Source organism: Taudactylus pleione, unplaced genomic scaffold, assembly GCF_031769625.1.
Source record: "Taudactylus pleione unplaced genomic scaffold, aTauple2 ptg000007l, whole genome shotgun sequence".
In the NCBI taxonomy this organism is placed as follows: Eukaryota; Metazoa; Chordata; class Amphibia; order Anura; family Myobatrachidae; genus Taudactylus; species Taudactylus pleione.
In genome coordinates this window covers 16,677,127-16,749,215 of record NW_028284410.1, presented here as the reverse complement: position 1 = coordinate 16,749,215, position 72,089 = coordinate 16,677,127, and the positions used below count along the sequence as shown (strand labels likewise).

At 41.4% G+C, this 72,089-nt stretch overlaps 2 protein-coding genes across 2 annotated transcripts; both read left to right on the top strand.

The window, feature by feature from the left end:
- Positions 1-29,715: 29,715 nt before the first annotated feature.
- On the top strand, positions 29,716-30,747 carry LOC148542928 (protein ZBED8L-like). Its single transcript, XM_088460600.1, has one exon. It carries the CDS (start codon positions 29,716-29,718, stop codon positions 30,745-30,747), a length of 1,032 nt encoding a protein of 343 aa, XP_088316726.1.
- A 13,792-nt stretch (positions 30,748-44,539) lies between these two features.
- LOC148542927 (general transcription factor II-I repeat domain-containing protein 2-like) lies at positions 44,540-45,718 on the top strand. The gene has a single exon (XM_088460599.1). It carries the CDS (start codon positions 44,540-44,542, stop codon positions 45,716-45,718), a length of 1,179 nt encoding a protein of 392 aa, XP_088316725.1.
- The last annotated feature ends 26,371 nt before the right edge of the window (positions 45,719-72,089 follow it).

The window sequence follows — 72,089 nt, the reverse complement described above, 5'->3', positions numbered from 1 at the left end:
GAAAGCTCATAGATGTGTTCAACCAAACTCAGCAATTCAAACTTGGGACTCCCTGACTGCAAGCTGCTCCAACCACTTTTTCACTAACTTGTTAACCCAATCCCAGGTTCAAATGGGTCTGAGTGAAGCTCAAGCCGCAACATATATTAATAAATGAAGATCTCAAAATTTTCACTCTGTGTCATCCTTAAATGCTGCAGCATTCAGTCTTTAAATACTGTAGTGGTAGTCTTGAGCACCACCAAGATGTGATGGATTCCCATTTTGCTGCATCCTCACTAGGGAGAGGATAAAGATCTGAAATCTATGTGAGTCCTTGAAACTTTCATTTAGGTTATGTATTAAATGCATTTGCATACATAAGTCTTCCATCTAAGGGGGAAGAAGGAAAATAATATAAATGTTTTTTTTTTCTGGCTTCAAACAGATTATTTACAGGCACTTTATTTCCTCATTCTCCTATATGTTTTTGGAGCTTGCCTCACAGCATGCATCATAAATCATCTACAGCTTGCCACCTGATGGAATGCTAATCAAGGCAATCCTCAGTCACCATCTCATCATCCTAAAGGAGCACTGATCCTTGTGAGGACTAAACCACAGCAGAACTCTGACATTTCCAAGGCCTAGCTGAAGAGTTGGACTCTAAAATCCTCTTCAGAGCACAGGAAACCTTAACAAGTCTGATGTCAGGAGGTTTGGTGCCCAATCCAGGAAATCTGGTGGCATAAATATAGAGCCAAGTGCCCTCAGGGGAAAAGAGTCATTCCATAAGGCTTTAACAGAGGAAACATTATCCTTGCTCACCCCTCAGGATGTGTCATGAGATGTTTAAGCTCAGCAATAGACTGAGCTAAAGAATTAGTCCAGGCTGGTTCTGCCAGATTAGTGGTACCACCTGCAAGTGTGTGCAGCAGTCAACCATGAAGCTCAAGTAGATATGCCCAGCTATATCCTTGCCGCTAGTGCAGCAAATCACACCACGCATAGCGCAAGACATGTGCCTGTGAGCGGATATGCGCAGTGCATTCGCGCCTGCGCCTCCAGAGGACTGCATGGTGCGATCGCAGTGCATGCCATAGCATACCGTAGCATAGACAGGCGTGGGGAGTCCCATGGCATGATGCATGCGCACGTTTGTGGGGTGATCAGCCACAATGTAACTGGGCGCATCTGAATAAAAAACTTAACTGATGCCACCCCTCCAGAGTTAGCTCTGGAACTACTCCCTTTATCAGTCATGACAGATAAGGTGAGGCAGAATGGCAACTGCAGTACAAAATTAGAACAGAAGAAAGTGAACCTATAATGATAAAACACCTTAATCGGGAAGTGTGAATAAAATATTATTATATTGTATATAGTCTGTCTGACACATATTAAGGTGTTTCCTCTCACTCTTTATATGGAATGCATGTCTCATATTTCTTCTCTCTGCAGTCACCTTAGAAGTCATTACCGCAGCTGGCGTTAGATGATCTTCTGTCAACTGCAACATTAGCCTGTGACCCATCAATAAGTTCTTTCCACCAGAAGCTTTTCTGGGGATTTTCCTTTGAGACCATCATATAGCTTCCCTGCTGCTAAATACAGCTGGCACCTCTTCAGAAGAAAGTGAACCTACAATGATACACAATTGGCCCTAGCAGAATCTGAAGATACTGTACTCATGGGCCTATGGGCTGTGCCAATTCACAAATATGCACTCAACTAGAAACCTGGATTTGACCTTCCAGTTGCATATTTAATGAAAAAAGAATGGAAGATGAAAATAGAAAAAAAAATAAGGAAACAATGCCTTATTTGTATTATAAAAATTGTTTTCCTTTCCTGGTTCTCAGCTTTTGCTATTATGAGATAGTGTAACTTATCAGAGAACACTTGTACTAGCAATATCTTAAATAAATGGACTTGCCTATGCATTGCATTAGGAAGCCATCACTAGAGAAACACAGTGATAGTTACCACTATTGGTACTGGACAATAGCCACTGCTAACGGTAACCTTTAATAAATAGAAGCATACCTTATCTAAGGTGAAGAAAGTCCTTTCACTGGCAACAGGGCTTAGAAAGCTTTGATAATTAGATCCTTAGCTCACTTCGATAAAGCACTCTAGTACTTCCCTGCAGGAGAGATGCAGAAAAGATGCACCTGGATCTGCATGTTTGAGGGTCTGTGTATTATAGCAAGCTTTCCTCAGTGAAAAGATGCCCCCAAGAAGCAGGTACCAAACTGTTCAGGGTTAAGCACCTCCCCAAGGGCCCAGGACATATGTAGTTACAGCCGAGGATATAAGCCTCCTGGAGGATGGCCTCATAATAGCCAGACTGTGCTTAGTTTGTAGCTGCTTTAGCCGACAGCTTCAACCATACCTACCTCCCAAATACTTTTTGTATTATGGTCCCCAGAGAGTGAAACTGCAGACTCCCCACTCCAAGTTGAGAGGGAAGTCACTCTCCTGAATCTGGGCCTCAGGTGCATGGTCCAGTTCTGTGGCCCAGTGGCAGGTTAGTAGCATAGGGTCTGTTACTGCCTGCAGAGGCAATGACCACATGCACCTTTGACACAGTCCTATGTATGGAGCGAAGAGCACTAGTATGATGCCCTGGGATTACACTTCTTAGCGTTTCATATGATACTAGTGCTACAGCCAATCAGCTCCTAACTGTCATCTTTTGACAGTTGGGAGCTGATTGGCTTGAGCACAAATTATCATACGAAACGAGTTTTAAAACACGTTGCGTATGATGAAATTTGTTGATAACTGAGGCCCTAAGTAATTAAAGTACTTTTTATCACTGCTGGTTTTAAACTGGTAAACTTCCAGAACTTCTCTGCGTGTTTATTCTCCCTGTTCTTCCACTCCTGGAACATGATTGCTTGGCAGTGTGCATCAAGGGCTCCCATGTCATTTATTAACATTTTCAGCTTAGTTGTGCTTGTGACAAGATAACTGAAGTACTGAATGCTGACATAGATTTCCAAAGGTGATTATTGGCTGATAGTCTTGTCTGCACCTAATTTGCAGCTTCCAGTAGAAAATCAGATTTATTTCAACAGCATTATCAAGCTGTGCATCTCTTACATCAATTGTGGAATGGGCCCCAAATTTCACAGCACACAGTGGCTGAATGTGTCTCTTTTAGGTATTTATAGAAGCTTTCAGTCATTCCTAGGGATTCTTTCAGGAAAATAGACCCATGACAGAGGTCTCCGGTAGAAGGAGTGAAAGCAGTCAAGCATCTTGAAAGCATTGCCAGAGTCCAACTGGAACAACTTGAATGTACAATGAAATCCCTGCTGGTAGCAGAAGCAGAGTGACCGGTGGCGGGATGCACTAATAATTGTACTTTATTAAACATCATTACCGCTCGCTATCGCATTTTTTAAAAATCGACATTCAAATTATATTCGCTGGTATGCTCTATCCTTGTGGCGTTTATTTCCTCATTGCTTTAATAGTGTCTCTATGTGAACTGTTGCCGGGTCATGGATTTTAATTAATGCGCACGTGCCGGCATCTCACGCACTGCATATCCCCGGATGTTTGCTACTGGCGCCATTGCTTCCCGGACGGCTGTGAACGGAGGTCTTTCACTTGAGGTAAAATAAAAGACATATCCTCATTCATGGTGACCTCTCTCCTTTTTTTTAATTCTAATAATTTTAATGATACCAGGAAACCCCCAGCACATTCACCGTGCTGCAGCCACATTACGTTTGAGAGAGGTTGGCCTGTGGTATAGAGCAGCCCCTGCCTAATTGACTGTAGCCATTTTGTATTAGCCTTCATTATAGAGGACCTTGGCGGTCGATTCGACCTTGGTTGTTGGAACGAATTTATTGCCATTTTGAACTTTTGCTTGAGATGCTATTAATGCCCCCCACTTGATGCAGGGGCCCCAGCCTCCTGCCTAATTACACAGTTGGCTGGGTTCAGTATGTTTCACATGGCTGACAGAGCCATGTGTGTCTGTCTCATGTTAATAAGGTTTCAACAATGTCCTTGTTTCAATATTGATTTATACCCCTTTTCTACCTAAATTCTGGGTCTGACCCGGAGTTGGAACAAAGGGCCTGATTCAGACCCACTCGCGAGCGGCTGTACGCTCGCAAGTGGGTCGATGGTCTGCACTGAGCATGCGCACGACGGAGGGAGCTCCGTCGTGCGCATGCGCCAGACACGACGAGCGAAGGACTTTCCTTCGCTCGTTGTGTCCGATCAAAGGGGGCGTGCTGTCAATGTTGATTGACAGCACGCCCCCTTTGGTGGGCGTGCCTCCCTGACGGGGGCGTTCCCACGGGAACGCCTCCCGTCAGAAGCCGGCCCACTGACATCACTAGTGATGTCAGTGGGAGTGATTTTGGCTCTGATAGAGCCAAAATCACTCCGGAGCTTGCGGTTGAAAACCTCAACCGCAGGCTCCGGCTCGCAATTTCGATGGTCGCGATGGTCACGACCATCGCGGCCATCAAAATGCACGCTCGTATAGCCTGTGGGTGGTGACCCACAGCTATACGAGCGTCCAGGAGGACGCTCCATGAAAAAGGAGCCCGGCCCTCATGCAGAGCGTGCGCTCTGCTCAGAGCGTACGGCTCTGAATGAGGGCCAAAGTTCCTATCCGGATAAGACCCGGAATTTTGCCGGCGCCGACTCGGGATATTCCCGAGTCAGTGCCGCTCAAACTGCAGTCGGGTCTGCATAGACCCGGCTTTTGCGGAGTGAAAGTGGTCGCTTGGAGATGACGTCATCTCCAAGCGCTACTGAAGCCTGACCAATCGGCCGGCTAGCAGCGCACTCCAGGTCATCGTGACCCGGAGTGCGCTGTTCTCACAGCAGGGTTTCACGGGCTACGCCCGTGTTAAACCCTGCTAGTTACCTGGGTTGGATTGCCGGGTCACTCGACCCGGCGATCCAACTCTCTCCCCTTTTACACCAGGGAGCTGCCCGGGTTAACCCTTCAAAAACCCGGGTTTTAGCTCCGGTGTAAAAGGGGTATTATTGTCCTATTTACATTAAAATCTGTAAATGGTTATTAAATTGGCCTGTTTTTTCTTTTTAATGACCTATGTTTACTTGAATGATTTGTTTTCGATTTTTTCCCTTATACGTTTATTATATAATACTTTTCAAATCTTATGGTGCATGTTTTTTTTAATCTGTTAATTTAGATGGGGAACCTTGAATATAACATCTCTTTTTATGATTTTGTTATTAAATTTTGTAATATGGTGGCATATTTTTTAAAGTTTCATCTGTCTATAAAATTGTGGAAATATTTTTTTTACTAAACAAGCAGCACCAAAACTATTATCTTATTAAACACAATCATGATAAATTATAATTTAGAAGCTGAATGTTGATATATATCTCACCACTTAATGTTGCATCGTGCCTTGATACCTATGCCCCTTTATCTGTATATATACATATATATATATATATATATATATATATACACTGTATATAAATAGAGTTGGTGTAATTTTTTTTTTTTACTACAGAGCTTGCCGAAATTTGTCTATAATTTAGCTAGTAACCTTTTAGGGGGTGATTTAATTCTCGGCTGGAGCCGTTCCATTTGTCTGCGCCAATCTCCAGCTCTAAAATTAGCTGAGGGCTGTATAGGCACGAAGCATATAAGTGTCCTATTTTTTGTAATTGGTTATAAAGGTTGGGAACCTGTTGCTAGGTAGATTAGTTGGTTTGTTTGATAGTGACGGACATAGGATTTAGCCTATGAATGGTTTTTAGGGCCTATACCTTTAAGTAACTATTTAAGGAAGGATTTGAATAGGGTCCAGCCTCTTTGCAGTTTGGAAGTCAGGCTGAGTACCATATGTGTCAGATATATGTTACCTCAGGAATTTCCACTGTATAAAATAAACTTCTTGTCTTTCTTAAAATCCATCTTTACTTCATAAAATCCCCACTCTCTCTATCGTAATCATCTTTCATTTCTTTAATTGTTTCATTTCATTCCTCCCCCCCCCTGCATACCCCTTTTCACTAATTCTTCATTTTTAATTTATTATCTTTTAACTGTTTTCTAGCTCATCTATTGTTATTGTTCCCCCCCTCGTTTTTCCCCGCTGCTTACTCTGCTGCATCGCCCACCCCCTGTTTTATCCCCGCCACTTGCTCTGCTCAGGGTCGTCGCTCCCCCCTCGTTTTGCCAACCGCCACTTACTTTGCTCAGTGTCCCTTCCCGCACACAGCCAGCCATGCCCCGTCCTAAAAGGTCTACTCCCCCACCGCCTTGCAGACGCGGCCCGCCCTCTGGCATCTGCCGGCTTCTGCACACCCACTGTGAGCGGGGGCTTACAGCCGGCGGCGCCATCCCATCACCCTGACGGTGCGGCCAGCTCGCCAGCGTCCTCCGCCTCCCGTCCCCCCAGCACGGGGGAAAGTTCCCCCGGCTCTGGGGAACCAAGCAGCGGTGCCACCTTGCAGCGCACGGCTTCTCTTCCCACGCCTACCGCTTCCCCCTCTCAGCAGCCTCCGCCTGACCTCCCCGCATGAGTGATGAATGCGGTGTAGGCGGTTCTTGCAGACGCGAACGCCGGGGACTGGGCATCCCCAGCCGCATCCTTTTACATCCCCAGGGGATTATCAACTTTGGAGCCGGCAGGCCTCCGTGCGGAGGTCGCATTAACCCCCCACAGTAGGGCTTATATGGCAACCCCTGGTGCAAGTGCTGCAGGGGTTAATACAGCTGCTGACATTTTAGGAATGAGCCTAGGGTCTCAAGCTGCAGGCTTTAGATGGAGCAGCAGCGCCACCTACTGGCCAAACAGGATTTATGCAGGTTGTTAGTTCGCATAGCTCACTTGCGACAGTTAATTTGCAAGCCCAGCCTTTAGCGTTAGGGATGCATAGGTCCTTGGCTGCTAGCACATTCCCTGCAGGTTTTCCTGGTTTCCAGGTTTGTCCAGCAAACGTCCCACACCAGCAATATTTTCACTTGACAGCATCCCCGCATGTCACCTCATACCTACCTGCAGTAGTATCCTCCCCTGCTGCTGTGCAGTCCACTTAGTTGTCTGGCTCCCAGCTGAATTTTATGCCCAGCCCCAATTTCATACCATTTTCTGCGCCATTACAAGTAAACCCCCCACCAGCATCAATGTTTGGACAAACACCATATTGGCAGCAAGCTTTTTCATCCGTATAACAACCCCCAGGCCATTTCACGTACCCCTGGCAAGCAGGCCACGTGCCGCCGGGTCAGTGGTTTTCTGGTTACACACCGGCTAATAGCACACCTGTTGCTACCCTTTCACCCGCCGCCCCCCCACATCATGCTACCTCTACTAGCAGTGCGCCCCTTTTACCTCCAGCCCCCCCAGTCCCTGCTGGCACAGAACCCCCCTCTTCCCCCGACTCCTGCTGCAGAATTGGCAATTTCTGACATGTTAACGAACACTGTTTCCGATCTGAGGTAGCTATCAATTCAGGTACGGAGGTAGCACCAGTGGAAGTTGTACGGAGGAAGAGACAAGCAACAAGCGAACAAAGGGTCTTAACCGGGGTGTCATCCAGTTCGGTGACAGCAGCCAACGCGGACGCGGTGGAGATTCCTGGACCATCTGGATCTGGTGAGCATGCGGTTTCTCATATGTCCTCTGTTAGTTCTTCATCTGCATCTGCAACCAGTAGCGAATCCTCGGGTTCGCCCCAAGCGCCCGTGGAAGTTAGCAAAGTTAATTGCGCATCGCTTAGCTAAAAAAGCGGCAAAACAGAAAGATAAGGCGGTAGCGGTACCTTCTTCTGAGCCCGTGAATTTTTCAGAGATGGTGCATTGCACAAATACAGCTCTATCTAGGGGTTTACGAAAAAGAATGAAGCAGAAGATTAAAAAGGGGAAGTAGGTAGACGTGTTTACGCTTATGGACAAGATGAAGAGGGATTTTGAAAAGGCTAGAAAAGTTGGAGGCATAGGTGAAAACGCTTTTCGGAGTTTTCATCACTGGTTAAAGGGTTTTTTAGTTTTTTCTGTATCTTATCTTCAAACAAGGCCCAACGAGCATCCCAACATTTTGAAATATCTATTTTTGGTCCACGAAATGTTCATAAAGTCGAGGGGTTATGTTTGGAGGGAATACGACGAAAAATTTTCGTAAAAAACAGGATGGAAACACGACCATACCTTTAGGATTTAAAGATGTAGAGGTTTGGTTAGAAGTTACACAGCAAAAATAAGTTTGAGGGCCAAGATAAAAAACACACACACGCGACTAAGGCAGGTCCTGGGTACGTAGCTAGGGGGAAATGTTTTGCATACAATGACTCTAAATGTCACAGGGGCGCGAGTTGTCATTTTCGACACTCATGTAGAATTTGTGGAGCAGGTCACTCAGCAAGAGAGTGTAAGTCGTCAGCAAGGGAAGGTCAATCCGAGCGCGTTACAGGCAGTGGAGGTAGTAAGTAAGGCGCCATCGCCAGTGGTTCTTTCGGAACTAAACAAATGGTTGGCAAAATACCCCAAGTACGAAGATGCTAAATTTTTGCGAGCAGGTTTTAGTTCAGGTTTCAGTTTGCCCATTGTTGACTCGGTATACGTGGTAGCACGCAGGAATTTAAGGTCGGCAAGGGAGTTACCTCGTGTGGTGAGGCAGAAGGTGGAAGCGGAAATCAAGTTGGGCCGGATGTGTGGCCCTTTCTTAGCTGAACCGTTACCCGGTTTGTGCATTTCCCCTTTGGGGGTGGTGCCCAAGAAAGTTCCGGGAAAATTCTGCTTAATCCAGCATTTGTCTCACCCCCGCAATTCCTTAGGAGTATTGTAGGGTTCGCTGCCAGTTATTTGAAGAGGCGCTTGATTTGATTAGGTTTTTTTGGCCCTGGGGCATTGATGGCGAAATTGGACACTGAGTCCGCTTTTCGCCTTCTTCCGCTTCACCCCAATTCCTTGCGGTTCATGGGGTTTAAATTGGACGGCCTTTTTTACTTAGATAAGTGTTTACCCATGGGTTGTTCTGTCTCTTGTGCATATTTTGAGAAATTCAGCACGTTTTTGCATTGGTGCATCCAACCGGGCACTGGTCATAACGGCATAGCACACTACTTGGACGATTTTCTTTTTATAGGCCCAAGAGACAGTAACGTTTGTCAGGATCTTTTGTTTTCGGCTTGCGCATTGTTCAAGGTCATGGGGGTTCCAATCGCGCATAAAAAGACGGAGGGACCTACTTGTTGCCTTTCGTATCTGGGTATAGAAGTAGACACAGAAGAAGGTTGTTGTCGCATTCCGGCAGACAAGGTTCGGAAGCTGTTGGCCCACATAGAAGAATGCTTGAGCAGGGAGAGGGTGGGACTGCGTCAGGTTCAGTCCCTCCTCGGCTCTTTCAATTTTGCCTGTAGAGTCATTCCGATGGGAAAAGTTTTTTGTAGGAAGTTGGAGAGGGCAACTGCGGGAGTTGTCAAGCCGCATCATACCTTAAGATTGTCTAAAGAGACGAAGGATGACTTGCGGGTGTGGTCATTGTTTTTGAATGATTTCAATTTGGAACTGATCTGGACTTCCGGGCCGGTCTCAAATTCGGTCATTCAGTTGTTCACTGATGCGGTTGGTTCTTCAGGTTTCTGAGCTTTTTTCCAAGGGGAATGGTGTGCTGCCCCTTGGCCTCCATCTTGGTTTGCACGCGGTTTCACGGCCAACTTGCTTTTGTTGGAATTGTTTCCGATAATTGTGGCTGTGGAACTGTGGGCGAAAAGATTGTCGAATCAGAGTATTGTCTTTCGGTGCGACAATTTAGGAGTGGTTCATGCGCTTAATAACCAGCGTGCTTCGTCACCACAGGCACTGCAGCTTTTACGCCACCTTGTTTTGAAGTGTCTACAGTTTAATATTAATTTTATGGCCAAGCATGTCCCTGGGGTTGACAATGGGATAGCGGATCCTTTATCCCGTTTCAACTTCGATAAGTTTAGAAACTTGGTGCCAAGAGCTGAACCCTGTGGATTAACGTGTCCTACTTATGTCTGGCAGATTATCGATCAGGCACAGCGGAATTGGCACGGAAATCCTTGGCGCCATCTACACTGAACTTATTCGTCTGCTTGGCACGAATGGGAGGCTTTTTGCGGTAGTCGCCAGCGGGAGGGTAAGTCGGTGGAGGATTGTTTGATGGAGTTTGTTTGGGGACACTATAGTCAAGGGAGGTCAAAATCTTCCATGGCTTCAGCTTTGGCAGGAATTTCCTTTTTTGCTAAGCTTAACCAGGTTCCAGATCCCACTAAATCATTTGTTTTGTCAAGGGCCCTTAAGGGGTGGGCTAAATAGAGGCCATCGCCGGCAGACTTGCGTAGGCCCATTGATTTGGGTTTGTTAACAGATTTGTTACAAATCCTTGGGTCGGTAGCGGATTCAAGTTTTGAGACAGCTGTTTCAAGTGGCTTTTTCTTTTGCTTTCTTCGGGGCCTTTAGAATTAGTGAGCTAGTGGCATCAAGTAAGCGTTCCAGGGATACTGATTTATTATTTAAAAATATTGTAGTAAAGGATGAGGCGGTTCTATGTAAGATCCCTCACTCCAAGACGGATCAAATGGGAAAGGGCCGTTGGTTGTCTATTAAAAGTAATGTAGTAGCTGATATTTGCCCATTGAGATTAGCTAAGAATTACTTGCAGCAGCGGCCAGCAGTAAAGGGACAGATTTTATTACATGCAGACTCTCTGCAATTTACTAAATTTCAATTTGCATCAGTTTTTAAGCGTTGCTTGGTTAGATTGGGATTGAAAAGTGAGGACTACAGCACCCACTCATTTCGCATTGGAGCGGCTACTTGCGCAGCGGCCAGCGGTTTGCCAGCATCGGCCATCCAAGAGATAGGCCGATGGAAGTCTTCAGCTTTTAAGTCCTATGTTCGTTTTGATAAGGTTTGATGTTGCGCCGGTTGCGCTAACCCAAAAACGTTGCTTACCCATCAGTTTTTGAATGGCTAGCATTCAAAAAGTGGGGGTGTGAAGGGATTTTTATTTTCCTCCGAGGGGACCTAATTACAATTGGCTGAACTTCAAGGTCCACGGGAGGTTTTTATTTTTCTCCTTCACTTGGGTTTTTATCATTTCGTACTAACTCAGTTTTTGTATTAATCGTTTCAGTTACTTGGTTTTCTGGGCATGGATACTGACGTTTAGGGATTTTTTTTTACAGCGTCCCATAGGTCAACGGAGCAAGTGTGGATTGTAGGTCACTCCTACATATTTTGGGCCGAAAGGCATCTATTTGCTAGGAAGGCTTCATTGATGTTGGAAGGGCGTAGGGTTAGATTGTTAGGGGTGCGTGGTTTAAGGTGGGCAGCGTTTTTGGATTTAATCTTCAAGAAAGAGACACCAGGATGGTTAGTAGTGCACCTTGGAGGCAATGACGTTGGGCAGGTGAAAGGTATTGATTTGATTTTGAAAGTTAAGGCAGACTTGGCAGAAGTGGTTTCACGCTGGCCAGATGCTCACATGGTATGGTCAGAAATGATACCTAGATTTGTTTGGAGAGGTTCCAGGGATCTGGTGGCCATAGACAAATGTCAGGCACGATCAGCTGCCAGCACTCCATTTGAGCTCGCAGCCCCAGTGGTGGTGCGAGCTGAAATGTGCGAAAAGTGACCAGTTTGGGCACCCAAATATCACCTTTTCCGTTCGCGCCCAGCACTTTGGTCGAGGGTAGCTGCTTTACGCGGCTAAACCCGACCACTTTGGGTGCGATCAGTGCAAAAAACGGATACCAAAAACAATCCCTTCTGTTTCTTCCCCGCACAAGCTTAGACACGTGCTCGGGAACAGTCTCTGTCTTGGCTTCCAAGGTGACTGCTGGGGGGGTAAGTACAGCTCAAGCCTCCCCAAACCGATAGATATGTGTATACCGGTTTTTATACTAGCCTGTATAATTTTTTATTTTTGTGCTTTTATATATAAAGTTTTTATTTAAATTCTACATTTAATAGCAAATATATATACATGTATACAGGCTAGTATAAATACTGCATACACATATCAATCAGTATCTGGGGTTTTAAAAGTCTCTGAATTGACTTACATGCTGCAGATCATCCACAAACCAGGATGGAGACTTGGCGGAATTATAAAATGTAGTAGGGACTTATGGGAAAAATGCACTCTTCCCTGCATTTTTTTGAAAATGTAAAAATTATCTCTTTGTAACATCATTCTGTAATGGCGTTATTTCATGGATTTTTTTATTTTTATAACACTCTTTGGTTGCATGAATAGGTAAAATTGTTAAAGCACGTGTAGAGATCAATTTGCTTATGCCTCTAATGCAAAACTCTGCGAGATTGGAAGTAATGGAGAAGAAATAAGCGTTATCTTCTCCATTATCCCTTTGTTGAGTAGTGGATAAAAAAAAAATGTAAAATATAGTATTTATATTTATTAGGAAAAAATTTCAATTCTGAATTGACCTCTAAAAGTGTGCACCCGCTTGGTGACCATGGTAAACTTGTATTTATTTGCTTGTGAAAATAAAGTTTGAGATCCAGTTCACATGTTCAAAAACATTAATCCTCATGTGCATTATACATAAAACAAATAATTATTATTTTTTTTTTAATTCTTAAGACTTAATTACACATACATTCAGGCTAGTCAAGCCTGTGTAAAGATGACAATCATTTTCCAGTGGTTTAATTGTTTATAAATCTACCTATTTTTATTGACTTTCAATGGGCAATTTGGTAAATTATCAATGGGCAGTGAAAATCTTTGATGTATTTTATTTTTTAATAAAAGTATCCTTATGCTTCACAATTATTTGGCATATACAGTATTAGTATATTTAAATTTTTATACTTCAAGCTTCCTTAGGGTCCACAGGGCCTTTACCTTGTGTGTATAGTTTGGCTGGGCCACCATTCCGAGCACCACAAAGTTAAATTCCTTGGACTTCCAGGATGCAGCAGGCTCCCTTCCTATACCCCGCTCCTGGCCTAGGGCACATTCAGTTTCTTTGGTGCTCGGCCGGAGTCGGGTGGTCCAAAGGGGGGCTGTTCTCAGCCCCTGAAGATTCTAAGAGTGGTAATGTGGACAGTCCATTTGACGTCCGCATTACTGCTCCTCCACCCCGAGACCCTAGTACTGATCAGCAGATCTCAGCGGGCCATCCAAGGATTGTTTCTTCTGACAGGAACCCTGGAGGATCCCTGATTGTGGCTGGGTCTATGGGGGACGGGTAAGTAGCGGTGGATGTCTGTGGTGGGTGTCCACCCTCACAGTCATTATCACCCAGGGCTGGAGGCTCCCGGGGTGTGGGTCAGCAGGTGGAGTCCTGCGCTCCACCTAGCCTCCAGGGACTGTGGACCAGAACGGCAGCAGTATCGCTCTGGCGTCCCTGGAGTTAATTGCTGGCCGGGGAAGGATGCCTTCCCTGTTTTTCAGCCATATCCTCCCCCGCTGCTGAGCGCCGGAAGCGCGCTCTTTGCTGGGCTCCTTCCTGAGCTCCGGCGTCAATTTTTGACAGGAGTTACAGACAGTGCTGGAGCCAGGTCCCCTTCCTGCATGCATCTCCATCTAGACTGAGAGGTGCATGGTAACAGCGCGGTCCTACCATTTCCAGTGCCTGCACAGTTGACTGGAAGCGCTGATAGACACTATATTTTTAGGAGTGCTGCTGCCTGTGTCTGTCCTTTCTATTACTGTCAGCCATTTTAGCTATCCATTTTTTTCTTTCTCAGAAATTTGACCTTTTTAGTACAGCTAGGGGTGTGATATATTGTGCACAGACAAAGCCTGTGTTTTTAAGTGTCACATACATTGTGTCTATTTACCGTTTATCATGTTAAGGGACGACGAACCTGTGTTTTTTGCTGCACCTGCCCTATATCCCTGTATTATATTGCTTAGGCAGTTATTGGTGAGGAAAAAGCAGAGAGAGGGGGCCTATGTACTATGTGTATGCTACCTAGCCCTTCTCATGCCACCTGCTTGCCGCAAAAGCCTCCTTGGGCGAAACGCATGGCTCAGGCTATGTCCATCCTGGCAGGACGGCTATCGGCTTCGCTAGTATACCCTTCTATGGGGATCACACATTAGCCGATGATACCGGGACCTTCTCAAGAGGGTCCTGGTCAGATGGTAGTGACACAATGTCAGTCCTTACCTGTGCCTCAGGTGGGTGGACAATTTTCCTAAGGATGTTAATTTCCTTAGGGATCCTCTGGAATCCCCGCTCAGGCCCGCGAATAGGCCATAATTGTGATCGCAGCCTCAGTATGACGAGGATGATTTTACCTTAGATGATCTATTTATTTTTTCGACATGCAGCATGTTGAATGATAAATTTCATCTTGAATAAACATGCCAAAAAAAATTTCAAAAATGTTTAATTATGTTGTCACCAGTATTACAAATTAATTTATTTATAATATAATAAATAATAATAATTTCAAATATAATTTATTTATAATTATATATATATATATATTTTAAATCCTATACAGAATATAGATGTGGATGATAGTTCAATAGAGGATGAAGAATATCTTCCATTAAATGAGACTTCCGAAGATAGAGGAAAAAAACAGCCCTTAGATTCACTGAAATGGAAAATGAAGTTTTAGTTGATGGTATCTTTAAAAACTACAAAGTATTATTTGGTAAAAATTGTGGACTACATTTTAGTTTGGCCAAAAGGGCACAGGTTTGGCATAAAATCTCTAATGAAGTATAAGCAGTTGGACAAGTTCCCAGGATCAAATGTTTGCAAAAATATACTTTCTGACTGTAAAATATCTGTAAAAAAAAATAACACAGCAAAAAAATAATCTGAACACAAACAGGAGGAGGACCACCACTAAAAATCAAATTAAGAGACTGGGAAATTTTTTTTAAAAACATCTATCACCGACCTCTATAGTTGGAATAGCAGGTGCAATAGATACTGAGATTTTTCCTAAAGTCACCTATTTAACTGTCATAATAAATTTATTTTAAACATTTTATTTAATAATTAATGGTTAGATATTAAATATTTTTTTTGTTGTTTTTGTATTAGAAATAAAAAATGAGTGTACTGTACGAGCTACATTTTTGAATATTAATGTGGTTTCCAAACCATTACGATTTTTTTTTTTAATATGAATAATTTAGCAAAATTAGAGAGAGAAAAATACTGGTCTAATAAATTTGAGATAATAAGTATATTAAAATAAATGCAACCATATATGTAATCATTTTTAATTAATTACTTATAGAAATATATTAAAATCATTATTATACATTAATAATGATATTTCTTTTTCTTTCATAAAAGATGACCTGAAGAAAAAAAAATACAAGCAAAGTTCAAGACATACCAACAAAGCAAGAGACAATAGTGTGTGGAAAGTAGATGCACCAAAAAAACAAAGGATGATTTAACTTAATAATCAAAAATTACCTAAACAAAGATTTGGTAATTTGTTTTTAATTTAAAAAATTTAATTCTGACTAAATTTGTCTTTTTAACATAATTTTATAATTTGTCTTTATTTCACATCTTAGATGTCTAAATCTGGTTTTCACTTGTTTCTATTTCCATTTATTGCAAACTCTCTCTTTTGCTATCGTTTGTATTCGCTCCCTCTTGCACAAGCTTTCACTAGCTATCTATCTCCACCTGTATTTCTCTTATCTCTCTCTTTTGCTATAACTCTTGTGTGTTTTCTAGTGCTATAAATTCTTCTCTATCTCTTGTTTTCAAATACACTCCATACTTTTCTTTGGCACTTTCTCTCTAAAATTAAATTACATTTTTCAATTTATACTAATTTTTACTTTTAAAATTGTATTTACTATCCATCAATTTGTAACATTCTCATATATTATTTTTGTATTTGTGTCTCTCGCACTCTTTTTTTTTTTGTTCTAGTACTATCACACTTGTTTTTTCTATATTTTTGAACTAGCTCTAACAGATTTGTGCTTTTTGTCTTTCAGTTTTTATTGTTTGATAAACAGATCTGTTTTTAGATTTTCATTCATACTCTCTTTCTTTATATATGGTATATTTTTATATTGTATTCTGTAAAAAAAAATTCTCTTTTGTGTTGTGATCTGTGTCGTGTTCTATCGTGCTTGCTTTCTCCATGTAGCTCTTTCATAAATCCTTCTTTTATAGTCTCTCTTTTCCTGTTTTTTTTTTTTCCAAGTTTCTCCCTCCTTATGTCTCTTTCCTAAGGCAGGATGCAGTATTACTTACCAGGGTACATTGAATTTGAACTGTTCACATATGCATTAAGAGTATGCGATCAGTACTGTAAGGGACAGCTCTTCTGATAAATGTTTTTGCGATCTCTCCCACACAGTGAACTTTAGGGTTTATGACCCTGGAGGCCATTTGCACATACGCTGAGTCACCCAGCGGGCATGGGGCTTGATGGGAGGGATCCAATTGGATGCTTCATAGCTGAGTAAGGTGTTAGAACCCCATAGCCATCTTTAATTTATAGCTAGCAATACATGCCATAACTTTTTCGCATCGCCGCCTATCGAACAAGATTGTTGATGCATACATTAAAAAAATTTTAATTTATAATTGCATTTTTTTGATTTTTGTATTCCACCCATAATCACTCTCCTAGTTTCTTTCTCCATTTAATTACTTATGAATAATTGGTTTATTTCTCCTGGTCTTTGTCCAATGTCTCCCTAAACTTGCCTCTCTAAACTTGACACTCTAAATATGGTGTAAATTTGGGTCTTTAAACTTGGCTGTCTAAAGTTTTCTCTCTAAAGTTTCCTCTTTAAGCTTGCCTCTCTAAACTCATCTTTCTAACCCCGCCTCTAGAAACTCGCATCTATAAACTCGGCTCTCTAAACTTGCCTCTCTAAACTCGCCTCTATAAACTCTGCGTAATTCTGGAAAGAATTTGGAGCAAAAAAATTTGAGGATCAACAAAAGTTCAAATTCTGATGTTGCTTTAGTTGATGTCTACCAGCCAATAAATCCATCTCTAGAGGTCAAAATAAAAAAAAAAGAAACCTTCCATTTCTGATATAAACCATTTTCAAAGTCTCCCTTGATTCAAGGAATGGGTTTATGCATCAAGAATTTACAAAAATGCAAAATGGTTTTGATAGATTGCATCGTATTTTTGAAAAATTTACCCTCAAGCATTTAGATGCTTTGCAGCAAATTACAAAGAAAATTGAAATATTAACCGCTCACCTCTTCAAAAATCTAAATTCTAAAAATGAGCAGGCAGTAACTGAGAAGGAAGATCTGAATCCAACATCTCCAATTATACAAGATCAAAATCTTGAGGGCTTTGTTGAATTTAGTGCAGAGGAAACCGTGAGAACACCTAGTGTGCCAAATAAATCAGTTAATGAGAATAAAGGCAAACTTAGCATTAAAAGGCCGCCCAGACAATTTAAAAAACCTTACAAATTGTCAGGTTAGTAATTTTTTTTTTTTATTTATTAAAAAAAAAAACATTTTGATATATTGTGATAGAAGCACTGGTAAAGTGGTCAATGACAGGTACATTAGTCCTAGGTTTTTGGCCTATGTGTTCTAAAAAACCCCAGGAGAAGTCTGTTTTGTAAGCAGATCAGAGTATCGGCTTTTGGAAAAGCCGATTTGGGTCCTGGGGGTGTGGATGTGAGGGGAGGGAGGGCTCCATCCACAGGCCACTCCAGGTTTTGGGCCTTTCAGCCTGGTAGCAGGCTCATTAGGGCTTACAGCTGGAACTGGCTGATATAAGCTGTGTTCAGTTGTAGCTGAGTGTCTAACACCTGGGGAAGTAGGCATGCAGGCTAGCATGTCCAGAGACACTGTTATGACAACCCTGTAAGTACTGTGCACGTGCTGTTGTTAACGGTGTGGGCAGCAGGCCCTACCGTCCTGGTAGTGAGGGTAAACACTGTTTAGTTATTGCCCAGACGGGCTAGGATTTTGGTTTATGATTTGTTAAATTCATTTGGCACAATGAAGACTGGCGCCGACCAGTTTGTATGAGAACCCCAGACTTGTGTCCTGTTTCTACGGCTGCCGTGTATGTAAAGCGGGAGTCCATCTACGAGAGGGACTCCTATCCCGACTGTTTCACAAGTGGTGGAGAATGCAGGCAATCACACACTGATATTGCAGCAAGGAAAAATTTTTGTTTAAAATTTAAAGAGACAGACACCAATTCGTCAGTGTGGATATTAAGTTGTGTCCTTTGAAGTCCATGGAGGTGGCATACGTAGATGCTTAGGGAAACCAGATTCTGCTTCCACCCTACACCCCAGGACAAAATAGAGGACATTGTTAAAGCCTTGCTCCAAGCTATGGCAGCTCAGCAGGAAACAAACAAACTGCAGCAGGAAGCTACCAGAGCTCAGCAGGAATCTACCAATGTGCAACTGTTGGCCTTGGAGACAGCCCAGAGGCAACAACAAGTCACCATCGAGAAAACCCGCCAGGCCTTAAAAGAGGTAGTACAACACTTGGTAGCCCAGACTGTAGATGCTTCCACTGACCCTCCAACCCACACTCGCTCTATACAAGCCAGTCACTTTTTGCAGATGACCCAGAGTGATGATGTGGAGGCCTTTGAGAGAACCGCTGAAAGGGAGAGTTGGCCCAAGGAACAGTGGGCAAGTCTTGTGGCACCCTTCCTGTCTGGAGAACCACAAAAGGCCTACTATGATTTATGCCTGGATGATGCCAAGGACTATGTAAAGTTACAACGGGAGATCCTAACCCACTTGGGAGTCACCTCATTTGTTCGGGCCCAACGAGTCCACCGCTGGGAGTTCCAAATGGAAAAACCTCCACGCTCACAGATGCATGACCTCGTCCATGTAACCACAAAATGGCTGCAGCCCGAGATGCTGACAGGACCACAGATGGTGGAAAGAGTTGTGATGGACCGGTATCTACGATCACTACCTGCATCTCTGCGCAAGTAGGTGAGCCATGCAGACCCTATGTCCGCAGACCAGCTGGTCGAACTGGTGGAGAGGTACGTGGCGGCTGAGGAACTGTTGAGTCTGCCCCACCAAGCCCTGATGGCGCAACGGCAAACTCCCATCGGCACTGGTAAGACTGTTCCAGGGGAGAAGGGTGCTGGGCGATGGAATGTACCTAAGACTGAGGAACCTGGAGACAGGCCAGCCAGGTCAGGAAGGTTCCTTCCCCGTAAAAGACTAGATTAAAATGTGATTTAGTGTTTCCGATGTGGTGGCTTCGGCCATATATCAGCTAATTGTCCACTTACCTCTGAACCTATGCAATGTGATACTGCTCGTGTATACCGCAGGGGGTCTTTCTTTGCATAGCCAGCCTGTACTGCCGACCGGCAGGCTGAGACTGATAAGCACATGTGTTGTGTACTTACTGTAGAAGGCAACCATGTAGAGGCTCTGTTAGATTCTGGTAGCCTGGTGACACTTGTGAAAGCATAGCTGGTGAACCCCTTGAAGCGTAAGGGGAAAACTGTTGGTGTGACCTGCATACATGGGGAGACTCGCTATTATATTACTGCAGAAGTGAACATCAAGTCATCATGTGGTTCCGCGATAGTCTCTGTGGGTTTGGTACATGGCTTAATGTATGATGCAATATTGGGGAGAGACTTTGCTCACTTCTGGAAGTTGTGGGAAAGCCGATTTTGCACAGAGCTAAATCACCCTGACTCGTTTGAGAGAGTTACTGACGTAGTAGCAGAGATGTTCCTTTTTTCTAGTATGATTGGCGAACTAGAGAATGCAGAGCGTGATGGTGGCTCACCAAGTGATGTGCCTCCCACTGAGGTTGGTAGTGTTGTTGAGCCAGTTAATCATCTGCCTTATTTAGAGGTCAGAAGAGAGGTCTTTGCCGTGGAGCAGTTAAATGACCCTACTCTGGTAAAAGCAGGGAGAATGTCAAGGTTATCAATGGTAAACCCATAGACCCCGATAGTACTTTGTCATATCCTCACATGGCTGTATGTCAGGATTTGTTGTATCAGGTGAATAAGAAGGGGGAAGATATTGTGGAACAATTAATAGTTCCCAAAGCATACAGAAGAACAGTGTTAGATATGGCCCATGGTCATATAAAAGCAGGCCACCTAGGGGTAGAGAAAACTACTGAGCGAATTGTGCAGACGTTTTTTTGGCCCGGGGTCCATAAAGAGGTATCTGACTATTGTGCCTCCTGCCCTGAATGTCAGTATCATGCTCCAAGGCCACATTTCAAAAGTCCCCTGATTCCGTTACCCATTATTGAGGTTCCATTTGAAAGGATAGCTATGGATTTGGTTGGGCCATTAATGAAATCTGCCCGGGGCCATCAATATATTCTGGTGATAATGGATTACGCTACCAGGTACCCGGAAGCGATACAATTACGCAATACGTCAACTAAGACCATTGCTAGAGAATTAGTCCATGTCTTTAGCAGGTTGGGAATACCTAAGGAGATCCTGACTGACCAAGGTACCCCATTTATGCAAAAATCATGAAGGAGTTATGCCGCCTGTTTAAAATTGACCAATTAAGAACCTCTGTGTACCATCCCCAGACCGATGGGTTAGTGGAGAGGTTTATTAAAACTTTGAAACACATGCTAAGGAAAGTAGTGGACAAAGATGGTAGAGATTGGGATTACTTGTTACCTTATTTGCTGTTGGCCATAAGAGAGGTTCCCCAATCCTCCACAGGGTTTTCCCCTTTTGATTTATTGTGCGGGAGACATCCAAGGGGGTTACTTGACATTGCCAAAGAGACATGGGAGGGGCAGTCCAGTCCGTATAAAACAGTTATTGAGCATGTTTCTCAAATGCAAGAAAGAATTGCTGCTGTGGTACCGATAGTAAGAGAGCACTTGGAACAGGCACAGCAGAGGGTATACAACCGCAATGCTCGCTTACGCAACTTTGCTCCTGGAAACAGAGTGTTGGTTCTCACAGTAGAAAGTAAACTTTTGGCTAAATGGCAAGGACCCTTTGAAATCTTAAAAAAAAGTGGGGCAGGTCAATTATGAAGTTTACCAGCCGGGGAAAAGATAGCCAGAACAGATATACCATGTGAATCTTATAAAACCTTGGAAGGATAGAGCAGCACTGTCAGCCGTCCGAGCCCTTCCAGTAAACCCAGGGCCCATGGTACCTGAAGTGACAGTGGCAAAAACCCTGTCAGCCAGTCAACAGCAGGTAGTTAAGGAATTTCTGATCAGAAATAGGGTGCAGTTTTCTGACCTACCAGGGAAAGCCACGGTCATCAAACATGACATAATCACTGACCCAGGGGTTAAGGTTAACCTAAAGCTCTATAGGTTACCAGAAGCCCAAAGTGAATCAGTGTCGAAAGAAATTAAAAAAATGTTAGAGCAGCTAGTAGGGGGCGTGGCCTAGCTGCTAATGGAGGTGGACGCACGCAGCCAGAGCTCCCAGAGAATTGTCTTGCATCCAGCTATCCCGACAACCCGTCCAACTCCCGTTACCTCCTAGCAGCGGTTCTAGCCGGGCGGTGAGGATTGCAGAGCCGGGCAGTGTTTTTAAACACAGCTGCAGGTTGCGGCCCTGCCGACCCCCCTGTAGCCGGGACCTGGATTTCCCGCTGCGGGCTGGTGACGTCACCTCCGCAGTGTGTCTCCGTCTCCTCAGCTGGTCCCCTCTCTCCACTGGGCTGCATCACTGGACCCACCTTTCCCCGCTGAGGCTTCCTTCCCTGCGGTCATTGGCTGTGTCCTCTGCATGACCTCGCCGGGCTTCAGATACGAGGTATGCTGGGGGATACCAGCTGTCCCTGAGCCTCTCTAATGCAAATTATCTGCCTGCAGGGGACAGAAATCTATTGATTGGTCCTTTACCTCCCCTCAGTCCTCTTGTATATAAAGGATAGTTACAGTATAAAAACACTGTTTATACAATCCACCCTGTTATATGCTGACAAGCTATCACCCTGGTACAAGTGTGGGGGGGGGGGGGAGCTTTCTCCTGGAGCACCACATCCCTCTATAACTTTCCCTAGATTAATAACACTGTTTGAATGATTTATTAAAGCCTATGTGGAAAAATCATCAGTAATCCTAACCACCAATTCATAGGATCAAATTAATAATCTATCATAAGGGACTGGGAGGATCCCAGGCTCTTAAAAGTAATATCTCACGCCCTCACCTCCCTCACTCCTCCTGCTTCCCAAAGTGAAGTTCCTGCAGGTGACGGTATTCTCCGCTGCATATATCATATTTCAGCGATCTGGAGGTTGGGATCAAACCAGGAACTTTCCTTTGAACCTATCTGAGCTAATGAATTGTTAATTAATGCGTACCGCTTCTCGAGCTTCATTCTACTAGCAAGTTTTCCTACCATCAACAGTTTTATTGGAACTTATCACTATCCAACCTCTGTCAAGAGTAAAATCCAAAACAAGGGCAGAAAAGGGGCTCAAGCTGAAATCACACATCACTTTAGCAAACAGGATAGATCTCAACCTGCTTCCCCTCAACATTCCATTGATTCTGACATGGATCAAGAGGAGGAAGTACCGGCTACAAAGAAAGACATCTCAGATCTCAAATCTTTACTTGTCTTTCTTAACAATACCCTTACCACCGATCTGCACAAGTTGGTAGACGAAATAAAACAGGACATCTCAGATATTGATACACGTACTACGGCCCTAGAAGCGACCACCTCTCAACTTTCCACCTTCCAATCTGAAACTAATAAAGATCTAGAATATTTGAGCCGTGAATTAATTTTCTGAAAGAGAAGAACGAAGATCTTGAAAACAGAGAACGTCGCAACAACCTTCGTATCCGGAATATTTCAGAATCAATTGATCCTGCGGACCTTACCTCCTACCTTATCCGCCTTTTTTACATCAATGATAACCACTATGTCACCCTCAGAGATATGTATTGAGCGTGCTCACTGCGCTCTGCGCCCAAGAGCAAAAGACACCGAACTTGCTAGAGATGTGGTCCTCTGCTATCTGTTCTTCCGTATTAAAGAACATATACTAAAAGCAAGCCACAATGCAACCTCATTAAATTTCGAAAGATCAAAACTTCAAATCTTTCAAGACTTGGCACCTATTACCACAGCCAAACGCAGAGATCTTAAAGAAATTACCCTCACCCTCCGTGAACATGGATTTCGATACTGTTGGGGGTTCCCTTTCCGCCTGATAGTAGAGAACGGAGGCCGGCAACACATTATCCGCTCCCCCCGAGAGGGTAAAGACCTACTCCATCAGCTGAACCTTCACTCCGCTCCACCAGGTCTTTCCCTAATGACGGAAGAAAATTACCCAAACACCTGAACTATATTGTTCTCTAAGCACCTTCTAATGTGGTATTTATGCCAATAGGGCATATTGATTTAGTCTGTGTTCATCGGACTATATACCCTTACATACTTCAGGATGTTTAGTCTAGGTTTCATGTATTTTATATATTTAACCTTTACTGTATTTGTTTTATCTCTTAATACTATTGAGAAGGTCTATGCTTTCAAAGTTTTAAACTTGTTTCATTTAATTATATTTTAGGGCTCTGGAAGCATGCTTTTCATGTTCTAACTTTTTTACCACACCACGCCTCCATAAATGTTTTCTTTTGTCCAATCCCATTCGGCTGATATTTTTTTTTACAGGAGACGCACTTTAAACAGGCGGGCCATCCCACGTTATCCACCCAACGTTTCCCTTCAACCTACTATTTGAATCATAGATCAAAATGTTGTGGGGTAGCGATATTAATCCATAACTCTGTCCCTTTCACGCTACTCGACTCACTCCACGATGAAGAAGGCCATTTCCTCATACTAAAAGGTCAGCTCAGTGGGAGGAACATCACTCTAGCAACACTGTACGCCCCTAATTCAGGTCAGTCCGATTTTTTCCGCAGCTTCTTTTTGGAGTTACATAATTTCCAACACGGGGAGGTCATACTAGGGGGTGACTTTAACACCATACTTTCACACAACCTAGATTACTCGGGTAATTCCCCGCACTAGTCTAACTCCAATAATTCCAAAACACTGAAGAGGCTGAGGCTGGACTGTTACCTGGAGAGTTCTTTACCCCGCAGCCAGGGATTATACTTTTTATTCCTGCCCACATGACTCATACTCTAGGATTGATATGCTCCTCTGGAGTGCCTCGTTAACTGATACACTCGTAGACTCGACCATTTTTGCCAACCCATGGTCTGACCATTCGGCATTGTTGGCTCGCCTAGACTGGTCGACTTCAAGTTTAGGGGGGCGCTTCTGGAGGCTTAACGAGACGCTCCTGAAGCTCCCAGATTTCCGAACATTACTAACCACGAAGATGAGAGAATTTTTTTAGACCAATTCTACCCCGGATGTCTTTGCAGAGATGGTATGCGAAACTCACAAAGCAGTAATTAGAGGGGAAATTATTGGGTATGCCTCACATCACAAGAAAACCTAAAAAGCAGCAATGCTGACTTTGACTAACCAAATTACCCAACTGGAGGCAACACATAAACGTACACACACTGCTTCAACTTTGCAACAACTTCATAAAGCCAGGGTTGAGCTAAACAACATTTTAGCTGAAAAAACAGAAAAAATCTGAGTTGGCTCTGGCAAAAATTTTATGACAAAGGTAATAAGGCGGATGCTTTGTTAGCTAAAAAATTAAGAGCTAAACGGGATTCACAAGCCAGTCTCTCTAAAGGATAGCTCAGGTAATTTGACATATGACCCAAAGTTATTAACCAAACTTTCAAAGAATACTATAAAGCATTATATAATATACCTCCTCTAGACTTTACTTCATCCGCAGATAAATGTAGGGAGTATTTCACCTCATGTAATCTTCCCGCTATTAGTTCCCACACAGCGCTTAATCTTAGCCAGGATATTTAATCAGAAGAAGTTATTCAAGCTCTTAAAACCCAGAAGCCCTCAAAGGCTCCTGGTCCAGACGGTTTCCCAATGATTTATTATAAATACTTTGGGGCTGTTTTAATCCCGAATCTAACAAAATTATTCAATACTATTTTGGATGGGTCACTATTTCACCCGGAATCTAATAAATCCAAAATTATTGTTATCCCTAAGCCATACAAAGACGACAACTCGTGTTCAAATTTTAGACCCATTTCTCTCCTGAACACGGACATTAAGTTGTTTGCCAAGATTTTGTCGAACAGACTCAATGAGATTTTGCCAGTATTAATTGATCCGGATCAAGTGGGTGTCATACCCCATCGTCAGGGTCTAGACAACACTCACAGAACTATAGATCTTATCCACACTATCGATCGCTCCAGGTTACCTTCGGTGATTTTGGCGATTGATGCAGAAAAAGCATTTCACCGAGTTTCTTTGCCATTTCTATTTCACACCCTAGAAAAGTTTGGATTCAACGGACGCTTTCTACATGCCATTAGATCACTCTATCAGGACCCGCTTTCATTGGTTACAACTAACGGTATTTGTTCAGACGTGTTCAGCCTGGGAAATGGGACTCGACAGGGCTGCCCACTCTTGCCCTTGCTTTTTGCTCTATGTATAGAGCCATTAGCGGCACACATTAGAGCAAATCCTAATATCGCAGGAGTAAGTTTGGAATCCCAACAATACAAAATATCATTGTTTGCCGATAATGTGCTTTTCACATTGTCCAACCCAACTGTATCTCTCCCCTCCTTGTTCCTGGACTTGCACCAATTCGGTGAGATCTCAGGAAACAAAGGGCCTGATTCAGAGCCACTCGTAAGTGGCAGCTCGTTCGCTCCGAGCGATGTTTGCCCAACTGCGCATGCGTACGGATCGTAATACGCATGCGCGAACCACTCAGTGCGGCCGAAATTCATGTGCTCGCAAATTAGCGAATGCCTGATAATTTGAGTGACAGAAAGAGGCGTATGTGGGTGGTAACAGGGGAAGGTGCTTGAAAATGGGGAGTGGAGATCCGATCGCAGGCGTGCTTAAAGGTCAAAACGGGCGTTTTATGGGTGTGCATATTTAAAACAGCAGCGTCATTGACCACGTCACTGGGTTATTTTAGAGCCAGAACTGCTCGCAAAATTGTGGTAGCAAAAACCAACCACAAGAATAGCGAGCAGTTCATACCCTGGTCGATGTACTCGATTAATCTAATAAATAGCGGACATGACGTAGGATGCGAGCGGCCAGGGGGCGTATTTTTCCAAAAAACGAACGCAAGTTTTGTTCGCTCGTTCAGACCTAGAGGCGTGAACAGACCGCAAACAGCGAACGGTTCATTTGAATAGCCACCCCTTGTTTTAGAACGAACGACCGCAAATAGCGAGTGGCTCTGGATGAGGGCCAAGGTTAATGAATCAAAATCTGAAGTACTCGCTTTGCATATCCCACATCAAATAAGGGTTGGCTTGGAGTCCACTTATAAATTTCAATGGCGCCCGGCGAAGATTCGTTATTTAGGCATCTATGTCACTAAACAATACACCTAATTGTACCGCGCAAATTATTCCCCCCTGATGGACATTTCGACTTGGAAAGTATTGTATATTTCATGGATAGGTAAAATAAATGCAGTCAAAATTAACGCACTACCTACACTACTATATCTATTCCAGACACTTCGGGTTCGTGTCCCTATGCATGTAATACAGTCGATACAAATATTGTTTGGGAGATTTATTTGGGGAGGTAAAAACCACAATTGAGCCGTTTAACTCTGTCCAAACCAACGGTAAATGGTGGTTTAGGTCTTCCAATACTACAGAATTATTATTACGCCACCCAATTGAGCCATATCATTTCCTGGCACTCTTTACCAGGCACAAAAAAATGGGTGATATAGAAAACGCATCTTCCCCGGATTTAGGTGTAGCCTTTCTTCCCTGGCTTCCACGGATTCACAGACCAGCCTCGGCCTATTCTCACCCTTCCATCCAATTCACTCTGGTGACATGGGATATAATTAATCGACGTTCTTCACATCATTTCCATCTCCTTTAACCCCTATCTGGAAACATCCTCTATTTCCCCCAGGTTCTCTAAAAAATGGGCTGCGCCATGGCTCTCATCGGGTATAACACTTTTTTCGCATCTCTGGAGAGTTCGCTCCCTCCAACTTCACAGATCTTCAAGAAAGAGAGTACCTCCCTCCTAATCTTCACTACCCTTATCTACAGATTACCCATTATATACAGCAGGGGTTTTCAACTGGTGTGCCGCGGCCGGTTGTGAAGTGTGCCGCGGGGCTGTCAGAGCCACCGGGCACATTTTACCTTACTTCAGTATCCCGGGCCGCTGAGCTCCTCTGGGAGACTCAGGCACGCCCGGGCAGTGACCTGCAAAGACGCGGCGGCGTGACATCACAGGTCACGCACGCCGCGTTGTCCACTGCCCTCCAGCCCACTCCGCCAGCCAACGCCCTGCGCCAATCAGCCAGCCCGCACTCTTACCTCCCGCCCGGCGCCAATCAGCCAGCCCGCACTCTCTTTATCTCCCGCCTGGCAGCCTGCCTAGAAGTCCGCCCACTCGCCCATCTGCTGCAGTGAGTGACAAGGGGGGGAGAAATGTGGGTTTTGTTTGTGGGGACGAGCCACATTTTTTCTCTAAGTGGGGACCAGTCATATTTTATTCTTCTTAGTGGGGACCAGCCATATATTTGCCTATTTAGTGGGGAACAATGTGTTTGTTTGTTTTTGTTTCTGTGGGGCCAGCCATGGGTTTCTTTTTCTGTGTGGCAGTCATTTTCTGTGGGGAACAATTCTGTGAGGCTCAGTGTGGTATGGTTGTTTTTTTTCTGTGGGGCGCAATGTGGTATGGTTGTTTTTTTTCTGTGGGGCACAATGTGGCATATTTTTTTTTCTGTTGGGAACAAAGTGGAATAGTTGTTTTTCTGTGGGGAGCAATGTATGTGTTTTTTTTATGTGGGAGTCAATATGTATGTATTTTTAATTAATAGGTCCAGTGTTCTCCACAGAAAAAAATTCCAGCCGGGTGGTATCAAGAAGTAGCCAGATGGGGACTTCGCAATAATAAAATGTTTTAAACCCTGACCTTATAATGCAGTGCCCCCAGTCTGGCCCAATATGTAGTGCCCCCAGACTGGTCCCAGCCCCAGTCCAGAACTTACCTGAACATGCTCAGCGGCGCTCCCACTGCCGCTCTGTGACTGGATCTAGCAGGCGCGCAGGGTAAGCTCTTCACGTCGTGGGTGACATCATGACGTAACCCGCGCAGTGCATCACTGGAAACGCTTGCCTCTGAAGCGATCGGAGGCTTCTTTAGCCTCCGGTCGCTTCAGAGGCCAGCGTTCCACACCAGGTGACAGGGAATGCGTCGGGGGGAGGGGGAGTGTCGGGCGGTGGGCTGTTTCTGCAGGACGATGCGCCCGTAGAAAACAGCCTGGGGAGAACACTGAGGTCAAGCCAGTCTGCCCGCACGCTGTTCAAAACTGCACACTGTGTGCTGGCTGCAACCCTAGCCAATGAGGGACAGGTAGGGTACAGGTGTTTTATTCCTGTGGGGGCCAATGTGTGTTTTTTTTATGTTGGAGCTCATATGTATGTGTTTTATAGGTCCCGCACACAGCATCGCCAGCCAGCCCACCCGCCGCCAGCCAGCCAGCACATATTTGAAGCTCTGCACTTTTGGAGACACTGAGGCTACAGCAATCCGCACCACTGAGGGACAGTGACGTCTGTGTGATCCCTTCTCAGCTACCGATAGGTAGGGGACAATGTGTGTTGTTTTCATTTTTTTGTGAGGGCCAGCCAATATGTTTGCTACCCACAGAAAAAATCAATGTGATTGTTTTTTTTTTTCTGTGGAGGCCAATGGATGTATGTTTTATCCTTTGTGTTTTTTTTTTTTGTGGGAGCCAATGTGTGTATTTTTTTCCCATGAGGGCCAATGTGTTTTATATTCTACCTTAGGCTGGGGACAATTTGTGTGAATTTTCATAATATAAAGTTTTGAGTCTAGTTATTTTTATTTTTATTTCTTTAAGGTTTATTAGACATGGACAAATTTCTATTACGAAAACGTGTATTGGATAATGACAATGAATCAAGAATTGCTGACTGTAGTTCTGGTAGTAAATCCATAGTGCGCCAGTATAATGAAAATTATTTGTCCTTCGGATTCATATCAACTGGTGAAGATCAGCCACGTCCTAAGTGCATTGTTTGTGGTGAAAAACTGGCAAACCAAGCCATGGTTCCAAGTAAATTGAAAAGACACCTTCACACAAAGCACTCACACCTGTGCGAAAAGCCAACTGAATATTTTAAAAGGCTTGTAGCTGAACAAAAATCCCAGGCTAAACAATGGGCCAAGATCACAACTGTTTCTGACAAAGCTCAAGAAGCAAGCTATGCCGTTTCTGAAATTGTGGCAAAAAAGTTGAAGTCACATACAATAGCAGAGTCGGTAATTTTACCAGCATGCTGTAAAATTGTTAATATTATGTTTGGTGAGAAATATGAAAAAGAGATACTGAAAATTCCTATGTCTGATAATACTATTTGTCGGCGTATACAAGACATGTCTGAAGATATTGAATCACAAGTTATAATTAATTCAAAGAAGCTAATATTTTTGCCATCCAGTTGGATGAGTCAACTGACATCACTGGAAAAGCTCAACTCCTAGCATTCACCAGGTTTCTTTGGAATGGAAAGTTCATTGAACAATTTCTGTTTTGCAAAGTTCTTCCAGAAACAACAAAAGGCCAAGAAATTTTTGATGTTGTCAACACTTATTTCAGTTCTCATCATATGAATTGGAAATCATGCATCAGCATCTGCACAGACGGTGCTCCATCTATGTCAGGAAGATTGAGAGGATTTGTAGCACTGGCCAAGCAACAGAACCCTGCCAATGTGTTTACACACTGTTTCCTGCACAGAGAGGCCCTCATTTCAAAATCCATAGTACCTGAGCTGAAAAAAGTACTGGATGAAGCAATAAAAATGGTCAACTACATCAAAAGTAGGCCATTAAAATCAAGGCTGTTTTCTACACTGTGTTCTGCCATGGATGCTGCTCACACACAACTCCTACTGCACACAGACGTCAGGTGGCTATCTCGAGGGCGGGTGCTTTCAAGATTCTATGAACTTAAGGAAGAGCTTATAATTTTTTTTACTTCAGAAGAGTCTGAGATGGCTGACCTGCTTGGTGATGAGACCTGGTGCAATAAAGTTGCCTTCCTCGCTGATATGTGTCAAGCCTTGAATACTCTTAACAAGAGTATGCAGGGAAAGAATGAAACTATTCTTATGTGTACTGACAAAATGAACGCTTTTAAGGAAAAATTAACATTGTGGGGAGCCAGAATCAGAAAAGAGAACAAAGTAGAAATGTTTGAGCTGACAAAACATTGCAGGCTGGACAAAAATCTTGTCAATTTAATTCTACAAAGCTTGTCACAGCTGAGTAGAAACATTGAAAGGTATTTTCCATCACTTGAAGTATCATCCTTGGACTGGGTGAGAGATCCATTTGTGCCAAGTGCGTACACATCAGCCGAACTAAGTGTTGAAGAAGAAGATGAGCTGGCGGCAATAAGAAACGAAAGAGTGCTAAAACTAAAGCACTCATCAACAGATATGGCCTCATTTTGGTTGTCTCTCCGACAAGAATTCCCCATTGTCACAAAAAAGGTGATTGAAGCACTGCTTCCTTTTTCCACATCATATCTGTGTGAGGCTGGCTTTTCTGCTATGAACACCATGAAGTGCAAAAACAGGTCACGGTTTCAATCACTGGAGGACGACTTGAGAGTATGCTTGTCAACCATCCGACCTCGTACAAGGGACATCATGAGACATCGCAAAGTACAAGTTTCCCATTAATATTCTTATGTAAGTAAAAACGATTTATTTCTACTATCTTTAATGGAAATAATAACAGAAATCACCATATATTAAATATAAGTTGATATTTGTTATTAAATATTATATTTGGTAAAAAAAAAAAAGGATGGTGTGCCCCGGCAATTTCAAAATCTTGTGTAGTGTGCCCCCAGTTGAAAAAGGTTGAAAATCTCTGATATACAGACTCAATGTCAATCTAGAACTCTTCGTCATCCCACCCAGTTTGAATGCCAATGTCTGTATTCGGTGGGGCGAAAAGGTGCGATCTATTATACCATTCGTTTTTGGCCTCTGAACAACCCCCCAAAGAAAAATTTTAATTAGCTTGGGAACGTGATCTTGGGCTACAACTAGATTATGAGGGATAAGCCCGTATACGACTGCAAATCTCAAAAGCCTCTATTATTGTAAGCACCAGGGAAACATCCTTCAAAGTCTACACCCGCTGCTACTTAACACCCGACAAACTACATCACATGTATCCAAACTCCTCCGATAGATGTTGGCGTAATTGTGGTATGGAAGGTTCTTTTCTCCACATTTGGTGGGATTGCCACGTGATCCATCAGTTTTGGTCTATGACGGTAAAATTAATGTCAGAAATTATCTCCTCTGTTGTACCCATGGTCCATGGGTACAACTTGTAATACTGCTCCAGGAGCTTCTGAGTTCGGCGTCGAAGCCTGAAAATAAATTGATTGGGCATATATGCAATGCCTCTAAACTTTTGATAAAAATCAAATCTCCTCAATCTCCTAATAAAACAGCTCTAATAAACAGGCTATGGTACATTTCCTCAATGGAATATATTACTTCCCTGCTTAACAATACAGTATATACATACCAACAGGTATGGAGCCCTTGGTTTACCTATCATAACTCCTCAATGCCATTGATATTTATGTCACAGTGAATGTCAGCAACACACCATCTTTCTACTGCTTTTCTCTTTTTTTTTTTTTCCTCCCCCTTCTACCGTCCCTTAAAGATGTATTTAATATAATAGTTGTTTTTGATTTATTGTTTTATATATAAGGAATTTTTTTTGAAGATTAGTAAAAAAAATATAAAATTACACTACTTGTAAAAAAGTGGGAAAACAGAATGTGACACTTCTGTTATTGTGTTATATTTTCTAATTTTGATAACAATATTTTGATATCTTTACAGGACAAATTTATATTGTATGTATGTAGTGTATTTAACATAAAAAGATTTAAAAAAATAAAAAAATGTTAGAGTGATGTGTAATTGAAGAATCGCATAGTGAGTGGTCAAGTCCCATTGTGCTCATTCCAAAACCCGACGGGAGTGTACGATTCTGCAATGACTTCCGGAAATTGAACAATGTGTCAAAGTTCGATGCCTACCCTATGCCTGGACAAACTAATTGAAAGGCTGGGGACAGCCAGATATTTAACTACTCTTGACTTAACCAAAGGGTATTGGCAAGTGCCCTTAACTGAGAACACCAAAGAAAAGACAGCTTTTTCTGCACCAGAGGGGCTGTTTCAATACAAGATGTTGCCCTTTGGGCTACATGGGGCACCTGCTACCTTTCAAAGAATGATGGATAGGATTCTAAGGCCCCATAGACAGTATGCTGCTGCTTATCTGGATGTGGTCATTCATAGTCCTGATTGGCAGTCTCACTTGCCCAGAGTACAAGCAGTGTTGGACTCCAACTATTGAGGCAATCTAAAACTGGCCACGACCCCTGAATAAAAAGCAGGTGAGAGCATTCTTAGGGATCGCTGGGTATTATAGGAGGTTTATACCCAATTTTGCCACCATTGCTGTCCCACAGACTGACCTTACCAAAGGCAAACAAAAAGTCATGGTGGAATGGGGTCCTGACGCAGAGAAGGCTTTCCGGGAGTTAAAAATAGCGTTATGTACCCAACCAGTTCTGATGACCCCTGATTTTGACAGAGTTTGTTGTACAAACCGATGCATCAGTTGTAGGCATCGGAGCGGTCCTGTCCCAAAGTAAAGAGGGTGAAGAACACCCAATTTTCTTCTTAAGCCGGAAATTAAATGTACATGAAAGAAACTACTACGGTCGAGAAAGAAGCATTGGCCATAAAGTGGGTGTTAGAGACTCTCAGGTACTACTTTGTGGGAAGAAAGTTCAGATTGATCACTGACTATGCCCCTCTGAAGTGGATGTAGGAAAATAAGGACAGTAATGCGAGAATAACGAGATGGTTCTTGGCATTACAAACCTTTAAATTTACGGTACAACACAGGCCAGGAAGCCAGCTGGCCAATGCAGATGCTTTGTCACGTGTCCATTGTTTGGGGGCTGTGGTTGTTCCGCCCCACAGGTCGAAACAAAGGGGGGGATATGTGATAGAAGCACTGGTAAAGTGGTCAATGGCAGGTATATTTGTCCTAGGTTTTTGGCCTATGTGTTCTAAAAACCCCCAGGAGAAGTCTGTTTTGTAAGCAAACCAGAGTTTCGGCTTTTGGAAAAGCCGGTTTGGGTCCTGGGGTTGTGGATGTGAGGAGGGGGGGGTCCATCCACAGGCCACTCCAGGTTTTGGGCCTTTCAGCCTGGTAGCAGGCTCATTAGGGCTTACAGCTGGAACTGGCTGATATAAGCTGTGTTTCAGACTTGGGGAAGTAGGCATGCAGGCTAGCATGTCCAGAGACACTATTATGACAACCCTGTAAGTACTGTGCATGTGCTGTTGTTGACGTTGTGGGCAGTAGGCCCTGCCGTCCTGGTAGTGAGGGTACCTACTGTTCAGCTATTGCCTGGACGGGCTAGGATTTTGGTTTATGATTTGTTATATTCATTTGGCACAATAAAGACTGGTGCCGACCAGTTTGTATGAGAACCCCAGACTTGTGTCCTGTTTCCACGACTGCCGTGTGTGTAAAGAGGGAGTCCATCTACCCCAGGAGAGGGACCCCTATCCCGATTGTGTCACAATATATATATATATATATATATATATTAGTTTTAAATTGAAAAATTTACATAGTTGTCACCCGAAAATTTTGGCATTTTGGTATCAGGACAGGATAGCACTTACATTTGCACATGTAGATAGTTTAAAAAAACATCCATTAATCTCCTTATTTGTAAGGACTACAGTCACATTGACAAGCATGTAAGTGTGCAAAATGCAGTCTGGGTTCGCCCAAAGACGAAAAACCTCTAGGGATATATGAATATCTCCTTTCTTAATTTTTTGATTTGCAATTCAACCCATTTTGAGTGCCCTCAAGTATTATGGTCAGCTGAAAGCAGGCAGCAGTTGCTATAGTGCTTGTGGGCAAGTAGTTGTTGTGTTAGTTCTGGGAGGAATGGTTCGATAGAAGATAAATGGGATTAAGGCCATGCAGTGCTGGGGCTAGAGAGATGGTAAGTGCAGACATTAAATTGCAACAGTGTTTGGAGTGTGGAAAGTGTATTTAACCATCATTCAATCATTTTTGGGTTTCAGGGAGGGGGTTAAGGGCAGACACAACTGAAAGGTATAGAGGGGGTGAGTGAAGAAAACCGCTGTGCAAGTATTATTTGAAAGATGGTATTTAGGGGCATTTGGAGTTTGGGCTTTGCGTGTGGGCAAACGATTTTTAGCAATTAGGGCAAGTACTCAAGGGGAAATTTAAGGCCTGGAAGGGAAGGTGAAAATATAGGCAGCTGGTGGGAGTACAGGGGGCAAATAGAAGGTTAGTGCCTCAAAATCCTGAATGGAAAGGAGGATGTAAAGGTAGACATCAGCTGGGGCAGTACAGGTTTCAAAGGGGCATGCAGTGGCGGGTTTAGGGACATGGATAAGGGTATACAATAGCTGGGGGGATGGTGGAGATTAGTGGTAGGCAGTTACCGTGCATCAAACAACTGTGAAGCATAAAAATAAAGTGAATCACAAACAGCATTGCATTTAGAGAGTGTAACATACTAGAGTGTCCTATAATTCTAAATAATATTTAATCTTTGATGGATATATTTTAGAAATTTTGCGAATAGTCATTCACCCATAGTCTACAAATTTTTGAAGAAGACTCAACTTTATAAGTCAAAGTACTACTACTCCCCGGGGTCCCACTGTTCCCAGCATGTACAGCAGCAGCTCACTGGTGGTCAATTAGTCCTCAGCACTGGTAATCCCAGCAGTTTAATCACTCAGCTCCCCTTTGCAGGGTCTAACCTTTGATTTTTTAAAAGGGGGTGATTGATAGATATATTCATAGAACTTTGTATTTAAAAAAAAAACATGCATACTTTCACAGCAAGCGCAAAGATATCTTACATACACACATAGGAGTTGATTCAGACCCTTTTGCTAGATGCCAGAGCTAGTGGGATAAATGTGGTCAGATAATTAAATGAAGTGCTAGCACTGTATTTTATGGATGCACTCTACATCTTTGGAGCAACGGCAAAGAGCGTTTGCAAGTGTCCTCTGACGCCCCTTTGCCACTTGAAAAAACACATCTCCGGGAATAGTACGATTAAGCACGAGCGTAGGGAGCCATGGCAGCTGCTCGCAAATCATGGGGTTGCCATTCTAATCCCGCAAACACTGTGAACATTGGACTGAAAAAATTATGCACACCTTTTAAATTGTGGTTTTAGCCATCAGACATGCGTGCGTTTGCACTTCCAATCCCCTGTTCACAAGCGCCTTCCCCTGTTACCACCCAAAAAACGGCACTAGATTTTACAGAAAGTTGCGAATTAATAGTAGCTTACGAGTGGCCTTTGAGCAAAGCATTGACTAGTTGGTGCACGCACACTGCAAATTATACGCATGCACAGGTAGGCCAAATTGTCTCCAAGTGAGCAAACGTGTATTAGCGAGCAGATTTGAATCAGGCCCAAAGTTTAAACAAACAATAGCATAATTTCATACTGACCAATATACTTTACAAAAACAAACACATCATACAGGCAAATGAAGACAGATATACACAATCATACTTACTCGACCAAACATAGGTTTTATACATACACTAGCTTATTTACACAATAATGAAGCATACTTACACAATCATATGCTTACTTACACACATACAAACATAATTTCACAATTATATTAATGTCATAGATACACACATATAAATCTTCAAATTGAATGTACATACTACCTTACATGCATACTTACACAAACTCAATATCTTGAAATACACACGATACATACATACATAATAACATACTTGCATTACATAATCAGCTAACAATCTTGTTTAAAGCAAAACATATATAATATATATATATATATATATATATATATATATACAGACAGACAATCTCTAGCTTTCAAAAAACAAACCAACAGAAATTATACAGACACTCAAAGGCATACATAAATACAATACACACACATAAAAATACATACATACAGTACACAAATACAAACTTTCTAAACTGTATAGATAAATATATAAACATAGTACCCACACTATCTTAAACATACTTACATGCTATATACAGTTAGATACACATTTACATACTAAAATACATACACATAGTACACACACAAATATTACAACTGTATACATACATATATACACATACAGTAAATACACTCCAGTAGGCATACATACACACAAACACAATCTCACAGTATACATACACACGCAGCACACATAAATACTAATAAATACATGACACACACAGATCAACATGCTGAAAATGCAGTAGACTCACAAAACATGCATGCACACACACATAAACATATGTTAATTTCAAAAAAAGGAAATCTAAGAAGGCATTAGAGAATCGTCGAAATTATTTTCAAAATCGTACAGGAGACCTGGAACTGCGGTTTTTGCGGCCACAAAATCCAGTTCATGCATGTAAAGGGCGGCTACACATGTTAATTGAACCAACGCAAAGCAGAAAGTTGCCTGCTTCGTGGGCTATATGCGCACGCCACGCTTCGGGTTTAAAAACTAAAAACTTAAGTTATATAAATTGTAACCCACAGCCTAACGACCGACATGGAGGCGGCCGTTCATGATGCAAGCGGCCGCCCTGTTTCTGAGCGACCGCTTGCATCCTACGACCGCCTCTGAATGAGGTCCTTAATGCTAGCGCTGCCTGCCTGTATTTTCACTTCTGACTGTCAGCCATTTTACTATCCCTGTTCTTCTTTTGCAAAAGCCTGTGTGGTGCGGTGTTGCAGGGTATTTAATGCCTCACAGTAAAAATATTGTCTAAAGGCTCTCCAAGGACCGCCATTTGAACCACTGGGCTCAGTGGTCTTAAAATGGCTCACAGCTAAGACTGTATTTCTTCTGGCCATTGCCTCGGCCTGAAGAGTGTTAGATTTGGGGGCTCTTTCATGTTGCCCCTCATTCCTAATTTTTCATAGGGACAGGGCAGTGCTGCGCTGGGTTCCTACCTAAGGTGGTATCTAGTTTCCCCATCAATGAGGAAATTATAGTACCGGCCTTTAATTCCCCAGACCTCTCTGCTAGTGAGGCCTCCTTGGATGTGGTATGGGCTCTTAGGATTTATGTTGACTTTACAAGTTCATTTAAGAAATCAAACTCTCTGTTTGTCCTCTATGGTTTCCATATGAAGGGTTGGCCTGCCGCGAAGCAAACCTTGGAAGGATGGATTCGCATGGCAATTTCTGAGGCTTACATTCATGAGGGCCAGTCTGTACCATCCTCTCTTAAACCTCACTCTACTGGGTCTGTGAGTCCTTCATGAGCAGCCCGCCGTGGTGCCTCTGCAGTTCAGCTGTGCAAGGCAGCCACGTGACCTTCTATCCATACCTTTGTGAGGTATTATGCATTTGATTCCTTCGCCTCACAGGATGCTTCCTTCGGGTGGCGGATTCTCCTTCCAGTACAGGAGCGACCCCACCCTTAAAGGATACTGCTTTGGGACAACCCCAAGGTATCCTGTGGATACCCAATGGACCCTGATGTTGAAAATAAGAGAAATGGTAAGAACTTAACCTTGTTATCGTTATTTCTACGAAGTCCATAGGGTTCCACAGGACTCCTGCCCTGTCGCACCTGTACTGCAGATGGGCTTTGATCTGGTCACTGGTTTTTCCGTCTCCTTCTGGTGAGAATGTGATTCTTGTGTGTTCCATACTTTCTACTCTTTGTTCTCCTCATCCGGCCTATGGCTTGTTACGAAACTGAGATGCCTTGGCTCGGGGGCAGGATATAGGAGAGGCACCTCAGTGCATTGTGGGAGGATGAGAAATTAACACTGTGGTGTCCGATGCCTGACGTCATCACAAATCCCCAAAGGTATCCTGTGGAACCCTATGGACTTCGTAGAATTAGAGATTACAAAGGAAAGTTCTTACCAAAACTCTTATTTTTAAATTTTATTATCATATTAAAATTCAATAAGTTAAAGGACTAGAACAAGCTACCCCTAGAGACACCTTTAAGGCATACTTGGTTGGCTATAAATAACTTTGGGTAGGCTTCTCCAATAGTAGTCTGAAAGATTCTACAGCATGAATGATTGGATCTTAATGTTAGCATCATCGTTACCTGGAGGAATCATGTTTTGTGAACAGAAATGTCATGACTATTATGAGATTCATGTTTTGTTTTGTTTTTTAAATTTGCAGGTTTTAAATAAAATTTCTATTGTATTTTGATGTTAAGAGAAATTTTTAATCTATAATTTCAAAATGTAAATTTATTTTAGTAGGTAAATATATGGGTTTTTTTTAAACAGAGTATTTGGCATAATAAGAAATTGAAAAAAAAGTGTGATAAAGATTTTAATTTCTACTTAAAGTGACACACTTGTGTACTTAAAACTGTTTAATATATTTATTTTTTTAATTTAAAAAATAATTAAAACATTTAACTTTTAAAGCTTAGGCATAGTTGATCTAATTCTATGTAATTTTTCTGCTGAAAAACATTAAAAAAGAAAAAAAAACCTTATAAATATAAGGGTAAAAAATTTGGCATGTTCAAATTCATTTTTTTTTTTTTTTTTAAAAAAGCATTTCTAATCTTCAAAAATTACTCTTCTAAAATTTTGTTTTACTATTCCAGAACAATGTTAGATCTTTTTGAAATTTTGGTACATATTTTGGATCGAAATGTAATTATCTTCACAAAATGTTTCAAATATTGTCTCAAGACATATGTCCAACTAAAAGTTTTATGTAAAAAAAAATGGCTTGTTTGCTATGTTTAGAAAGTAGAAAAAAGGGATTTGCCCTCCAGCACACTGTAGCAAAATCAACATAAATACTTAAATCCTACATGATAATAGAGATTCAGAAGTATTAGTTACATACATTTGCAAATATATGAATAAGCGCCAGGCCAATCGTCAAGGCTCCTCTATACTGGCGTCCCTAACATTAAGGGGTTCATGTCCGAGAAGCAAGGTACCCCAAATAATTTTTGGGGGGGTATCTTGCTTCTCGGACGTGAACCCCTTAATGTTAGGGACGTCTGTATAGAGGAGCCTTGACAATTGGCCTGGCGCTTATTCATATATTTGCAAATGTATGTAACTAATACCTCTGAATCTCTATTATCATGTAGGATTTAAGTATTTTTTGTTGATTTTGCTAGTGTGCTGGAGGACAAATCCCTATTTTCTGTGTTCAGTGTAAACCCCGCCCTTTACAAGCACCTGTGCTATGTCATTAAGCTGATATGAGCAACCACCATATTTTTTTTTATGTTTAGAAAGTGTCAGAAGAGTATGTTTAAAAAACTTTTCAATATTATGTCCTTTAATAAAATTGTATTCGCAAAAACGTTAACAGACTCTAATTTTCATTTGGTTAATAAAATTTGAAAATCATATAGATGATTTATAAGAAAAATGTATTTTAACATAATATAGTAACAATAGGTTTAGAGTGCGGTAAGGGGGGGTTAGGGTAAGGCTCCACCAGGGGGATGTTTGGGTTAGGCACTAGGGGGGGGTTAGGGTTTGGCACCAAAGAGGGAGGGTTATGGGGGGGAGTGGTAGGGATAGCATACTTACAACTCCTGTCAGGATCTTCAGCATTTGGGTTTCTGGATTAAGGATTTGAACCTATTCAGCTGCCAGTATTTCATACCCATTCTGATGCAGAAGGCTGTCTGTATAAATATTTATATTCATAATTCAGATCTATTCCATGACCCCACCCAGGTACTAGGAACTTGATGTGACTCATCGTTAGGGTACGTGGACATTGCACACTTTTAAGTACCAAAGCCCTATACATGCTGCGCCGCAGCACGTGGCTGAAGGGGGCATAGCCACATCATCTTGTTGGCATGGCTGCACCTGCATGTCAGGCCCGGCCCCAAGACAGGCCTAACTACTGTACCTTTCTGCGCCCATACATATTGTACTGTAATCATAACTACACCCATTCACTCTTCAAGGCCTTTCAGGATGCCTTATTGTGAAAAGCAATACCTATACTGTTTCCACCCTCTCGTGATGGCAATAACTGATGAACAAATTAATTTAAAAAAGTTTGTGGTTCCGGGTGTTTCGTGTTTTTATTTTGCCAAGACCCTGGATTGTGTGTAGAGTACCTTATCCACGCATAGGAGATGAGTATGGAATTTTTTATTAGAGGTACACCATTCGTTTACCTACTGGAGAAGAGGATAGGTTGGCTTCATGGATACTAGGTGAGAAAGTGAGATAGTGTGTGCATGTATGTTTTATTAAAATTGTACTTTCAACGGTGTATTGTGTACGTGGTTCACCAAGTACCATCATGCGGAAGAGACTTGCAGGGAACTGTAGTTCCACAGCAAAAGCCCAAATTTATATTTTCATATACACCACACTTTAAATAATCAACTTGTCACCCACTGCCCAAGGGTGCTGGGGATAGCCCTGGGCTATTAGCCTGGGGTGCCCAGAGGAGGGGGACCCCTTTATTGTGGGGGCCCCAACTCCCCAGGGATCCCCGGCCTGGGCTGACTAGCGGTCAGGGGTGAGGTTGTGGCTGGGGGGCCCAGTGACAGGGCTCCCCTGGCTGTAGCATCATCCCCCCGCTAGACGGAGTCCGGTACTAGTTCAGGGAAAAACAGGGGGGCCTATGCATTTTTTCACCCTGTATTTCCAGAACCATGACCGGCTCATTGCCCTGTGCTGGTTGCGCTAAATATGGGGGAGCCCTACGTCAATTGTCCACCGTATTTTGGCAAACAGGACAGGTTTTGAAAAGCCTGGTGCTGGTTGTGCTTAATATGGGGGACCCCTAAGACGTTTGGCCACCTGTATTTAGCACAACCAATACTGGGGGCTCCATAGCAGGTTGGTTTTTTGAGGAGGGGGCCACGCCATATTTTTTTTTTAAATATTTTTTTACACTGTTTGTAATGTCCCCGGGTTATGGCCACAGCTTACGCCCGCTACCCCCCCACGCCTTTCCGCCAGCACCCGCTGCAGCTTCTTTCCACCGGACCAGGCCTCCACTATCGCCCACAAAAGGACGGCCAACTTGGTGCACCCAAGTGAAGCCATAGTTATTACACCAGCTGGAGGTTCCTACTGTGGCTGCTGAACAATTTGAAAAGTCCAATCTCTTCAATCGTGTTCTCATAAGGTAATAGTTTAGAAATTGTAACTATATAAATTACCTGAACCCCCAAATCATGTTCCCTGGCTCAATAGCTACCTAATAAAACAAACCCCAATTCTAATTTCCACCCCTATCCTTAGCCTTCTCAAAAAATCCCCTATAGACTATAGCAGAAAAGGGTTCCTTAATGGAGAATGTCAGAAAAAACTGATAGTTGGAGCTTTTGATTACTACAAATGCCCTAATTCTTTATGTTTTTGCCCTGAAATTTGGCATGCAGCATCGTGTGACAGTTGTACCCGACCCTGCCAAATTTCAAATCGGTACCTTCCTAAAGCTTTTGAAGTGTAGCCCCTTAAACATCCCTGGCCCCCCTTCTGGCATTCTCTAAGGATTAATCCGTTGATTTTTGGTGTAGCCTTTATATAAGGGCATGACTGTGCCCTTATAATAATGAACTTACAGGTATATTTTGGAGTTTTATTTTAAAATCTTTTTAATCTCCAGACTAAACACGAATTCACTATAAATAACTATTATTAATGCTTGAGGTTATTTGTTTATATATAAATGAAATGTTCTAAGAAAAAGTTAATAAAAATATATTAGATAAAATTGTTTGAAATTTTTCTAAAAAGACGGGATTAAAGTGAAAATAATTTTTATTAAAAATGTTTTTTTTATAAAATTTATAGAAAAAATGTAATTATATAAGGAGATAATATACAAAATCCCATAAATCGGTATAGTTCTATACAGTCTAAATATTATGTATTTAAAGGATATAAATTTCTCTTGTTTTTAAAAAATTTAAAAACTGGATAGGCATCATGAAATAAACATGAAAAAAATACATTTTAGAATTTAGTTAATTTATTAAAGAATAAATGATTTCACATACAAATTTAATAACGAAAAATTTAAGCAATATGAAAAATTTGATTAGGCACTTGCCAAGTAGATATATATATATATATATATATATATATATTTTTAAATATTTTTGGGAAGCAATCCAATCATTAATTGGCAAAATATGCATTAATTAAATCTGAACGGTTATGGCAACCCTGACTTGTTTCAAAATCAATTTCTAAATTCGAACCACTTTCATAATCTGCATGTTGTTTATACTGAAAATCAATATAAATGTTATTATCCAAACAAATGTTATTTAAAATTGAACAAACTGTGAAAATTTTACATATTTTTTCTGGGGTGTATTGCAGAGCACCCCCGGATTTTGAAAGACAATGAAAACGAGATTTTAGTATTCCAAAAGTACGTTCAATAACATTTCTTGTTTTGACATGTGCACGATTATATCTGATCTCAGCTCTTGTTGTAGGTTTGAAAATTGGAGTGAAATCCAATTACGACAACCATATACTGAATCTCGTCACAAAAATATAAAAGTAAAAAAAAAATTAGTTCAATCATATTTATTTTTCTAAATTATAAACAGAAATTAAAAAAACAAAAATGTCAAAGTTTTACAATATTACATTTTTTTTTAGTTTGGCAATACATAAAACAAAGAATAGCTCAAAAATTAGAATTTAAAAAAAAAATTTAAATTAAAGAAACCAAACAGGACTAAAAAGTTAAAAACTGGTTAGTGCAAAAGCCACCAGGGATTAATGATATATAATTTGGAGGATGTACAACACCAGAACTACATAGTCTTTGCCTGTTGGGAACAAACGCGCCCATGTTTTGATGTCTATGCCTAGTGGGCAGGCAGCCTGTGTCAGCTTATTTGAATGACCAACACCCACTAGGTCCGTGATGGCGAACCTATGACACGCCGAGGCACTTTGACTGACATGCCTGTTGGTGTGGGGAAAACCTGCACATTTAGAGGCTGCCTGTGCTCTGCTCCAATCCCTGCTCCCTGCTTGTTGCGTGGAGTCACCGCTGCCGCGAGATCTTTGCAGCAGAGAACCAGTTTTAACCGCCATAAACTGAGGTTTGTCAGTTTCATTACCTCAGGAACGCTACAGGAGGAAAGGAGATCCATGAGGTTCACAGCCCTGTAAGGTGGCCTTCCGATCCCCACATCCTGCACCTGCAGCCCTGAGACCAGGGAGACGAGTTTCACAGCCCTGTGTGATCACCCCAGCCCAGTCCGTCATAAACATCGCAGGAGGACTGCACCACAACAACCAGACACAGTGCTCACGATAAGCAGCATCGCGTGGCTGTCCTGTAAGTGCAATTAATACTAAAATCTGCATTTCTGTCTTTGTGGCTCTCCCTTCTTCTCTCCCACGATAAAACGCTTGGATGTCTAGTCTGCAGCATTCAGCCCCTCTCCAGCTCCTCTAAGCTTTAATTGCCTCCATAGCACCTCTTGCAGTTCCTGCTTCTCACCATCCTCACAGAGCACCATGCAAACCCACCAAAAAAAATCTCCAAAACACAAACAAACCCCCCCCCCCTTATTTTGGACATCATCTTGACTTTAATTTCTTTCTCCTGGCAGGGTTCTTCTTCTGAGGCCGTGTTTCCCTGTCCTACCATCCTGGAGCCTTCAACTCTCTACTGTTCCACAGCACAGACTTGCTGAGCTCTGCCAAGAGTGCTGCAGGTACGTACGCACGCGCCTGCCTACTGCTAGTTACAGAAGGGAGTACGTAGTGTAGTGCTTTAAATTATTTTGTCTGTCAGGAGTCTGTCCAACATCACCGTTACAGAGGTAATAAAGCAGTTAATTTAATAGGTTTTTAATTACCTTTGTAACAGTGTTGTTGGACTGACTCCTGGTACAAAATAATATAAGTTAATTTCTTAATTTACCTTGTATATAAAATGCCATGATTTTTATTTATCTATTGTTGCAGCCCTGAGATGGATAATCCAAAACGTAAAAAAGCAAGATTGAATGATAAAGGGAGTGGTAGTAGCAGACCCTTTCAAGATACATGGACAGAGATGTATGGCATTATAGACAGAAAAAAAAGATCATTGTGCATACTATGTAATGAGACAGTAGTAAGCAGAACATGGAACATAAATAGACATTTTGAAACTAATCATCCCCAGCTCTTGGAAAAAAGTCTGGATGAAAGGAAGGAATACATTTCTAGGCAGTTACACCTCTATAAGAGCCAATCAAATTCCCTCCTTAAATTTGTAAGAGGCTCTACAAATTTAACATCAGCAAGTTTATGCGTTGCTCACTCCATAGCTCAGCATGGAAAAGCCCTCAATGAAGGAGAATTTATTAAAGAAACTCTCTAAGATGTGCACCAGTTTTATTTCATGATATGCAAAATAAAGATGCTATAATTAAGCGAATTTCTGAGTTACCAATCAGTAGAAATGTCATCAAAGACAGAATAATGAGATTGAACACAAACATACAGCATCAGTTAAAAGGAGACTTAGATAATTGTAAATATTTTTTGATTTCTCTTGATGAAACTACTGATGTCACATCAAATGCTCGGTTGGCCATTATTGCTAGATATTCAGATGGCCTCACAATGAGAGAAGAGTTGATTAAGTTAGAATCAGTGCCAACAAGTACATCAGGGAATGAAATATGTAAAGTTGTTATACAAACATTCCGTGACCTAAGCATTGATAAGTGTAAAGTTGTGTCAGTGACGACAGATGGGGCACCCAATATGGTGGGAAAAAGTGTAGGATTTGTGAAGTTGTTTATGGAAGCTATTGGACATCCACTTGTTCCTTTTCATTGTATTATCCATCAGGAGGTGTTGTGTGCCAAAGCAGGATTCACAGAATTAAATTATTTAATGTCAGTTGTAACAAAAATAGTGAATTTCATAGCTGCTCGACCCCTTCACAAGCGACAATTTTCTGCACTGTTTCAGGAAGTTGATTCAACCTACAGTGGTCTGCTGATGTTCAATAATGTGAGGTGGCTAAGCCGAGAAAAAGTACTTGAGCGATTTGTGGAGTGCTTTTCAGAAATTAAGCTTTTTCTTGAGAATAAGGATCTTGCAAACTTTCCTCAGCTCAATGATCATAAGTGGGTTTACTCATTGATGTTTTTCACAGATATCTCTGTTCATATGAATGAGCTCAACTTAAAATTACAAGGTTTTGGCAAAAGTATTGATGTTATGTTTGGATACATAAAAGCCTTTCAAAGTAAACTTAAAATCTTTAAGCAAGATATAGAAAGTAAAACGTATAAGTATTTTCCACAAGTAAAAAAGTATTTTGAGAATGCCAGCACAACTGTAGAAAATGGAATAGAGTCCATGCACATGAAGTACCATGATATTGTGAACTCATTATTTGACCAGTTCAGTGAAAGATTTAATCAATTTAGAAGCCTTGAACAGACCATTAAAATAATTAAGTATCCAGATGTAGTAGTCTACAGTACTTTAGAATTAAATAGTTTCAAATGGATGAAAATTGATGATTTGGAGATGCAACTCTTTGTTTGTCGATTTGAGGTCCAAACTTGAGAATCTGGAAAGAAATCGTTTGGAGAATGAAGACTGCCACTACGAACAGGAAATTTGGAGTGCTTGGAACAGATTACCAGACACTTTTAGTGCCTTGAAAAATCTAGGAATGGCTTTTTCCCTCAACATACTTTTGTGAGACCTTATTCTCAGCATTAAATAATATTAAAACAAATAAAAGAAACAGACTGACAGATGAAGTTAGTAGTGCTTGCTTGGTCCTGAAGTGCACAAAATACAATCTTGCAATTGAAGATTTAGCAAATGCAATTCAGCAACAGAAAAGTCACTAAGGTAAATCATTATTTGTTTTTTGCTTTTTGAACTAATAAATATAATAAATATATTAAAAATATAACTCTTTCTTTATTAGGGCTGCAAATATCACCAAATTATTGATATTTCTTGAAGTGACACACGACCCGAGGAAGGCTACACTTTTTCCCGATTTTCAACACACCAAGCTGAAAAGGTTAGCCATCACTGCACTAGGTTAACTCTCCAGGGCTTCAGGAATATTTACATGGAAGACACCTAAAACAACAAGGGCATCTGACATCTTCGCCTGGTGGCCGCCAAAAAAACATTCAGTTTCAGGCATCTTCATCTAGCTGGTGAAAGCCACTAGCTCTTTTATATGGGTTCGCCCCCCCAGGACTTTTTTTTTTTTCAAAATGCCTGATGATTTCTCCACCAATGACGTTGCATCCTAAATTTTGAATATTTATAAAATGAATCTGTATTTTGAGTTTGGCCACCATAGAATAAGCCACGGTTAACAAATTCATTTTGCGATAGTTTACAAGAGGGATTACCACGTGCCTCTGCGGAAGTCGTCTGCAGGCATAGTTCATATTGGATCCAGTCCCTGCCAGCAATTCAGCCAAGTTTAACAGTAGTATTTATTTTCAAAAATTTACAATTATAAAGGCCAGGATGAAACAATATTTTTAAATAGAGATTAAAAAATTGAGATGCCCTTAATGAAATGTGTAACAATACTTTACTCGTCTGTATGTCTGAAAGGGACTTGATCATCACAGATTATTGACGGCAGCCAACAACTGCAAAGAAACAAGATGATGGCTCTACAGGCATCTATTCCATGTGCTGGCTGTATGGGATCAGAAAGATAATGCAAGCAGAGATTGGCTTGTAAAGTATACGACTACAAATTGTTAATTTGCTTTGTTTGCAAAATAATTTAGAAATTGGCCTGCACTGCGATTAACTACATAATGGATGACAAGAACTGGATCTTCTTCCATCCAATCACGCCAAAATCATCATCAACCAAGATCTTTTTCCCATTCTACAGCTGGGTCCCACTATCGACCAGCTTGCCTCCTAAGACACCCACAATGCTTATGCCTATGACATTCATAACAACAATGTCGCACTGCCACCGCTGCCTGGAACCACATTACAGATGACATTACAACACTGTCACCATCAGCAAACACGATCTGTCTAGACTCAGCATAGCATGCAGATAAATGTACATTCCCCATCCTGGATTGGGGTCATGATGAGGCAAAACAGAGGACCACTGCGATCCTCCAAGTGCCCATTTGGAAAATACATTAAACAAAACCACACTTGTCTTGCACTACAATGAGAGCAGTCAGTGGTCTCAGCAAATACAACTTCATGAATCCATAATGGCCTTTGGGTGACAGAGCAGTGTGTGGCAGATACAATAGTGGACAGGAGGCAGAGGATGGATAGGCCTTTTGGATCGCTGCCTAGTTATGGACACGAAGTGTGGCCATCATGAACAACCTCCACTTCCCAAACTAAAGCAACCCACATATTGCAACACCCTTCAATCAGCCAACCACCAGGCATGCAGGGGTCAGATCAACAGGTGAGATTACAAACCCACCACACAAAGCTTTGAATGATAGATTCTGGTTGGCGGCCAAATTTTGTGGTATCTGAGCTTTGCCTCATGTGTTGCCTTTAAAGGCATTCATATTTGGACACAGATCTGATGACACTTCATGTACAAAACATGATTGTGGGTCCTCCAGTGGCTTTAAAAATAAATGAATCTAGGAAAAATTTATATTGGTGGATTCCGACTGCTATAGTTGATTAAATTTATTTTACTTATTGATTAAAGAATCCAAAATTGTACAATTAAAAAACAAAAACAAATCAAATTTCACTTTCTAAACTGAAAGTTAGTTTTTTTTTTTTAAAACTCCAGATTAGTGGAAAACTTAATGGTGCTCCAAAATGAGAGTTGTTGATTTTTTTATATTTTTTTAAAAATTCATTTTTACAAAAATTAAAAAAAATATATATATTTTTTTTAACCCTGCAAACATCAACAAATTACCCCCGTTATAATTTTGACTCAAATTATTTTGTTGACTTTAGGTGTGTTTTTCCTACATTATCAAGTCCATCTAATATTTTTTTTTCTAAACATTTTAAAATAAGGGCATGACTAAGCCCATATAATAATAATTAAAAAATTTAAAAAAAAATTATTGATTGATTTTTTAAGTTCTAAAATATTTTTTTTAAAAAACAAAATGCATAAATCTTAAACAATAACTTCAAATATTCCTTAAAAACTAAAAAAAATTAAATAATTACAAATAATTATAAAATTTTAAAATAAAAACCAAAATTAAAAATAAATTTAAAAATGAACTTACCAAGTAACCATCCATCATCGTATTCTAAATTTTCAAATATTTTAAAATATAGGCATCGTGAGTTGCTCCGGGAAACGCTACAAACACATTTAGAATACGTCCTTTACTGTCACAAATAACTTGAATGTTCATCGAGTGATAATTTTTCCTATTCCTACAGATTTCTTCCATTTCTATTAGTGGTGTGAAGGCAATATGTGTACAATCGATAACACCTAAAACTCTAGGAAAATGGGCAATATCTCTTTTAGATCATTTGATTCATTTGGAAAGCTAATATAATCTTGACTGTATTTTAGTATGGCATCCACAACCGTAAAAAAAACGGCTAAAAGTAGACTGATTGAAACCGGTTTGAAATTGTGCTTTGAAAAGATCCAGGTGCTAAAAACATCAAAACTGCCATTAATTTCGATATTGCAGGTACAGGATTCGAGCGCTTTGTTTGAGGTGCTATGTACGTATATATTTTGTTACACAAATCATATATAGCATGTGATGGTAGCCTGTAATTTTAATTAATTCCACTTCACGTAACCCATGAAGATTTTTTTCTTTGGAGATAATGGAGTCATCTATTTCTTCTAGATCTTACAAATTCTGAATTTAAACCTCTGAAACTAGATGCAAATCCGTAATGCATTAATAGCACCACTCTAATTAGATGAAGAATGATACTTATCTAGGATAAAAAAATAGTTTTAAAAAGTTTTAAATTATTTAAAAAAATTGAAAACCTGTACATTATTTTTTTGTATAAAACTAATTTTAAAAATTTTAAATTTTGTAAAAAATTTAAAAAATTATTTAAAATAAAATAAAGTATATTTAAAATAAAAAAAAACATTAGAGATATACAATAAATAAGTTAACATATTAAAAGGGCACGGTGAAGCCCTTATAATAGGGCCTGAGGAAAATAAAAAAACTAAATTAGGAAAACCAGAACGGGGGGGACAATGTGTTTAGGGGGTTACATACTCAAACTTTAGAGAGATACTGAGCTAAGAATTGACAGATAGAATTGTCCCTAGTTGCTGAATTCAAAAATTTGAGGGCTTTAAAAATTTAATTTAAAAAAAATTTTATAAATTTTATAGCATGGAACTACTACATTTTAAAAACACTGTCATTTGTAACCACTTTTCTGCTGTAGCTTATTGGGAAATAATTTCGAAATGACATAACTCATGGAAGTGGGTGAAATAAATATGTGGAGTTTATATTAATATGGAAATTTTATTGTAGAATAAGGCTGATTGGGGTTCAAGTTTTGTAAAAAATGTTAAAATTATAACTCACGAACCCCCCATTTTTAAGATTGGTGGCATCAAAATATTTTGCTGCCGATGTAAGAGGCTCCAATTGGTGTCATCAATGTGGCTTAATTTGGGTGCAACAAGATGTCCATCCTCTGTGACTTTTAGCGGTGGAGAGCACAGGGAAAAGAAGCAGGCATTAAATGCAGTGGGACTTGAGGAATAGGCGAGAGGGGTAGCTGGCCTAAGCTAATGCCATGAACCTCAGGGAAATTAGTGCGCTTTACCAGCGGAGGTTCGTGATGGAGATTGGGTAGCAATGCAGCCTGCATTAAGGCCCAGGGGAGGAAGGTAAAACGCTTAGTGTTGGCTCTGGTCCGGAAGATCAATGATACCTGCTTTTGATTTATTAAAAAAAAGTGGGGCGGCCCGGCCCAAACAACAAATAACAGGAAAGGGGTGAGAAAAAACATTTTTAGTTGAGCTTAATACGGCAAAAAAATTAATTTAGAGGTCCTCCATAAGATGCACTACCAGCACCAAGGCTTTTCAGGACCAGTCATGTTTGCCAAAATGTAAGCGACAAACGACATATTGGTCCCCCATATTTTACAAAACCTGCACTGGGCTCTGATCCAGTCCAGGATCTGGAAAAAAAAACAAAAAAAAACTAAAATTTACAGAAACTATGACTTACGATTTCTAGCAGGGGAGAGATGCTACAGCCAGGGGAGCCCTCTCATCCGGCTCCTCAAGCCTAAAGATCATCCCCTGACCGCTACTCAGCCTAGGCCGTGGATCACTGTGGAGATGATTAGCCCCTCATTTAAGGGGCCCTGCTGTGCAGGGCACCCCATGCCCAGGCTGTTATCCAGGGGCTAAACATGACACGACTGGGTGGTGAGTGCTGGGTTGTGTATAATGTGGTACAAATTACATTTTTATAAAAATTCGTTTCTGAACTACTAAAACTACAGTTCCCTGCTGACCTCACCTGTAAGCTTCTTTTTGGTGAAACACAGCTATCAGCAAACGGGACAGTACGGTCCAACAGGTTGCTGTTTTTGCAAAGCAAAACATTTTTTTTAAATAATATGTAGAATAAGCACCTGCAAGAAAAGTAGAATTCTATACATTCATATATGTAAAAAATCATGTACCCAGACTAGCAAACACTATTGCACATACTCACCTATGAATCCCTGTAGCCAATATGTACTCATCTCCTGAAGGTAATGAAATGATGTACCTGTATTTCAAAATTCCATAAACTCCTGCACCTTTAAGTATTTCTGTCATCTTTGTCACAAAGTTGGTATAATACATGGATTAAATAAAAAAGAAAAATTTGATCGAGCCCATGGACATTAATGGTGTCCGTTAAGGACACTACTACACAATTAACACATCCGCTGTGGTTTTTTAGTCTGAAATCCAGGTGTCGATCACTCATTTAATGAAAGAGGCAAGCCTTCCCACTCTCAGGCAAATAGAGATTCTAAGTATTGTTTTTAAAGTTTTATAACCGAACAGGCGCCTTCTCAAAAATGGCGTTTAAAATAAAAAAAAATAAAAAAAAAACAGGCTTACAACAAGATCCCACCTCTCCCTTGGCAGGATTAAATACTGCCAAGTCAAGGAACCATGCACTGAAAGGGAGGAAGACCAAGAGAAGAATGTGGACACCACAGAAGCCCTTGGATGTCGGTGGCAAATATAAAATAGCTTAAAGGCCGATGCAATCAATGGTAAGAGGCTTTTGAATTCCTGTGGGGAGTGGAAGCCTTGTAAATTGAGCTTAAAGGATGCCCGCCATCCTGATGAAGCTCCCACTAAATATAATAAGAAATTAAACAAAAAAATCAGTCTATTTTGCATTGAAATTACATTTGCAAGGGTACTATAGTTACCCACAGGCACCATAAAGCCCTGCCTGGTGGAACTTGTGGTTCGCAAAGTGCCAGTATGCAGGTTTGCCTGCTGGAACCATTTGTGTACTACTGCAAAAGAGAATATTTGTAAAATATTATGGCACCATACAACATGAATCTAGCCGGCACGCACCACCCAGGGGTGCCAGTAATAGTCCCAAGCTATTGCCCTCTGCCCTGGAGAGGGAAACCTTTTTTAAATTGAATGCTCCCCAAATCCTCAGGTATTGCCCATCATGGCTGACTAGCAATCAAGGTTCAAAAAACTGCTGAGAGACACTCTAAAATGGATCCTCTAGCTGTTGCATCACCGACACCGCTACAAAAGGGTCCGGATAAGATTCAAGGTATAATAACAGGGGGTGCATACAGATTGATTCCGTCCTGTTTTTTCAAAACAAGGGTCGGCTCAGTGAACTGTACGGTAGGCTCTAAATACCCTAGATACCTACATTAATTTTCTCCCATATTTGACCAATTAGGACTGGTTTTGAAAAAGCATGTTAATTTATGTGTTTCATAGAGGGGAAGCCTTTGTCTTTTGACTCAAGTATTTACCATAACCAGTGCTTGGTCTCCAAAGCTCAAGGCTGTTTTTTTTTAATTTTTGTGGCCTTGCCAAAACCTTAAAAAAAAAAAAAAAAATATATATATATATATAGTTTTTTTTTAAAAGAACAAAAAACACATAATGGTCTACCTGCCACATCCGTGTCTATGTTTTTATTTTTTTAAAATCAGATACAAGCATCAGGATTCTTTTAAATACAATATTGCATCTATCTGCTGGTAACTCCCCCAGGTCCTTCCACCTGCACCACCAATAGGGACTCTGGGTCACACCCAAAACTGACGTCTGCTGCCCCCTGACTTCTGGCCGTATATTTATGGATGCTAGCTTCCCTTTGAAATAAACCGCCAAAATCCTCACTGACCTTTCATCATCGTGCACAAAAAATGATGCCCCAGCAAGTTCCTGGATAGACATTATCTAGGCAAAGCGTAAAATTAAAAAATTGCAAAGTATATAAAGGCAATTGGAGAGCTGTAATAGATTTGAATATTTTCAAAATTCCCATTTTGTTTAAATAAAAATATATATTTAAATACCTAATAATATAGCCCCCCCACCCAAAAAAAAAAAAATGATCTCCCTACCTAAGGTTCTACCTCCCCAAAAAATGCACCATATTGAACTTAAAAAATTTAAAAAAGCCAAGTTGAGTGTCAGTGAAAACTGACAAATGTACATTTAGAATAATTCCAAATCAACATGTGTAAAAAATATGACGTAAAAATTTGACATGCATTACAGAGTGAGAATTCTACCAGCCAATGCAACAATTTCTGTATGCATTGCTCCAAAAACATTTGAGGTGTTGCCCTTTAAAGAACATGCCAACAACAACCTTTTCGTCGTTTGTCCACTTATTTGTGGTAACCAGAGCACTAATTAGCCTGGTGCTGGTTGTGTTTTATATAGGTGAATCCCTTAGCATCGTTTTTCCTTAGACTTTAGGACAACGTGAAATTGGGGCTTCAAAAAAAGAAGCAGGTTATTCTGTGGGGGCAAGAAGACTATAAATTAAAAAAAAATAAAAAAAAATAAAATTTGCATGGCTGGAACACACTAGATCAATAGATCATAGATCAATGCGTCAGTGTCTAAGTGATTTGCTTTAATCAAGAGCATGAGCAGCACCAGTGAGTTCCTTTGTGTTCCGATGATGCTTCTGTGCAGGGCCCTGTTGCTGACACTGCTCCAAAGCCCCACTAGCCAACACAAGTTGATGCTTGCCCCCACAGTCATTTCTCGCTCTGCACCGTTCTAACACCTCAAGTGTGCTGAATGCTCCTCCACCAGCGTGATTAAACATATTTGTTCACCGTCTGCCCTGCAGGTGACCAAGTTTGTGCATTTAAAACCCATGATGATTTAATACATTTATAATAAAAATAAAAAATTACATAGACAAAATAAATCCAAAAGCTTTAAAATGTCCTGCTGCTTTGACATGATCTGAACATTTCACACAATTAATTTTGTGCCAATATGGCGAATTAAAATCAGTGAAAAAACAATCAATAAAGCAGAGTCCATAATGAAGGTATTCCAAGAAAATAGTGTGCTCATTGGAAAACACACATGCCATCTAAACACGTTTGAGGGATGTTAGGGGCCCAGGGAGTGCATTCTAGTGATAGAAAAATTGTGATCACTGAGTGAGATGCAAACCAATCACGGCTCGTGGCGGCCATCTTTGAATTTGAAATGGGCGGATCCAAGCCCGCCGCCGTCTCCCGAACAGGCGCCGGTCCCGCCGACGATGACGTCGCAAGCCGCAAATGGCTCGCCGCAGCCATCATTGAAAATCAAAGATGGCCGCCGCGAGCCAATTGCAGCTCGCAACGTCATTGGAGGTGGTGGAACCCGTCAGCTACACCAGAAGAGGACCACTGAAGCCCTGGGGAGGTGGCAGCCAGGCGAAGACACCAGAAGCCATAGTGGGCTGCAGCTACGTAAAAGAGCTGACACAGGCAGTCGCCCACTAGGTGAAGATGCCAAAGCCCTGGCGGATTGGTGTCTGCCAGGCGAATACACCGAAGCCCTGGCGGAAGTCCTAGTGGGCGGCAGACATGTAAAAGAGCTGACACAGGCTGCAACCCACTAGGTGAAGACGCCAAAGCCCTGGTGGTTCCGCATCCGCCAGGCTAAATGCCTAAGCCCTGGCGGGTTGCGGCCCGCCGGGCGAAGACACCAGAAGTCCTAGTGGGTGGCGACCGAGTAAAAGAACTGACACAGGCTGCCGCCCACTAGGTGAAGACACCGAAGCCCTGGCGGGTTGGCGCCCGCCATGGGGAAGATGCCTAAGCCCTGGGGTGGTGAGATCAAAGCTGAAAAAAAAAGCTGTGCAGATGGGATAAAAATGGTGTGGATGGGGGGAGGAGACACAGCAGTGTGGATAGGTAAGACACAAAGGCATGTAGAGGAGGGAAGGTTAAGCAGTACAGAGGTGGGGGGTGGTAGCCAAAGTAATGCAGATGGGTGGAAAACAGTGGTGCGGATGGGGGAAAGCAGAGTGGCACGGTTTGGGGGGACAGCGATGTGGATGGGGAAGAGAGTGGCATAGACATGGGAAGACAGAGCAGTGCAGATGGGTAACGACAGATCGGTGCAGATAAGGGAATACAGACTAGCACGAATAGGAGAACACCACAGTAGGGTTTGGGGAAGACAAATTAGTGTGGATGGGTAGGAAGACAGAGTAGTGCGGGTGGGGGGAGGAGACAGAGTTGCACAGTTGGGGGGGACAGAGTGGTGTAGATGGAGGAAGAAACAGTACGGTGTGGCTTAGGGGAAGGCAGTGGTGCAGAAGGAAACAGAGTGGTAAGGATGCAGGGCGGTGCAGATGGAGAGAGATAGAATAGTGTGGATGAGAGAACATAGACTACCACAGTTGGGAGATCACACAGCAGTAAGGATTGGGGAATATATAGCAGCATGGAGGCATATAGGGGAAGAAAGTGTACATGCATAGACAGAGTATGATAGTTTTAAAAATAAGGGAGCTGAAGGTGTATTCTAAATGAGATAAATGTATGCAGTGAGAAGGATGTTAGAAGCCAGTGAGATTGTTTTGGTGATCAAATGGGAAGATTGTGGGCACTGAGTGGGATGTGGGAGCCACATAACTGCTCAAACCTCAGTTGCATAAACTGCATGTGTGTATTCCAATGACCACACAATTCTGTGAATTAGCAGCTCCACCATTTTGTGAGTGACAGCAAACTCCTGTGAGTGCTGAATCTGCAGTTAACCACAGGGTGTGTTGGCATACCATATCTGTATTGCGCAAGGAACACGTCCATTAAGGCATCAGCATTAATGATCGGAATTTAATTGCTTTTTGCAGTTAGTGGCAGAAAATCAATAAGTTTTGTGAAATTTCAGATCATGTCTAAGCAGCCTAAATGGGACTTGTGAAACCGTAATGATTTTTTGTCTATAGAATATTATAAAAAGATGCGTGGACGGATCTCATTGCTGCGTTCATGATTCAGTAAGTTAATGATTTCTCAGGTAGATGTGCACTACAGGTTAGGCTTAAATCAATTGCTGTTGCCTCCTTTAAAACTACACTACAGCCACTACTATGCACCAGTATTTCAACCACAAACACGTCATTGGGCTACAGCCTGAACCCTGATAGCAGTTTCGCACTCTTCACCTCCAGAAAAAAAATAAAAGCAATTACATTGCCCCTCTTCCACCTGGGATAGTGTAACATTTTGTTGCCATTCTCCCCTTCCATAGTGCCATTTTCCTCTTCACAAACCTGAAATACATACATGCAGTTTATGCACATTATATCGGTGTATAAGAAAACCCCCCAAAAAATAAATAAATAAATTTACAGCATATATAAGTTTATAAGCTTTTTGGAAGAACACAGTCACAAGACTTCAAAACAGCATCTGTGCCCCGCCATGACCCAGCCCTGGCCCCCAACAAAAATTCTCCATGGTCGCTCCGCAAACTCAAATTCTTCTTCCATTAACAGGGAAGAGGAGGAAGAGCCCGGGGCTTATGATGACAAGAAACCGGCTGATAGTTCACGAGGCTTTGGGAAGGGCGGTCTCCAACAAATAACATGTTACGCAACGTCAGCAGGTTCAGAAAAGCAAATCTAATCACAAGAGCTGCTAATTGTACTAACGAATGGAAAAATTAAGTGGACATTCAAATATTAGAGGGCCAGAGACTGAGGGTATGGTCAACTCAACCTTATGTACAAATCAGTGCCCGGGTTCTGCCTAATATGTGCATACTAGTATAATTGCATTCAAGAGCATTTTACAGTTACTTTACTGCAAAAAAAACCCCTGCTACAAAATATATGGATAAAACCAGCACAATGGTTATATGTGCAGAAAAACACCAGGGTGACACACCCATAGGTCATTAAGGGAAAGTAAAAAATGCCAGGGTATGATTATTATAGAACACAATTTCTTTTATATCAAATGATCAGATTTGTTAATGCCTTTGTGAACATTAGGCATGCAGAAACTTATGTACTAATAATGATATTTAACTGGAGATGTTTTATGGAGGATTGTCTTGAAACATTATGCAAAAATTTAATATTTTTGTTTATTTAATAAACTTTTAAAGAAAAACAAGGTAGGGACAAAATTAGGGGATTTGAAAAGAAAACATAATTTTACTAGTTGTTACAACCAAAAAAAGTTATGAAAAAACAATTATTAGATATAACATTCATGGATAAATATAAGGTATTGTTATAGAGACAGGTATTAATAATTGTCATTTGATGAAAATATTTATAATAATGACACTGATACTTAAAGATATAGAATTTATTATACATTGAGACAAATATACAAAATTAAATAGCTTTCATTAATAAAAAAAAAAATTAATAACATACATTTAGACTAAAATAAAATTAAGTCTCAAAGATTAATACCTTTTGATTATAGTTGAAAGTTGAAACAAATTGAGGTATAGCCGACAGCTAGATCTACAAAATAAAGTCTATTAGTATCTTGAGAGAGGACAAAAAACAACAACGCGGCTGAAAGAAAGCGGTGCTCAAGCAACGTCCTTTGCTGAGGAAAAATTTATGTCAGCAATGACGCATACCCGGAAGTGCAGGACTCCATTGACTACCATTGGAACGAGAGCGCATTGAAAAGAAAACACGAGGAGAAAATGTCGGTAAGCGGAGTGCCGGGGATTTGAAAAAAAGTTATGCTGCATATGCGGAATGTATTTACATCTTAACAAAAAGCAGAGATAGGATAGTTTTCTACATAAATTAGTTTGATGCATACCGCCCCTGGCAATGATAGCTTGGAAGAGAACCTGTTGACATGTCACATGATCTCCTCCTCTGCACATTGTGGGGAGGTCACAGTTAGTGTGCTGAGCACTAGCACATTACCATTATTTTATTTTGAAGAGGTGCACTAACATTATTATAGGAGTAGAGATTGTGGACATCACTCATGTGAACAGAAATCACTATTAGTGTAAGGAAAGAAATATCACCAGTCGAGACGAGGTCACAAGATACAAAAAGAGCTGGAGGAGGAGGAAAGTATGCTGTCCCACCTGTCTGCATGGGCTAGTGGCAAAGGTAAGTGTACAGAGGTGAATTCTGATAACAACGAGGGAGACATGCGGCAGGATGCACTAACATACTGCGGTACTTACCACCAGTCACCGCATCCCTGCTGATCGGATATGCACTAACATATGCGATCAGTACAGCAAAGGACAGCTCTTCCGATAAGAGCTGTCCTTTGCGATCCGCGCCGCCCCACGGATTTCCAGGTTATGACCCGGGAGTCCATCTGTGCATTCGCGCAGAGTGACCCCTCATACCAGCGCGATGCGGTAGAAGCCCATAGGCTTCTATAGGGTAACACCACCCTCCGCATCGGAACCCCGGCGGCCACACATTAGTCCATATGGAAAATGCTGTTAAACCCCGTAAACTGGGTTTTTATCACATTTTCCATTTAGTGCCTCTCGCCCATGGAAAGGTAAGTTATGATGGTACCGAACTTGGGCCTGATTCAGCAAGGAACGCATAGATGCAGAAGCATGCACCCGGCAGCTGCGAGAATATGCTAATGAATGCATATGCACGGCAATCACAGCACAAAGATGCAGATGCCCAGCATTACATAATGCCGTCCCCTTTACCGTCTGTACTGATGCGCAATTCTAATAAAAACATTGGGAACATCGAGTAATATTGGATCCGCACGCAGACTAAAGGTAGCCCTGATCCTGCCGCATGAGTTGAGAGACTTCCTGCACGCAGAGGGACGCCAGGCTGCGTCCGTCTTCTCAGTGGCTAATTTATGCACGCCCCTGTAATGGTGTGCGAACGCACTGGCACGCCTGCGTTTGGCAGACCACTCCCCATATCCACTCACAAACGGCACTTCCTGTCAATCACTTTTACCTGGGTCTGTGTATTCACTGCACTCTCTTTTGCAGTTCGCGCCCTGCGACCCAGACGCATGCGCAGACTGCGAACATCGGCTGATTGAGTGCGTCTGCATCTGTGCTGAATCAGGCCCTTAGTGTGATCATTGCCTAAATATGGCTTGTTTGATTTTCAAACATTTATGCTTGAATGTGTTTAGAACTTAGATCACAGAATTTAGGTTACATGATATCGTTCCATACCTCACCCACAGAAATACCCCAGACTCACCATCACTTCTTTACAATATACTGCACCCACTAAAATACCCCTAACCCATTGCCACTTCCTGTTATTATACCTCACCTACTGTAATTTCCCTTACTCACCACCACTCACAGAAATACACACTCACCACAACTCTTTAACACCAAACATTACTCACTATGACTACCTGGCAACAGACATCACCCACAGAAATGCCCTTTTTGAAATTAAATTGTCCTCCCACTCATTGGCACCATTGCTATTCATTCCTCCTCCCACCAGCTGTATTGCTTGGAAAATTCCAACAATGGGACACAGAGTAAGCTGATCTAGAGAGAGGGTCTCCAAAAAGCAAAATAAATCAAAACACAAAGAAATAATATCTGGCGCTTTGTAACAAATAATTGATTACTAAATGAGTGTCAGCATATATATATATATATATATATATATATATATATAAATAAATTAAGAAATATATATATATAAATAAATTAAGAAATTTGGTGCACAATATAGCTATACTGGGTAAGTTCACCTGCCAACGTAGGTGAATCCCTAACCTCACTTTAATAAGACTCCTGTTTTGCTCCTGACAAAGGTGTGTAAGCACACAGAAACGCGTTGAGCAAGCTATAAGAACTGATGCAATCTATTACAGTGAGAGGCTGTTTAATCCCTGCTCAGCTATCAGGAAGAGTTTTCGATCCCCATCGTACATGCTAACAAGCAGCAGGACATTATTAGAGCCGGCCAGTGCCACATCTGAAGCCTTTTTATACCGGCCACCTATTTTTATTCTCTTCAACGAGAGATCCTGCTGTGTGACCCAGCTAATTCCAAACGCGGCAGCCCGACAGACCACCAAGCAGTCCAAAATTGTTCACCCTACCGACAAGGGAGCACACGGTGCACTGCACTTGTACACGGGTTTGTCTGCCCTTGATTCGTACGCAAGTTGCTTTGGGATATTAGCTGATGAGAGGATACTCCACAGACACCGTAGTATTGCAATTAAGTTGGTGAGCTCATTCCAATTTACTAGATATCGATATCTCTATAATTTATGCCGGCAAGATTAAAAAACATTCCAGCCGCTGTTTTGCCACAATCTATAGCTACCAAGCAGAGTCATTTTCCAAATAACTAACAACCTCTGATAACCAGTTCTGTTTTTTTCAAAACAGCTAGGAATACGATCTATGGACGCTCTTTACAAACTCAGTGAACATTACTTTTGTTAGTTTGAATCACAAACATTACACATGCAAAAGTTTGAATATCACAATTGTTTTGTTTTTCGCAATTGAAATTGATTTACATCTAAACTCAAGTTCCATATGTATCTTCCTGTATATACAGGTTTTATATAACATCTTGGACAAAGATTTTATATGTATTCATTTATTTATGTTATACAAATTTTCTGTGTGTATTGTGTACATATATATATATATATATATAATGTGTACTTTAAGACCCCTGGGTGCTATAAGTGCAGTGGGTGTACTACCTGTAATGGTGACTTGCAAAACATTTAAGCATCCGCACAATGATGCTACCTATGACATCAGATTCGTGCTGACTTTCACATCGACTCATGTTGTATACGTAATTGTATGACCATATGGGTAGAGACATTGACCAGCTGGTAGCACGACATTTTGCTGAAGCAGGTCGCTCGTTGGATTCGCTCAGGTATTACATGATTGACCATGTCCCGGTCTCCCTACGAGGTGGTGACTGGGCTAAGTCATTATTGTTTAAGGAATCCAGGTGGATTATGTGGCTGGGCACTACGAAGCCTGGTGGGCTGAATGATAAAATTTATTGGAACAGCTTGATGTAACTAGGGGTTTTTCTTTTTTGTTATTCCAAATATTGTATTAATATTGTATTAATACTGTATAATTATTTGTATTTAAGGATTTGAGCTTCTGCATTTGTCTGGGATTTTGGGTTATATGATATAGTTTGATTTGCTTGTTTATATATGTTTTGGTATTTTGTATGGTATTATATATGTGTTTCTTTTTTATTTTTTTCTACGATTATGTTTAGATCGGGCGGTGGTGGTAAGTTTTGTTCATTTGCTGTATGTGTATGTTCCTGATGACGGGGTTGTGTCCCTGAAAACGTTTGAACTTTTTTATAGACACGGATTTTGTACATATCGCTGTCTCTGAGTGCCCTTTATTTTGCAGGAATATATATATATATATATATATATATATATACACACACAGTATATAGATTATAGCCCATTAGCAATCAAATACATGTATACCATTATACAATTACTGTATATGTAATTGTAAGTGTTGTTGGATAGCGCAGCCAATTTCTTTTACATCATCCAGTTATTGAAGTATTCGCACATTCCTATTTTTTGGCAGCAGTATTCCCACACTGTAAGGTCATATAAGGAGCGCTAATATTCAACAGTATTTTTTTCTTTTTAACTTCCTATGATATGTTAAAGTGCCACATTAAGCATGTATTACATTGTCACTAATTAATACTCAATTAAGGACCCTCAAAGATAATAAATATATTGCCGAGTCATAATTATTATGGAGGCATTAATGTTAAAAAACAATAACATTAATTTATGGAAACAATAATATTTTCATGCTATTAGGTGAAATACAGTACATTCATTAATTAAGGATTACAAACTACACTACAAGTGCCAGCATGAATGTAAATAATGAATTAATATGGTATAAATTAACATAAAAATATTATTGTACACGTAATTTAAAATGGTATTTTGAAACATTATTGCCCCCAATAATAAATTAATTTAATAATTATGGTACATCAATAAATCTTTTTTTGAGCCCCTTAAATTATTTAAAATAGATGGAAAGTAACAGATATATTTAATGTGGCTCTTTATTATGATCTGCCCGGACAGATAACACAAAATACATACAATTTCAGCAATCTCAGAGGCATTTCCTTTGTTTCTGCAACTTTTTTTGGTGCATTTCCAGCAAATTTATAAGTTGCTGGCTATTACTTTATTATTCAAGATTGATTCTGGCGGAATACAGGCAACTGTAGCCTAACTTTAAGGTGCAGCAATTAAAAAGCAATACTGATGTTCACATAGTTGAGCCATTATTTGATACTGCTATTTCGCAGTGTACTGCGAGTGTACACACAAAGATGCTTTTGCGACCGGGGCAGACAGTATAAGGCCGGGCTGAAAGTGATGGGCATTCCTGGATGGTGACTGGTAGGTGGCCTGATGTGAATGCAAAAAAAAATACATATCATGGGTGTGTTATGGGAGAACAGTGAATGCGGCTGCGATCTCAAACACACAGATGCACAGCCAAAGAAGCCATGTTCAGATAGAGAAACTGCACCTGCATTGGGCTGCTGCAAGTGCAATGGTGCATGCGATGGTGGCGTGTGAAGAATCACTGGCGGTGTTACAGCATGCAGAGATGCGGAGGGGTATATCTACTAAAAGGAGAGATTTTAGAAATGGAGATGTTGCCCATAGCAACCAATCAGATTCTACTTAACATTTAACTAGCACCTTCTAGGAGATAATAGCTAGAATCTCATTGGTTACTATGGACGACATCTCCACTTCTAAAAACTCTCACTTTAGTAAATATACCCTTGAAAGTGGGCATTTCAGGGCTTGCTCATTCAGACACTGGCTTCTACACCAGGGGAAGGATGAAACTAGCATTTGCATATTATCACCACCGTCACTCTGCAAACAGATGCACCAGCGGATGCAGCAGCGTTCACCTCTGAATCAGGCCCTTTGCATTTTATTACATATGGTGTTTTTCCAAATCTGAAGCTATTACATTTCCCTTTGTCTTTTTTTTGTCAGAAGTAATCACTCACACACTGCCTGGTCTGGCTCAGGGCACAGACCATGCATTTATGTTTCAGCCCAGTACTTTTTGCTTGGCTGAAAGATGAATGTAGTGTTTTGCTGTAGTTGTTATCTATGTTATTTGAGTGAGTGTAAAGACGATTTCTCTGACAATTTGCCCGTTATCGACGTATCAGAACAACAAATCTTTCAAATCATCAAGTGTGTACGCATTGCAATTGCGGCTGCGATTACGCAAGCAGTATCACTATGAAGATATGTTAATCCACTGCGATCGTTATGCCGTCGCAGCGTAACATAAGGATGCCCACCTTACCTTACACACATCTAGGGTCGGAATAAAGGCAGGGCGACAGGGGCGGTGGTCCCGGGGCCCTCACACACTGTCCCCGATCCACGGCCGCTTCTACTAACATTTAACTGTTCCCTGCTACTATCCACGGCAGCCGCTGCAAGAGAACAGCTGAGCTGCCGAGGACAGCAGCAGGGAACAGTAGACTCACTACAGTGACAGTCTCGTGAGATTATGTCAAATCTCCTGAGACTGTGGCTACTCTCAGCCCAGGCTACCTACCCTGCAGTGCGTGCGGGGCATAGCAGCTGAGTCGGGCACTCAAGGAAACATTTCCCCGGGCGGCAGCCGGTGCTGTCCCAACACCGCACACATTATTATCATTAATATATTATATGAGCGTATATATATATATATACACACATACATATAGTATGTATGTATACAGTATATATATACATATACACACATACATTTATACTGTACACACACATATAGATACACAGTAAAAATGTATGTGTGTATATATATATATATATATATATACATACTGCACACATACTGTCTGTATATATATATATATATATATATATTGTGACACAGTTAGGTTAGGGGGTCCCTCTCCTGGGTAGAGGACTCCTTCCTTACACACACACACACAGCAGCAGGGAAGCAGCACACCAGTCTGGATGCGAGTACAAGCTGGTCGGCGCCAGTCTTTATTGTACAATGTCAGAAATAACATAAAGAAAACATAAACATAAATCCTAGACCTGTCGGGGCACTAACTTCACAGGTAGTTCCCTCACTACCAGAACCTGGCAGGGCCTAATGCCCTCACCAGCAACAAAAGCACAGCACAACACTCACAGTTAGGTTTTCAAGTGTCTCTGAGCAAACTCCCTGTCTGCTCTCCCAGGTGAGACACTCAGCCCTAAACACACTAGGCTTATATTGACCACTCTCAGGTGGAAACCCTAACAAGCCTGTTACCAGGCTAAGAGAACCAAAACCTGGAGTGGCCGTGGGTGGAGCCCTCCCTCTCCTCTCACCCACAACCCCCAGGTCCCAAACCGGCTTTTCAAAAAGCCGAAACTCAAGCCTGCTACACTGGAGACTTTCTCCTGGGGATTTAAAACACATAAGACAGGAATCTGGGATAAATGTCCCTGTCACAGACCACTTTACCAGTGATCCTATCACAATATATATATATATATATGTAAATTTTTATATATGTACACATTCACAGTATAAATGTGTGTGTATATATATATATATAGAGAGAGAGAGAGAGAGAGAGAGAGAGAGAGAGAGAGAGAGAGAGAGAGAGTTTTTGTAGGGGTGCACTCACCAGACTTCAAACAGGAGTTCAAAAGATCAGCTTTATTCCAAATTGTTTGGAATAAAGCTGATCTTTTGAACTCCTGTTTGAAGTCTGGTGAGTGCACCCCTACAAAAACTCTCTATTTATCGGTGGTTTTTTGGATTTACCTGAACCACAATCTGATGTTGCACCCCAGCATTTATCTTTCTAAAGTGAGTGCGGAATTGACTAAAAAGTATATATATATATATATATATATATATATATATATATATATGCACCTGTACATACATTTATACTGTGTGTAGTATGTATTTGTGTGTGGTCATATATCTATATACACATGTATACTGTGTGTGTGTGTGTGTGTGTGTGTATATATATATATATATATATATATTTTTTTTTATACACAGAAATTATATATATATATATATATATATATATATATATATATATATATACAGTCAGGTCCATAAATATTGGGACATTGACAGAATTTTCATATTTTGGCCTCTATTCACCACCACAATGGCTTTGAAATGAAACAAACAAGATGTGCTTTAACTGCAGACTTTCAGATTTCATTTGAGGGTAATTACATCCAAATCGGGTGAACGGTGTAGGAATTACAACAGTTTCAATATGTTCCTCCCACTTTTTAAGGGGCCAAAAGTAATGGGACTATCAACTCAAAAGCTATTTCATGGACAGGTGTGGGCTATTCCCTCGTTATTTCATTATCAATTAAGCAGGTAAAAGGTCTGGAGTTGATTCTAGGTGTGACATTTGGAATCAATTGCTGTCAACTCTCAATATGAGATCCAAAGAGCTGTCACTATCAGTAAAGCAAGCCATCATTAGGCTGAAAAATCAAAACAAACCCATCAGAGCGATAGCAAAAACATTAGGTGTGGCCAAATCAACTGTTTGGAACATTCTTAAAAAGAAAGAACGCACCGAAGAGTTCAGCAACACCAAAAGACCCGGTAGACTACGGAAAACAACTGTGGTGGATGACAGAAGAATTATTTCCCTGGTGAAGAAAAGCCCCTTCAAAACAGTTGGCCAAATCAAGAACACTCTCCAGGAGGCAGATGTATATGTGTCAAAGTCAACAATCAAGAGAATACTTCACAAGAGTGACTACAGAGGGTTCACCACAAGATGCGAACCATTGGTGAGCCACAAAAACAGGAAGACCAGATTAGAGTTTGCCAAGCATCTAAAAAAGCCATTACAGTTCTGGAACAACATCCTATTGACAGATGAGACAAAGATCAACTTCTACCAGAGTGATGGGAAGAGAAGGAAAGGAACTGCTCATGATCCAAAACATACCACCTCATCAGTGAAGCATGGTGGTGGTAGTGTCGTGGCGTGGGCATGTATGGCTGCCAATGGAACTGGTTCCCTTGTATTTATTGATGATGGGACTGCTGACAAAAACAGCAGAATGAATTCTGAAGTGTTTCGGGCAATATTATATGCTCATATTCAGTCAAATGCTTCAGAACTCATTGGACGGCGCTTCACAGTGCAGATGGACAATGACCCGAAGCAAACTGCAAAAGCAACCAAAGAGTTTTTTAAGGCTAAAAAATGGAATGTTATGCAATGGCCAAGTCAATCCCCTGACCTGAATCCGATTGAGCATGCATCGCACTTGATGAAGACAAAACTGAAGGGAAAATGCCCCAAGAAGAAGCAGGAACTGAAGACATTTGCAGTAGAGGCCTGGCAAGAGCATCACCAGGGATGAAACCCAGCATCTGGTGATGTCTATGCGTTCCAGACTTCAGGCTGTAATTGCCTACAAAGGATTTGCAACAAAGTATTAAAAAGTGAAAGTTAGATTTAGGATTGTTTAGTTTGTCCCATTACTTTTGGCCCCTTAAAAAGTGGGAGGCACATACAGAAACCATTGTAATTCCTACACCGTTCACCTGATTTGGATGTAATTACCCTCAAATTAAATCTGAAAGTCTGCAGTTAAATCACATCTTGTTTGTTTCATTTCAAAGCCATTGTGGTGGTGAATAGAGGACAAAATATGAAAATTCTGTCAATGTCCCAATATTTATGGACCTGACTGTATATATATATATATATATATATATATATCACAATGCTGGTTGATACATTATACTTTTTTATAACATCGCCCATATAATTACTTGATTTTATTGATTGGGGCCCCCACAGACCTTAATCCGGCCCTGCACACATCCGTAATACTTTGCAAGTCTGTGAAAAACATAGGTAGCATTGAGTGCCATCGGAGCCTAACGCACACTTGCACAAGGTCTGACCTTACTCAGAAAATGCTAACCTCATTGCAGAGCTCAGGCTGCGTATGGCATTGCAGTGCCTAATTTATGCACGTCCCAGCAACAGCATTCAATCGCACTAGCACACGCCTGCGTTTCACTGACCACCCCACCCAAGTCACCACTTCCAAACAGTATTTCCTGTCAATCACTCTGCGATGAGTCTGCACCGAGTTCACAGTCCTGATCGCGGCTGGTTTGCGCAATGCATATACATGCGCAGAATGCAACAATTGGGCAATTGCGTGCATAATCACAGTTGCGATCCTTGCTGAATCAGGCCCTATGCACGCTCCCGTGGCATCGTCCGTTGCATCTTCAGGTTGACCGAACACTCAGCTCAATCTGTCAATCTCGTTAAAAGATTTTGTGTATATTGTGCAGTGTGTATGCTCTACCGAACGACGAACAATAAGTCATTCCGACCTGCCCGATGTGGACATCACCTTAGGCACTCCCTGGACACTCCCAACTCCTCCATTTTGCTACCGAATCGTCGCTTGTGAAGCAGAATCTTGGGAAGCATTTGTATCGCTTTTGCAGCATTTCGATCCTGCTCCAATGACGAGTTGTGGTATGTGACGTGCATGCATCCCTGTACTCCCCTGCATCCTGCTGCAGACCCCTATGTTTTACAAAGAGATGTGCATGTGTCTATGCACCCCTATAACTCCCATGTGCCCAGTAGCTGACCCCAATGTTTTACATGGAGATGTGCATGCGTCTATGCACCCCTATATTCCCCTATTCACCATGTGTCTTGCTGCTGACCTTAATGGAGATGTGCAGGCATCTATGCACCCCTATATCCCCATGTGTCCTGCTGCTGACTCCAATGAAGATGTGCATGCGTCTATGCACCCCTATATCCCCCTTTGCAGCATCGGCAATATCCATTTGCAAACTTATCTGGTATGTGATGTCAATACATGCACCCCTATACTCCCATGTGTACTGCTGCTGCTGTCCATACATAGAATGCACCCCTATACTCCCATGTGTACTGCTTCTGCTGTCCATACGTAGAATGCACCCCTATACTCCCATGTGTACTGCTGCTGCTGGCCATACATAGAATGCACCCCTATACTCCCATGTGTACGGCTGCTGCTGTCCATACACAGAATGCACCCCTGTACTCCCATGTGTACTGCTGCTGCCGTCCATACATAGAATGCTCCCCGATGCTTCCATGTGTACTGCTGCCTATGTTACCTGGTGATGTCCATCCGTAGAATGCACCCCTATACTCCTGCTGTCTATGTTTCTAGTGATATCTGCTTTAATAATTACACCCCTCACTCATTGTCAGACATGTCACCATTCTTTTTTTTAATGTGTTCCGGTTTACTTTGAGGTAAAACAAAAAAGCAATGACGTATGTGCAAATGAATGTTGTGAGGAAACCCACCAACATAAACAGAGTTGAAACTGTTTTGTATTGAGGAATGGGGTAAAATTCCTCCAAGCCGATGTTCAGGACTAATCAACAATTACCGGAAGCAGTTATTACTGCACAAGGGGGTCATACCAAATACTGAAAGCAAAGGTTCACATACTTTTGCCACTTACAGATATGTGATCACAGATATGTGGTAATTTTCCTGAATAAAAAAATGAGCTAAAAAATGTCTAATTTTTTTGTCTCTTTTGTTTGATTTGGTTCACTTTATCTACTTTTAGTACTTGTGTGAAAATCTAAGGTAGTTTTAGGCCAAATTTCTTCAGAAATATAAAACATTTTGAAGGGTTCACAAACTTTCAAGCACCACTGTATGTGGAAACATCTGTATCCCTTATCCACTTCAAACATTAATTGTTTTCATTTTTTTATGATAAATAAAATAGTTCATTTAAAAAAAGTAATTCTTTTATAATATCTTTACAGATACTGTATGTCTATGGAGAAAACCGGTGCTTTTTGGACCGGCTTTATTGAACCTCACCATCCAGGACCTGGCTGATTACAGTAAATCCCACTACAGTAATCTAATGGTGAGTGGGAGAAAAAAAATTCAAAATATGATGACAGTATTTTTAAAAGAATCTAAGAAAGTGAAATCCTCAATGTTATCTGAAGCGGGGACAAATGAGCACCACATTCCCAAATTGTGATATTATGACCTTCTTACATTTACGCTGGACCAGGACCCTCCAGCACCCATCTCTCAGTTCCTTGGTGGAAGATGGTGACAAAACTTCCAGCATTGATTTGGTAAGCGTTCGCTCGTAGCTGCTGCTGATTTGCATTGTGCGCATGCGTATGCATCCCAGTGCGCGTACCACTGCGAAAGATCGGGAAGTGTTCGCTCACCGAGCATAGACAGCCCAGCAGAGTGAATGACAGGAGAAGCCGTTTGTGCGTGGTAACAAGGGCAGGCCACTAGAAACGGGGGAGTGGAGGTGCTAACGCAGGTGTGCCTGAGCGTCTTAACTCCGTTTCAGAGACGTGCATAATTAACATGCAGTGTCATTGTACACGTCACCTGGCTGGTTTTAGTCTACCTCAAGTGCTGCGTTCGCATCCAATGGTACCCGATGTGCCAATGGTTGCATACACTTCCTGGAGATGATGTGCGCAAGTGGGCATCTTAAGACGGGCTGGTGGGTGTCTACATACACAAAGTGAACGCATGCCAAGACATAGTTGGGCGTGCTTATGCCTTGCCGTGCAATCGCCTGCCAGCGTACGCATCTAGCGAGCGGGTCTGAATCGAGCCCACAGTGCTAACACACCATGCTAAACATTCAATTGTAGTTTGTAAAATTTTAAACTATGGCCTCATTCGTTTATTTTAGGCAGTCTCCTTGTCATGGCTTGTTTGGCACATGCAGAGGCCGTTAGTACAACCCCTGATGCTGCCATGGAAGACCACCAATCCATGTCCTTTGGGTGGTCTGGGTCATCTGGCATAGCTGTGCTTGTTATCTTTAGTTGAAGGACATAGCATGCTAAGACAACCCAGTCGATCTTGTCCACGCATACGTTGATGGTTGTGTGGTAGATCCAGAAATGATTGCTAAGAATTCCAAATATGGCGTGCTCTTGAAAGCCTGTAGTAGTAAATGCGTTTCTCCTCGGTGAGTCCCCTTTACGAATACAGTATGACTTAATAATGTGCTCATGTTATGCGGAGGCTTCGTTGGCTACAGACACAAAATTTAGGCTCTGCCTGGTTTCCTCAACAAATGATAAGTAAAGGGTTTTGGCGGTGAGCTTCTCATAGAAGACTGTCTGCTTAAATGACCCATCATCAAAAGCACGACCATTTTTGCCAACATCTACAAATAGGAATTCGTAATTGGCATTGACCACGGCCATCAGAACAATGCTGAAGCCCCTGTAATTATAGTAATAAGTTCCAATGTTGGCAGGAGGGGTTATGCGCACGTTTGCCATCTATAGCTCCCCTGCAGTTAGGGAAGTTACAGCGTCTTTCAAATTCGTCCACAATACTTTTCCATTCCTCCACGGTTGTAGGGAACTACAGAATAAAAATTGTAAATACATGCTCTTTAGTTTTATAAGCTTATTATTTTACAGACTTCAACCCCTGACCTGGACATTGATGCCACCTCTGCATTAAGCCGGATGGCGGAAAGTAGCTCCCAAACTCTACAGCCGATCACCACGAAACACCGGAAGAATTTGTCGAAAGTGAGAGGACAAGGGAGTACTTTGACAGAGAATTTTATAGAAAAAGCAGAGAAAATCCAGCAAACCCCCCCATTCCAGATCAATACATTTTAGACTTCTATTTAGTGTGTAGCATGCGCAACATGACTAGTGACCAGCAGCTGCAATTTGAGCAATTGGTGTTTGGATAGTGTTACGGGGCAAAGGTGTTCAACTGACACCCTACACAATAATAATAGAGCCACAACTCCATCTCATTGTCGCCACTGCAAGCATGATGGCTCCAACTCCCATCAGTTACTCCTCCCCCACTCACCCATCCCTTCAATGGTTCAAGCGGCATATATACCGCAATGATGCAATGTGAGGAACCAACACAGGAGGACCCACATTTTTATAATTTATAGTCATTTTTTATATAAGGACCCCACTTAGTTATCACCTAGTTGTATCTTAATTCTTAACGAATAAATTTGGTAGTCTATGATATATGGTGCTCCTACCACTCATTTGACTAATGTCTATAAACACGTGTCATAAGGGCTGATTGCAGCACCATATATCATAGGCCACCAATGTTATTGGGAATGATACAACTTGGTGATAAATTATGCAAAAGTTTTAATGTTGTCTACATTTAAATCTAAAGTTATGTGCACATATTGTTATGTTTATAATATGCATTTTGTCTACTTTTAGTATTTCTAGGCCCATATTTCACTGTTTAAGGCCTAAACAAGTTTTAGATTTGCATACAATATAGTTATGCCATTTGTGCATATTGTTATTTATATATTTTTTTTTCCATTCTGGTTTGCATTTTAAAAAATAATTAAAAAATAAAATAAAATAAATGCTGCCGTCTTCATACATGGTGCAGTTTGTACTTCTAATAAAAAAAAAACATTTTCTTTCACAAGAAAAATATGGAGTGGTGTTTTTCTTACCTTAAAGTACTGCTGCTTCAGGACAGTAATGATGGCTTTGCAGGTCTCTCGGATGATGAGGCCCAAAACTTGAGGGGAGATGAGGGAGCCAAACTTGGTCAGCCAGGAACTTCCCAGTAGCAAGGAACCTCAGGTTAGCTACTAGCTTCTCCTCAGCAGGGATGACCCTCCTAAACTTGGTGTTCTGCCTCCGGATGTAAGGCGTCACCAGACTCAGCAACTCCTGGACGGTGGCGTCATCCATGTGTACCCCCGTGCTATCTGGACCCCTTAAGAAGTACAACCACAACTGGTAAAGCCCTAGGAGCCACGTGCAGGGGAAACCGGTGCCTCTGCATATTTATTTGCTGAAACACCTGCGGCTCCTCTCCACAGTTGGCGGTAGGAACTTCTTCCATTCTGCATGTGTTATTACCATATACACTGTTTTTGACCTTCAGTTCTGGTGAACTCAGCCTCCGTTCAGTGAGGACATCCTGTGTAAATCCAGTATACATTTTCTGACAGTCTGATTGGATTGTACACCTTATCAGTTTTTACCACCTTTTATTGTTATACTTTTATTTGTTTTAAACAGCCACTCTCTCTTGCTGACAATTGCATTTTATAACAGGTGAATGTACATTTATTGGTACATACATCTTTGGATTTGCCTTTATTAGTCATATCCTATTGTTATCCTATGTTTGTTTTGTTTGAATTTGTTTTTCACTTGATGTATATTAAATACCTCATTTTATTTGAGCCGTTCCATATATTGGGTAGCTCCATTTATCTATGACATAATTTTCTTGCATTCTACCCTTGTGAGTTTTATTAGGGAAACCCACAGTCTAAGACTTGCATTCGAAACCCCTCTACTGCACTATATAGTTTGTC

What these genes read in the sequence shown, in the direction of transcription:
- LOC148542928 (XM_088460600.1), top strand. Translation starts at nt 29,716, where the DNA reads ATGTCAGGAAGATTGAGAGGATTTGTAGCACTGGCCAAGCAACAGAAC.
- LOC148542927 (XM_088460599.1), top strand. Translation starts at nt 44,540, where the DNA reads ATGCAAAATAAAGATGCTATAATTAAGCGAATTTCTGAGTTACCAATC.